Source organism: Chenopodium album, chromosome 19 (assembly GCF_948465745.1).
Source record: "Chenopodium album chromosome 19, dcCheAlbu1.1, whole genome shotgun sequence".
NCBI lineage: Eukaryota > Viridiplantae > Streptophyta > Magnoliopsida > Caryophyllales > Amaranthaceae > Chenopodium > Chenopodium album.
This window is the reverse complement of record NC_137852.1, coordinates 42,820,716-42,892,804: the sequence shown is the minus strand read 5'-3', so window position 1 is coordinate 42,892,804 and position 72,089 is coordinate 42,820,716. Positions and strand designations below refer to the sequence as shown.

General features: G+C 31.9%; 6 protein-coding genes across 6 annotated transcripts; all 6 read left to right on the top strand.

Moving 5' to 3' along the window:
- The first annotated feature begins 4,417 nt into the window (after nucleotides 1-4,417).
- LOC145593760 (phototropic-responsive NPH3 family protein NPY1-like) lies at nucleotides 4,418-10,477 on the top strand. Its single transcript, XM_081650111.1, has 4 exons — nucleotides 4,418-5,248; nucleotides 7,833-7,902; nucleotides 8,404-9,567; nucleotides 9,676-10,477. Exons 1-4 carry the CDS (start codon nucleotides 5,187-5,189, stop codon nucleotides 10,225-10,227), a joined length of 1,848 nt encoding a protein of 615 aa, XP_081506237.1. The 5' UTR covers nucleotides 4,418-5,186; the 3' UTR covers nucleotides 10,228-10,477.
- Nucleotides 10,478-12,235: 1,758 nt separating this feature from the next.
- On the top strand, nucleotides 12,236-18,572 carry LOC145595758 (uncharacterized). Its single transcript, XM_081652179.1, has 7 exons — nucleotides 12,236-12,653; nucleotides 14,041-14,245; nucleotides 14,343-14,544; nucleotides 14,977-15,170; nucleotides 15,352-15,511; nucleotides 16,500-16,664; nucleotides 17,609-18,572. The coding sequence occupies exons 1-7, from the start codon at nucleotides 12,470-12,472 to the stop codon at nucleotides 18,068-18,070; spliced, it is 1,572 nt and encodes a 523-aa protein (XP_081508305.1). The 5' UTR covers nucleotides 12,236-12,469; the 3' UTR covers nucleotides 18,071-18,572.
- Nucleotides 18,573-23,491: 4,919 nt separating this feature from the next.
- LOC145595756 (S-adenosyl-L-methionine:benzoic acid/salicylic acid carboxyl methyltransferase 3-like) lies at nucleotides 23,492-38,092 on the top strand. The gene is made up of 5 exons (XM_081652176.1): nucleotides 23,492-23,578; nucleotides 24,086-24,487; nucleotides 24,789-24,878; nucleotides 37,113-37,277; nucleotides 37,736-38,092. The coding sequence occupies exons 1-5, from the start codon at nucleotides 23,492-23,494 to the stop codon at nucleotides 38,090-38,092; spliced, it is 1,101 nt and encodes a 366-aa protein (XP_081508302.1).
- A 6,160-nt stretch (nucleotides 38,093-44,252) lies between these two features.
- On the top strand, nucleotides 44,253-45,488 carry LOC145594436 (F-box protein CPR1-like). The gene has a single exon (XM_081650747.1). The coding sequence runs from the start codon at nucleotides 44,253-44,255 to the stop codon at nucleotides 45,486-45,488; it is 1,236 nt and encodes a 411-aa protein (XP_081506873.1).
- A 3,194-nt stretch (nucleotides 45,489-48,682) lies between these two features.
- On the top strand, nucleotides 48,683-51,784 carry LOC145595753 (S-adenosyl-L-methionine:benzoic acid/salicylic acid carboxyl methyltransferase 3-like). Its single transcript, XM_081652174.1, has 4 exons — nucleotides 48,683-48,769; nucleotides 49,239-49,640; nucleotides 50,192-50,446; nucleotides 51,434-51,784. The coding sequence occupies exons 1-4, from the start codon at nucleotides 48,683-48,685 to the stop codon at nucleotides 51,782-51,784; spliced, it is 1,095 nt and encodes a 364-aa protein (XP_081508300.1).
- Nucleotides 51,785-53,895: 2,111 nt separating this feature from the next.
- Nucleotides 53,896-66,218, top strand: LOC145595757 (S-adenosyl-L-methionine:benzoic acid/salicylic acid carboxyl methyltransferase 3-like). Its single transcript, XM_081652177.1, has 4 exons — nucleotides 53,896-53,982; nucleotides 57,113-57,514; nucleotides 57,788-58,042; nucleotides 65,610-66,218. Exons 1-4 carry the CDS (start codon nucleotides 53,896-53,898, stop codon nucleotides 65,964-65,966), a joined length of 1,101 nt encoding a protein of 366 aa, XP_081508303.1. The 3' UTR covers nucleotides 65,967-66,218.
- Nucleotides 66,219-72,089: the final 5,871 nt, after the last annotated feature.

The window sequence follows — 72,089 nt, the reverse complement described above, 5'->3', positions numbered from 1 at the left end:
AAGTCTTGTTTAATTCATCACCTCATTAGTTGGTTAAAGTCATGAGGACGAGGGTTAATTAAATTTAATGTGGAAATGTCTATGTAATGTGAAAAATGTATGTTACATAAAACAACACGAGATTTGTCAATGAATTTAATTAACACATTGACATTTCCACATTAGATTGATTCAATGGAGAAAGCAATTAGCCATTGAGGAGTGCATTTATTTTCACATTACTTTGACATTTCCACATTAAATTTATTTCCTGACTTCCAACTACATCTATACTTAGTATTTAAAAACACAAACCAAAATTGACACATCTATACTTAGTATTTAAAAACACAAACCAAAATTGACACATGTCATCATTCTTTCTCACCTTTCTTTATTCATTCTCCCTCCTTATGTTTTCAAAGAAATTATCTCTTCATCTCCCCCTTTAGTTCTCAATAATTTTTATATTTTGTAATCTTTATTTTAATTCAATAACAAATTGAATTTCCTAAACCTTCTCCTCTTCTCATTATTCCATCTATCAATTCAATTTATTCACATTCATAATTCATTTCTTTAATTTGACCCCTTATCTTCCCCCTCTTCTTACATAAATACAAATTTTCAATAAAGATTTTTTCACACTCATTAAGTTTCAAAAACTAAAAAATTAGAGAAACATCTCTCAAAATTCTATGTGAAATTTCTACAACAATGAGGATGATGATTGAAAAGGAAAATATTGAGGTGGCAAGAATACTATGGAAATTCCATAGGATGACATTGTTTGCGTGCCATGGGGCTTTAATTTTGAAGATATTGAGCGCAATATAAGAGACATATATTGGTAAAGACTAAAGAAGAATATCATGCCTTCACATTTGATGTAAAAATTGTAAAATTATATTAAGTGTTTGGTATTTACAAAGTAGTTTTTTATACAAATTGTTGATTAATATATCATGCGATAGAGATATGATTTTACAATTTTAAGCCATTTTTTCTACAACTATTAGTCTATTACCACTAATTCATACTCCCTCCGTCCCCAAATGATAGTCCCTTATGACCTATTTTTAGTCCCAAATTGATAGTCTCATTTGCTTTTTTCAAGTACCATTAATATCATTTTTTTATCAAAATTTCCTCCAATTACAACAATATTTGTGCAAATTTAAGTTTCCCATGTAAATTTTGTTTTTCAATGTACTTTTATTACTTTCTCTCTCTACTATTTTACATATCCAATGTAAATTTATCTTTTCAATGTAATTTTATTATTTTTATTTAAGTTTCTTAATTCCCATGATTTTTGCCCACAAGGGACTATCATTTGGGGACGGAGGGAGTAAAATATTATAATATGTCAAAAGACGATAAAATAAATTCATTCAAATAATTTGTAAAGGGTTTTTTTTTTTTTTTTTTTTTTTTTTTTTTTTTTTTTGTGACAAGATAATTTGTAAAGTTTCAAATAAATTTATAATTTAAGCATAACCCGTGCGTAGAACGGGTCCAAAAGCTAGTCAACCTTGATAAAACACACCTTGCCAATTGATGCTGCTCTTAGAAACATAGAGACATTATCCATTCATCCCTAGTTGTTTGACATATATAATGATATAAAAAATTCGAATAATTATAAGTTCGAATAAGTTTAAATACGAGTACTGTGTAAATGAATAGAAGTCTAAAATGCACCCTCAATTACTAGTTAAATACACGTTCAGCTAAAAAAGTTGAAAAACAAAACCCGAGTTGAATAAAGTGTTGTTCATCATCACACCATTATATATCCATTTGAATATGAACCAAAATTATACTCCGTAAGCTTTTGATGTACTTCCTCCGTCTCTTTATTAATGTCCACTTTTTCTAGTACGGAGTAACTTTTAACCCGATATGCTTATCTACACAACTAGCGCAAGGTAGGACATTAGTCACATTACATTACATTACATTAGTGCCCTAGCTCCTAGATATAGTACACTAGCAACGGTACAAACCTAAAAGCTAAATTAATTAATGAGACCTCTACACCAAATTTTGGCCCATTAATGTTACATTGGGACCATGCAAAAAACGTAAAGACCAAAAGAAAAAAAAAAAAAAAAAAAAGTCAAAATAAAACAAGGAATTCAATTAATCAAGGGTAGTATAGTGAAGAAATTCAAAGTAGGGTTGGTTGGGTTACATGCTAAACGTATTAAATGGCATCACCCTTACATTTACACTTATACTTACACTTACATTTACAACACTTGATGAAGAAAGCTGCTTTCGCCAATTGTCCTCTCCTTTCAATTTCAGAATAGCCATTAACCTACAAGAGAGTGAAAAGTGCGTGTTTTGATGAGAAATAACGTTTCATGACATCAATGTTTTCCACCTCTAAACTAGTGCTACTATATTTTTAGTTTAAGTACATACACCAAAGTTTTTTGGCCTTAATTGGTAACTATCTTTTTGGTTGACTTTAGTTAGCTTTATTTATAACATTAAACGGCTAGTGTACATAAGTTTATTCGATTCGACAAAGAAATTATTTACTTTGTATAAACAAAAGTTTTGTAAATGGATTTTCAGCTACTTTAAAATCTAGTTTATTGGTTGGAGTGACCACTGCGTATCAAGGTTGTTTTTATTATACGGCTTAAACCATCAATATTTAACTTACATATATTTATATTTATAATTGTATAGGGCATGTTAAGATGTAGACTTGATTCGATCTCAAATCTTAGTCAATATTACTAATACTTAAGGGCCTGTTCTGATTAACTGAACTAAGCTGAACTGAATTGAACTTATTGGAGCTGAACTGAATTGAATATTTTTATGAGAGAAGGAAATTAAAAACTGAATTGAACTAAACTTATTAGCTGAACAAAATTGTTCTAAACTGAAATAATCTAAAGAGAACAATCCTTAAGTTTATAACCAACTAATTAAGCTACTTCACATCAACATCTATCTTACATATTACATACCATCTCGACAGTAAAAAGCTCTAGAAGTTACTCAATTAAGTTTAATTAAATGAGAAAATCATAAGTGATCATTTGAAGAGTGATTAGTTGTTTTTTTTTTTTAATTACTAAAAGACATATAGTTGATGACTGGATGGAATATTGAAGTGTTTTTAGCAGAGAGAACAACCCCTTGTTTTCAGTTTTTCACATATACATCTCACCAAAAATCTGTCTCCTTTTTCGCTAATTATTCTTGCATGAAGACCTCACAAATAATGGCACAATAAAATTATGCTAGATACCCAAAGTCAACGCAAGACCCAAATGAGGTCACAAGTCAAATGTAACGCAATTAAACATACTTTAATAACAACGCTAAAATTTTAATAGTAATAAATATAAACTCCTCATATTCCTAAAAATCCAAAAGTCAAAAAAAGAAGAAAGACAGCTCCCCAAATCGGGTCAAACAACACATGGGATGTTGATAAACTTCCATCCAAAACCAACGGGCTAAGCTAAATTGGCATCAACATACTACAAGCGATTGGATGAATGGATCACCTTGTACTTAATTGTTCCATTTTTAATTTGAACAACCTTTTTATTAGAGGTTTTATGTTTGGTCATGGTTCTTTTGAAAGCAACAACACTTGTTCCGCTTAATACGTTTTATGCTAAATGCAACAACTTAATCGACACATATATCAATGCATATTTTTGACAATTTATTATTTTCTTTAACTAAAACAACTCATTTTGTTTTTTTTTTTTTAGTGAATTTTACATTTTAAAATTCAAACTGTTTACTAGCTTTAATCGAAAACGACATGAGTAAATTTATTCTAATTTGTACTTTGTATATGGATTAGCTACTATTAAGCTCGTGTATATTGTATTTAGTTTGTTAACGGGCTAAGTTTAGGTCCTTGATCTAGGTTGTATAAATACATTGTTTACACATCAATACAAAATAAGGATTCACATTCTTGATAGTTACACTAAGCATGCTTCAAACTACCGTATACCCCCCACGACAAAAATGACAAATATGCCGCCACGTGCTTAGATCAGCTTAGTTAAAGAATAAGGAGTAGAATTCCCATTTTTGATTCCACCGAACAAAGCAACACACCAACACTTAAGCCCTGTTCTTTTGAGTTGTGGTTTGCTCTGCTCTGTTGAGCTTTGTTACATCTAGCTCTGCTGAGTATTAATAGTCTGCTCTGTCATGCTCTGCTCTGCTCTGTTGTGCTCAGCTCAGAAGTTCAATAGAACAAGGCATTACTTAAACTTATATCAACTCACAATATAACCATAGTCAGATTCTAATAGGCTCCAGATTACCGAGTACTCTTGGCAACCAAAATCGCATCAAGGAGTAAAGGGCAAAACAGTACATTCACAACTGGCGTGCTTTAACTGCAGGAAAAGCTCCCTCAAAAAGCCCATCTCTCTCACTTTCTCTCTCCTCTGAAACACTCTGTAAATATACACACACTGTACCTCTCTCCCTACTCTTCCTTCCTTCCTTTCTCTCTCCTCTTTCCCATACATTTTCTCTCTCTACATTTCTGGAAAACGTGTGTAAATATAACTATTTAGGAGGGAAAAAATTAAACCGAAAATTCACCCCATTTTTTACATCACCTAAAACTACAACTGATCAATTTTCGTAGCCATTATTATTACTCTTTTAATTACAGAAAAAATATTTATTTACTTAAAAAGATCAGATTTTTATTTGATCTTGAAATCTGGGTCAGAAGAAAATTTTTCTCCAAAGTTCTGAAATTTTGCAGAGAAGATTAATGGTAAAGGCGGCTAAGAGTTAAATACGTGGTGTTGTCGTTCTGATAGTGAGATGGGTTTTGAGGAGACATGTTATTTATTACACCATATGTTAAAAGTTAGCAAAAAATTTAATTTAATTTCATAAATTATTTTTTTTGGGTGAGAAAAAAAAAGGTTTTTTTTGGGGTTTTAATAATTTTAAAGAGAGATATTGAGCTGGGTTTTTGTTTTTGTTTACTGGGTTGAAGTTTTTAGAGAGAGAAAGTAAAAAAAACAGGGGAAAAAAGAAAAAGGGTTGAAGTTAAACTTAAGAAAATAACAGGGGAAAAAGCAGGGGATTTTGCTTGTGAAAGAGGGTTTGTGTGAAAATTTTTCTGGGTAAAATTGTTCATTGATTTTAAGAGTAGCTGAAAGAAATATTCTTTTGAGACTGTGAAGATGAAGTTCATGAAATTGGGTTCAAAGCCTGATGCTTTTCAATTTGATGGTAGCACTATCAGGTTAGTTTTTCTATCATCTGATATTTTTCTTGTTACAACATCATAAGTTAGTTGATTTGATGTTTATTTTTGTATCTCAATAGTTATATCGTGTAACACGGTTGGTAACATCTTCGTAGAGGGTCGATAATAAACTATTAGTGAAACGTTTGGTTTCGTATTTAGAAGAAATATCCTATCTGTCTAATTTTCATATAAAAGCAATGTTTCTAATAATGTTCTAAGTCTTCTAACATTCCTTTGGGTAATTACAATGTTAATTGCAATTTTGTTGATTTAATTCTTGTTTTCATGTGAGCAATGTTTCTTGTAATTTCCTACTCCGTAATATGTAACTATTGTGTATAAACTGTTGGTGTTTTCTTGTGCATTGTTATTTTCTTCTGATAGAGAAACTTCATGTTGGGGAGAATTGTTTTGGTTAGAGTGCCAGAATATAAAATTTTGTGGGGATAAATTTCAGTAAATTAGATTTTTTTTTTCCATTGAAATTTTAGTGAATTGTTTTGGTATAAAATGTCAGATTATATTCTTTTGCTTATTAAAAAAAATTGGACAGTAAAGTGAGTGAAAAAGGGTTTTAGAGAGTCAGGTGAATCAAGTGCATGAGTTTAGTTTTTGGTTTATTTGGTGAAAATTGAGGAAGTGGTCCAGTCATTGATCCATTTTCTTGAATGTTGGTGTTGAATGTTGATGGGTGGTCCATAAACAAAAGCAATTGTATTGTCATTTGGCTGGATTGTTCAGACCCACTCTTTATATTTTGCTGACATAAAATTGTTTGTTTTTTGATAATTACTCTTGATTTTTGTGGATTATGTAACTCTTTATCTTTAATAAAGCTGAATTTATGGACATAAATGGACCCCCTCCACCCCGAAATTAGTTTCGGGTTGATAGTGTGATTCAAACTAGCTATGTAACGATTAAATTGGAACATGATCTTGTATTTCTTAGTTGTTTTTGCTACTAGATCAGGTTTATGTGGAGATTTAGTTAATTTCTTTCATATCGTGTGTGTGTGTGTGTGTGTGTGTGTGTGGCGTCCCAAGTGTTGATTCTAGATAAGTATCTATAAACTTCATCAGTTATTGCAAATGGAAGATCTCAACTCAGTGTGATTTGGCACGAAGATGAATAGTTGTTAAGACCTTTGCTTCTTCCACCCTTCCACCAAAAGATGAAATGTTGCTTAGTACTATGATGATTTTCTTTTGAGTGCGACTTTTGTAAACCAGCTGTATATCTAATGATAGTAGGTTGGATTTTCTTTAGCACTTTCTCGAGGATGTTGAGGTTGGGTATATGAAAGCCTGAGTGCTCAACAATGATGAAGGTGGGCTGGTTCTACATTCCACACATATGGGATGGTGGTGTGCCTGTAGATGGTTGTAATGTTTTCGGTGATGTAACTGTATAACGTGATATCTATCCTTATATATTATGGGCCTCATTCCACTTTAATGGTCAAAGTTCACCAACCTAAGGATTGCACTGTATTACTGTAACATTTACGTAATGGTTATAATGTGAAATTGCATTGCTAGGATTATCTTATGGATTTATCTTTTAGATTACAAACTTGTCATATTTTTTTGATCCAATACTTTTTACATATATTGGATAATGAGGTTAAAGTTGGCAAGGTTTGACCGTAAAATCAGGTGTGGCTATGGCTAATTGATAAAGAATGGAGGAAGTAGAAAAATTAGTGACCAACTCTTGTAAGACTTGTAAAGGGGCTTAAATTTATGTGCTTTCACATACCCTGGGGCGGTCCCTTCTTAATTTCCCTTGTCATTAAGTTGTCTCTTCAGCCAGTGCAATACAGATTCTTGAACATTATGGGGTATGGTAAATGGTTTTGTCATTGGTGGTGGGTCGTTTGGTATGGATAACCATAACCTTGTTGGTTCAAAAACTTATCCGTTGGTTGTTTTGTTGCTCAAATAATGTTTGTGGGATGTCCTGGTATTTTGTCTTCTGGATGGATTGCCCAAGTGTGACGGCAATACTTTAGTTCTGGGTGCAGTAATTTGTTAGTCGATGTACTTTTTTCTTTTTTTTTTTTTTGGAAGTGTTTGTCGATATACTTTTAATGTCGTGTATTTGAATGTTTACGAAGTAATGGCTTGATACCCACATGAAATTCAAGATTTTTGTATAAAATTACTACGACGTGTCGACGTTTACAATAGAGGTCCCAAAAAAACTTTACATATTTTTCACACTCACTATTCCCATTTCTCTGCTATTCTGAACTTTACCTATTTCTTCCTGAGTTCTCTCTACACCACATTGTGTACTTAACAACCTTTCCTTATTTTCTTGCCAATCTCAACTGTGATGTTCATTTTAGGACAAGGACTCGAGGAGTAATTGGGTGCAAAACAATATTTTGATTTCTAATTTCCATTAAATTAGTAGTCTTGAAACTCTTGCCTCAAACTGATGCGACTTATTTGGATGAGAAATGAAATATAATATGGGATTTTTTAATTGGCTTTGTGTAAAGTGTGGTCGTCTCAGACTCTCAGTAGATCAAAATTTTTGCGCTAACTTTTTTCATTACTCATCTTTGCAGATATGTCTCCTCGGACCTTGCCACTGATGTCGCTGTAACTGTGGGTGATGTGAAGTTTTACCTTCACAAGGTATGAACTCTACATTATTCCGTATTAGTTTGGGTTCATATACATGTGTGATCTTTTTTCTTTTGCTCTTCTCTCTTTCTGTGTTCTGTTTCAGAAAGCAATGATTACTCTTAGGCTTTCAAAACTTTGAATTAAATTGATTAATTACACACTTTTACTTTATTTCGAAGTTAAAACACCTTACTGTAATCAGTCATCCAAGCCAACTCAGTTTCTTTGTGTGTGTGTGTGTGTGTGTGGGAGGTTGCTTTATATGATGCTTTGCTTTTTGAATATATTCATGATTGAGGAAGGATGCCCTTCCATTCCAATTTGCCTATTCTGATGAATGTTCAACTTGAAATGAGTGTTCGTAGTCTTGTCCTTTCCCAGCCACTATATTGGATACTGAAAAGTCTTTTCCATCATTCTATGTTTTGAAATTATTTTTCCAAAGAGGACTTTACATATATTCAAGCTCATCTCTATATTATTTTTATGCTCCACCATGGATTTCTACAGTTTCCTCTTCTGTCAAAGAGCAGCCGCCTGCAAAAGCTTATAGTGAGCGCAGATGAAGAAAAGAGCGATGAAATTCATTTGCCCGACTTTCCTGGAGGGCCAAAAGCTTTTGATATATGTGCCAAATTCTGCTATGGGATGACTGTTACTCTCAATGCTTATAATGTTGTTGCTGCACGTTGTGCTGCGGAGTACCTTGAGATGACTGAAGATGTTGATCGAGGGAATCTTATATACAAGATAGAGGTTTTTCTCAATTCCAGTATCTTTCGTACTTGGAAAGATTCAATCATTGTGCTTCAAAACTGTAAATCTCTTTTACCATGGTCTGAAGATTTGAAGATTATTGGGAGATGCATAGACTCTATTGCATCCAAGACCTCAGTGGACCCTTCGAAAATCACTTGGTCTTACACACATAACAGAAAATTAGCAATGCAAGACAGAATCATCGAGCATGAGACGGTTGAATCAGTTCCCAAAGATTGGTGGGTTGAGGATTTATGTGAATTAGATATCAATCTGTATAAGCGAGTTTTGATTGCTATAAAGTCAAAGGGAAGAATGGATGGTTCTGTGATCGGGGAAGCTCTAAAGATGTATGCCATCAGATGGTTGCCAGATTCTCTTGATGCTTTGGTTTCCGATGATCATATCCAAAGAAACAAATCGTTGGTGGAAACAATCATATGCTTGTTACCACCTGATAGATCATTGGGTTGCTCTTGTAGCTTCTTGTTTAAGCTGTTAAAAGTTGCCGTTCTAGTTGAAGCAGAGGATTCCGCTAGGGAAGACTTGGTGAGAAAAATTAGCCTGAAACTTGATCAGGCGACTGTGAAGGACCTCTTAATCCCAGCAAGGCCTCCCCAACCTACAGTTTATGATGTCGAACTGGTTTTGTGCATTGTGAAAAGATTCATGCTGCAAGAAAAAAGCTGTTGGGAACTAAATATTTACGAGAACAATGAGAAGGGCGAGTCAGAGTTAGCTCTAGACCGTGGATCCTTGTTAAATGTTGGCGGACTGGTTGATGCATATCTTGCCGAAATTGCTTCAGATCCATGTTTGGCCCCTTCAAGCTTCATTGAACTGGCAAGATTGATACCTGAGTCTGCAAGACCAATCCATGATGGATTGTACAGGGCTATCGATATGTACTTAAAGGTACGTGTAATTATCATATTAATATTGCTGTTAACATAACTTTTTTCACTAGGAATTAGATTTTGTTATCTTGGCTGATATAATTTGTTATGTTAATGATGTTTTCAGGAGCATCCAGACTTGACTAAAGCAGAAAAGAAGCAAATATGCGCGCTAATGGATGTTAAGAAGTTCACCATGGATGCATCAACTCATGCTGCTCAAAATGACCGGCTTCCTCTTCGAGTTGTAGTCCAAGTTTTGTACTTCGAGCAGATGAGGTCAGTGAGTACAACTCAATCCCTTAACAGAACTTCCAACATCACTTCATCTTCCACACCAAACGAAGATGAAGATTGGGATCAGAGAACCCTAGAAAGCTGTAAATCGCTGAGGAAACAGATTGACAAAGTGAAGATCGAGGACAATGAAGAAGTTCAAAGAAATGGGAAAATGATGGCCAAGAAAAACAGTAGTAAAAACAGCCGGAGTGGGGCACAGTTGGTTCCTTCTCGATCAAGGAGGATATTCGATAAGTTATGGGGTATGGGCAAGGGGAATGGCGAGAGTAAGAGCTCAGAAACAAGCGGAAGCTCTCAGTCACCAACTGCTTCATTGGTTCCTGGTGATACAAAGTCGTCTGGTTCGAGTTCACGACACAAGAGGCATTCTGTCTCTTAAAGGAAGCGAGGAGAGCTATTAGATTTGATGGTCTATTAGTGTAAAAAATGTGGTAGGATTAACTTCTTTTTTCTGTTGTTGTACCTAGTAGATTATGGGTGTAGTGTTTAAGTAATTAGGGAAGTTGATGTGATTTATCTGCTAACAAAAAGGCGCTAATTAAGTGCAGAAAATGTAATCAGTTCCTTTTGTAAGTGTCCTGTATGCTACTCGACCAACTTAGGTCCTAATTAATTGTTGTTTAATCTAATATTTTCTCTTAAATCATAGAAAAATGGGCTAAGAAGAGATTTTAGGGTTTTGTATGATGTGATATGCTTTTTTTAGTTTCTACTGTAATAAAAAGATGGGAGTTTTGATTAATGTACATGTGGACACTAATATATGTAGAGGAATGAGGATACATGGTGGTCCCACAAGTTTTTCTTTTTTTTAATGTTGTAGCATTTTAGATTTGGTAGTTGGTACAATGTAATAATGCAAAGCTTTAATAATGTATGTGTAGCATTTTTATTTAGTGATTATAACTTTGATTAGATTGGAAAGAATTCTAGTTGAACATGAATCAATTGTAGATTGTGTCATAGACTTGCATGTCTTCATTCCACAAGGCAAATTAATTCTTACATGAAATTCTTTGTTCTCAGTCTAGGTCAACCTCACAATGTAAACACAAGGTTTAATTTTCTAGGTCAAAGAGATTTTGCACCTAACTTGAAAAAGATTAGGAATTTGTTATGGCTCTTAGGTTAGATGGTGGTGGGCATGTGGCTATCCTAATGATTGCAAATTTGCAAGGGCGATGTGCCGATGTTTTTAGAAGAGATTCATCTTCATGTTTTCAATCCCCTTGCAAAAGTTTAACCAATTAAAATGATTGACAATTATATATATTCTGTTTTACGGAGTTCGATTTATTTGAGCAATAGTATGATGACATGTCTAAATTACGAGCTATTTTATGAAAGTTTTCATCAAGGGATTTTGAATCTTATCTCCAAAACTCTTTTTCTAATTGTATTGTATGCCTTGAAAATGAGTGCTTTCAATGCGTTTTGATAAGCATTTGCTTACTTTTTTTAAACTCCTAGATTCAATGCTTATAAAGAATAATTATATTCATCAATGTTGTCTTTCAATTTTCAACTAGCACTTTTATGAAAGTTGACTTTTTTTTATGTTTCATTTGTGTGGGTTGCTTTGAATGAGATTTTAGGAAATGGCTGGACTCTTGGACATGTACATGCCTTCAACTCTTTGCAAACAATGAAATGTTACAGTAAGGCCAATGGATGACTAAATGCAATGATCAGGAACTAAATTGATAATTTTCCTCTCTTTCCACTCAATTGATAAGTGATAACCAACTCTAATTAATTATCAACAAACTTTGGTCATTTTTTTTTCTTCCTTTATCATATACTTCGTACATATTATTTTTTTCATTTTTTTACACCATCTTACTGCATATTAAATATGTATAAATTAAAAATAATATGGCTGTTGCAACACCAAGCTTTTGTTTGTCTTCTACCAATGACAAACTATATATATATATATATATATATATATATATATATATATATATATATATATATATATATATATATATATATATATATATATATATATTTTTACTAATTTCTCATACATGTTTCACGTGCCAATCCTTCATTCCATAGCATAATTTTGATTTTGGTCATTCTAACGACTCCGTCATGAATTCACGATCCATGACCTCCTTCCAAATTTCTCACATTCCTAATTTTTAATCACAAATAACCTTCTACTCTCATTGTGAGCAATCACTTGATCATCCATTAGCCTACTCTTATTATTGGGTTAAGCTTAAAAAAGTGGATCCCTAAACTTTAGGGTCATGCTCAACAACACCATCCTTTATCCATATCTTCCTAAAAAAAAAATAAAAAATAAAAAATAAAAAATGATTAGCCAAGTTCATTCCCCCCCTATTTTTACTCCATTTCTTTTTATTCAACTCTAAAAACCCGGGAAAATTGGAATCTGCAACTGCAAGTCAACTAGTAGATTGAATTTTCTCAGTACCTTCTTCAACAATTTCAAACGAATATGAGAATATCCAAATTTTATTAGGATCTTCTCCCAAAAAATTCCCCCATTCTCTCACTTATCAATTATATCCAATTTTCAAGCTTTCAACTCAATTTCCAGTTAATCTGAGCTTAACCCAGAAGAGAAAACTCATTGAATTGAAGTGGGTATGAATTCAATTTTGAAAAAGATGAAGTTTTCAGTGTTAATTTCAGTTGGGGTTTTCTTGTTTGCCCAATTTCTACTCTCCTCATCAACTGCAATGGCGAAGGAAGAGTGTAAGGCTTGGCTGGTTCAATCAATTCCCACCGACATGCCTCATCTATCTCTCGTTCCTGGTGTTCTTTCTACTGGTATTTATCTTATCATTCTATTTTTTTGTTTGATTTAAATGTGCTACGTATTAGTTTTCTCTCCGGATAATGATATATGTAGCGCTAAGCGCTAAGGGTAAGTATAAAAAGTTCAAATACCAAATGACGTATGATTTTGTCGTGAATTCCGAAACATCGAGGATATGGATAGCAAAACCTTTGATTGGCCTAGTTTATTGTGTTTTTTGATTTTGATAGTAGATAATATTAATCCCAAAAGTTTTTGTTTTTGTTGATTGGGAATGTATGCCTAATTGCCTATAACATTAGTTTTGCACATTCTCATTGGTAACAAAAATTTTTTTCTTTCTCTTTGGTAGCAGTATACTGTTTGCACATATTGCTATATTAGAGAACAATTGAAAATTAATGCTATTTAAGAGATTTCTGAAAAAAATTTGTTACCAATGAGAATGTGCAAAAGTATATTGTTGCCAAAGAGAAAAGCCTAGTTAATTGCTGATGGGATAAATGTCATCTTATTACTTAAATGAAGGTTTATACTTCTTTTTACGAACTACATTTTATTAGTAGTCTGATCAATGGAGGAGGAATTTGCCTATATGAGCTTAGGCTTTTTGCATTGGACCAAAAACAAAGAAATTGGAAGAAAGAAGTATTTTTTAGGCAGTGTTAAGCTTATTGTTGTAGTTTTGTATGTAATGAAGCTGATTTGGACTAAAACTGTCAAGTACAACTAGCTTATGAATTAGGAAAATAAGGCTCTTTTTTTAGCTAGGGTGCTTATCCAGTGTTTAGTGTTGGAATGCAGTATGTTCTGTAACATAAAACGGGTACATGAATGTGATTCACTACCTTGTTTTGTTCGGTTAGTCCACTAGTTTACCATGTATTACATACCAATTTCCAAATTATTGATTGAGTGAGTTGGGTATCACTGTTGCTCAGTATCGAATTTTCAGCAGTCAGTTATGTTTTAGGACTTTGTTTTAAGGCTGAGTACCAGATAGAAGTATCTTATTTAATTTGTTTATTTGTTCTCTCTGTATGTTTGTTTTTGATTCTCCGAAGTTTAGTTGTTATTGTGAAGCTTTGGAGGTGACTTGAGCACTAGTAACGTCTTGATGATTTTTCCTTTGATTTGGTTGATTGACATTTTCTATAGATTACTGCATTTCATAAAGTATATTGCTTACTGTTAGCAATGCATGATCAGTGCTCAGTGTAGCACCTTGTATTCCACTTTCTCTTTATGAAGCACAAGTAACTGTGACTCTGTGAGCTGCATAGCACCCATGTCCAGTCTTCAATTTTGCAATGATCTAAGGATGTCCAGAATCCAGATCAATTTTGACTTTTGACCTTAGATTATTCTTACAACAACAAATTTTTATGCACTTGTCAGCTGATGTCTTCCGGTGGCTGGCTGGTAATTCAACTAAAAAGCTGGATATAATGGCACAATACTGGCAATTGGTTGCTGGACCAGATAATCCTCTTTCAGGGGATTATGGGTACTCAGAAGAAGAAATGGATAGATTTGGTGCTAAAGAAGGTTTTAGTGTATATAAATCCATTGAAAATGCTGCTGACCGCAATGTCAAAGTCAGGTATAGATTTAATTTACCTTGTTCTTGTAGAACAATGCAAATTACATTTTTCGTGAACTCTTTTTTTGGGTATCTTGCTATATGTAATCCATTATAGGCTTTTGCAGCACTCAGGCGTGTATCCTGATTATACCAAAGAGCCATCTGACCTAGCGGCAGGAAGACCAAATGTCGAGAATGTTACACTTTTACTTGGCAATTGGTGGGGGTCTGGCATAGTCCATGCTAAAGTTTGGATATCAGATGAACGTGATGTATACATTGGATCTGCCAATAATGACTGGAAATCACTCACACAGGTATTTGTTACTCGTATGAATTAGCATAACTGGTTGAACTTAAATGAAGAAAGAAATAAAGATTTTAATAGATATTAAGGAAATTACAGAAAATAGATGATAGATTTCAATCGAAAGGCTTGATTACTCCAAAGAGCTAACTAAAACTCAACACAATATTCCCCATAACAATCCCGGTCTAATCTTCTCTTATTTAATAGCATCACTCCTCTGACTCAGTCACTTATTTTCCTCCTCAACATACAACACTAGCATAAGCCATAAGTATATTGTACTACCTATTATGCCCTTCCAAAGTTGCCAATTCATAACAGTATCCTCTCTATAAATCATACTACTATATCTTATTTAAACCTTGTCAAACTACATTCCAACATTTGCATCTGTCCCATTTGTCATGCAATTATTGCATTGTTTTCTGAATCTTAATAGGTTAAAGAAGCTGGTATCTATATTGCTGATTGTCCAAAAATCGCCAAGAATGTTGAGATTTACTATAACAACTTGTGGATGCTTGGTTCACTGAATCCATCAGCACATACTACAACAACATGGGATCAACAATGGCAGATTAATAGAACAGTTCCTTGCTGGTCACATTTTGTTGTTCAAGAAGAAAGATGCAAGTATGTTTTTAAATACAAAATTTCTGGTTTACACACAGCTTGTTTGCTAGAAATGCAAATTGTATATACTTTGCTTCAGATTGATGCACTTCTTGTTCATTTAGGATTTGTACAAACTTTGCATTATCAATGCTTTCTTTTTAGGAAAAGAATTTAACATCCAAGTATATTAATGTTGCAGATCTCCTCTTCCTCATGATTATGTTGATATCAAGCATGTATCTGGATACCCTTTGCTCTCAGATCCGTATATGTTTCAGCTACCTATTCAGACTCCTGGATACAGCAACAGTTCAACGCCCCAGCATTCTTCTAGCTATCTCTCTTTTGCTCCTCCCGAGGTAGGGTGTTCAAGTTGAAACTCTTTGTTTCTTGTTGTTAAGCAGAATTGCTCCAATTTTTTTTTGCCTGTCATCAGTTATTCTGGAATTCAGTCATCCTTTTTTCTGTACTCCTCTGACTTCTGATAACTGTGGAATATAGAAATTATTTTTTCTTGCTAAGCTGGAATAACCAAGAGCAAGGGGTGAGGTAGCACTGGTGTGGTCTCCATCTATTAGCCTGAGGTTTGAGAGAAGGCTCACACACACGAAGCTGCCTCTCCCCCCTCTGGTGGGGTCCATACTACCGGTTAAAAAAGGTTTTTTTTTTTTTTTTTTTTTTTTTAAACTAAAAAAAAAAAATAAAAAAAAATAAATAGTTGAAACTGGTAAAATTAAGTACTTGCATGGAAATTTAATTAGGCTTTGCTTTTCACATTGAGAAACAAGTTTTGGGGCATGCTTGAGTTGAGGTTAAATAATTAGGGGGATTAGTGAAACTTAAAAGAACGTCTTGCGGAGGTGATGTAATTTAAGGAGGATGAAGGGATGGGAGAATGGCTATTGTCCAAATAAGGGTAATAGTTCCCCACCCCCTAAGCCCTTGAGTATATATTTCCTTAGAAATGAGGGTAACTACATTACCTTGTCCTCTTCTATAATTTTTCTTATTGTCTCCTTAGTTATTTAATTCCAACACAAGCACTCGGTAAGGAAAAAAAAGTTTAGACAAGGCCATTAAAATCCAGAAATCAGGGGTCAATAGGTTAAGTACACATAAGTGGCAAGGGTTACCAATTTCATTTTACAACTAAAAATTAAATGTTAGACAATTTCAAATAGGGTCAAAAAGTTCAAATTAGGATTTTTTAGGTGACAAGAATAAAGCCAATTTCTGTAATTATCTTTTCCTTTCTTTTCTTTCTCTATTGCCATTTATTGTATATTCTTCTGCTTTAATTGACTGCCTCTCTACTCATCTCAAGGTAATTGATTTTTCTGGCTGCAGCTCTCTTTTGGAAGATTCCAGACTGATGAACAAGCATGGTTGGATACCATAAAATCTGTTGGAATGGGAGCTGTTGTTAGGATCAGTACAATGGATTGGCTTGGTCAGTCTCAATATACAAAGCAAACTGTTTACTGGTCATCTCTTTCATCTGCTATATCAGAGGTATTTGCTCACGTGATGCTATCTTGTCTTTGTGTCTTACACACACTCCCCCCCCCCCCCCCCCCCTCCCACCCCGCGGTCTTTATATCAGAGGTATTCCTCACGCGATGCTATCTTGTCTTTGGGTCTTAAACCAGAGCTGTATGGTTTTTAAGAAAACATCATCTGTGGCTGTATAATGTTTTTAGCTATCCTTCATAATCCTTGAGAGCTTTTTTGGGTGAAGGGCCATGAATTCCCGCTGCTTCTCAATTTTGAGTGTCTTCCTGATAGGTGTACAGCTATATAAGAATTTTTGGCTTTCATCTTGACTCTTTGGGGAAGGGTACTGAGTAATTAATGGAAAATACAGTACTCCTTCCGTGCCTAGATGATTGGCCACATTTTTATTTAAGGCCACTTTTTGCTATAGTAGATTATAATTTTGAACTTTCTCATGATATTCTTAGCAATATCCATAACAAAGAATTTTAAAGAAAAACAACATTGGTGATGGAGATGTATATTTTCGTCTTTTGGGTAATGATTGGTAATCATGATATCAACTAAAAATCTTAGAAGTATTTCCTACGAAACATGGCATATTATCTAGAGATGGGAGGGGTAACAAGGTGCAGTGATGATAATTTATCACCATGAAATAAATATGTACACAAATAAGCTTGAAAGAACATTACAATTATTTTTGGGTCTTATGCTTTTAGAAATTGAGCTAATTTACATGAATTTTCCCAAAGCAGACATTGCTCCCTTTTTCATCAATGTCTATTTGTTAAGTACTCAGTTTTCTTATTTATTCCATTGGATAGGTTATTTTTGGATCTTATGTTTGTAGAAATTAAGCTCATTTACATATATGAATTCTTCTAAAACAGACGTTGCTCCCTTTTTCATTAATGTCTGTTTGTTAAGTACCTAGCTTTCTTGCTTTTTCCATTGGATAGGTTGTATTCTCGAAGAGGGCAACAGTCCAGCTCCTTGTGGCACGATGGGCACATTTCATCAACAGCACTGATCAATATTTGAAAGCTCTACTATACACTAATGTCTTGTGCCATTCATCACCATATAATCACTGCTCGGGCAAAGTGGAAATCAAATACTACGAGGTACCTGGTTACAATTCAACAGGGCCAGCTATTAGCAATGGCACTAGTACAGGGAACCTGTACCCTGGTTACACGAGAGTGAATCATGGGAAATATGCTGTCAGCGATGTGAGAGCTCACATTGGGACAAGCAACCTTATATGGGATTATTTTTATGCAACTGCCGGTGTCAGTTTTGGCACATACAACCCTGTCATTGTTTCCCAACTTCAGCAAATCTTTGATGCTGATTGGAATTCTCCATATGCTGTTCCCGTTGAACCACTGCAAGAAGTTACTTCTTATACAAGCTGGTGATGTTCATATCAATAGGAATGGGGACAGAACGGAGGAGGCAGATGAAGGAATTCCCAAAGTTTTTGACATTCAATTGTATGTTTTTCTCTCTTTGAAAATAAGGCAATTATGTTTTTACTTGTACTGGTTTTAGCTTGGACCATATGTTTAATCAGGGGATCTTGATTCCTATCTGACAACTGCACTATTTGTTACGTGTAACCATTTTATCAGTTATTTTTTTTAATTTTTTTTATTTCATAGCTTATTCTTGTTAATTATTGAAGATATCTGCAAGTTATTGTTACTTCTGCTCTCTTGCTCCACTTTGATATATAACTGGCCTTGGATTTCGTAGTAGCACAAGTCTAGATTTTGTGTTAGGACATTCTCAACATGAAGCACTTTGGAGCAGTAGCTGCTGTTATTAGAGCTCATCAGCTCAGTGGGCAGGTTTGTAGGATCCTGGTATTAGCATTACTACTGATAGGGTACTAATTCCAGGAAGCTCGTGGCGGTATTTTTTTTATTTTTTTAGATTTGTTTTTACGCCAAAAAAACATGAATATGCCTCAGTAAAGTTTCCCTTGCATCAAATTTACTTCAATATGAATCTGGCATTAGCACTGTAGCAGCACCGAAGGTTCAGTAATCTGTAATTTTTATTTTCAAACCATGATTATTGAGGAAGCCTCAGTTAGTCATCATGATAAAAAATAGTCTTTTATGTAGTATTTTGTAAATTAAACAACAAAAACAGTCCGCATGATATTTTTGTAAATAAATCAACATTGTGAGACCCAATTTTAATTGTTACCAGCAGGATTGGGATATTGTTAGCAGCAGCATTACACCAGACTCACTCCCAAATATCATTAATTGTTTCACAAGGCTTCAATAACTTTCTTTGTCAAATCTTTTAAATCTCAATTCCCTAGCAGAGTGGATTGGGAACCTCTCTCAGCTCAACTGTCTTTATATTCAACTCTGCCCTGAATTGACAGCACTTCCGGAATCTTTTTGTAACCTCACTGCTTTGACAAAGTTGGAGATCAAGAGCTGTCCACAACTACAGAGAAGATGTGCAGGGCCGTATGGTGAAGACTGGACGCTTATTAATCATATCCCCGAGGTTAAATTTTTGTGAAGGACAGGGTATAGCTCACAATTACCTGCTCAATCTCATTGGAGGTATTTTTCTCTCCTTCCTTCTCTCTCTGAAGGGACATATAAAATTGAACTTTGTTCAACCTTATTTACTGCTCGTTGAGCATGCACGACTGACTGCTAATGCTAATCAATTCATAATTTACATGTAATACTTATATGAATTGAAATAAAGCTAGTTAGCACATACAAAATATGAGTATATATATGACTATTAAAACTCAGAAAGTGCTTACTGAAGTGACTGCTAACATTCAGAAAATCACTTCCTTAATCATGTGATATCATGACAGATTACCAGTAATATTTTTTGTTTATAGACATTAGAGATTCACTATATATATGATGCCTGTTTCTTTTTATAACATTATGTTATGGCTCAGCTCATGTCTGTATTTATATTTCAATTTTCTGTATAATTAAGCCAATATCTAAACTCTAGAGAGGTCCGAAGAGCTTCGATCTTAAGTAGGCAGAACACTACATCATGCAATTTGACTGTTGCGAATTCAGTCAATCAGCTTAAGAATCCACTCTAATAATTGAATGGCAACTTTGAGCTTAGTTCTTCACCTTCGATGGGGGTTTTGTCCTGATACACGCAGAAGGAAGAAGACAGGAAGCAGTACATTATTTGTCTTTCTGATATTTTTTTAGAAGCGTTTTTGCAAGATAAGTAGGGCATTGTACTTAGACTTCGTTGCTCGTTTACTTATCAGTTGCAGAAGTTAAGATGTCTTTGTTTTCTTCTTTAGGATGCAATGCAGGCTAAACAATTATGAAGTCAAGATGATGAGGGTTTTCTTTTTATTATAGTGAGAAAGCAGGTTAACAATTTTGGACTGTGCTTCCAAATTGTGCTTGTTTATTCATTGTAGTTTAAATACGCATTTCTTGTTAGTTTGATTGATCAAGTTGTGTCAAGGAAGATGTGAATATGGAGATTTTGTGAACAACTCCATATTATTTGTGGAGTTTTCAAAACCAGCACTTGATTAAAATAATATCTATTTCGCATTATTAAAGCTTTTGTTGAAGCAGATTCGGTGGGTATTATACCAAGTAAAGCTTGATCTAGTAGGTAAATTTGCATTCCCACTAGAGATACTTCAGGGTGAGGATTTCCTTATCCTTTCCCCCAACTTCCAAAGTGCCTAGCCTGTTACTGTTAATCCAATGAGTTCTCCTTACCAACCATATTTATTTATTTATTTATTTATTTATTTTTTTCTTTTTGCAAAAGGTATGATCTCATATTAGAGAGATCGCTCACGCCTTTTGGAGATACTTTTAGGGGTTGTTTGGTTCGTTAATTTGGAATGGATTGATATGAGATTTCATATTAGGGAGGTATTATATATGGATTTTAAACCCCATACTTGTCTAAACTTGTTTGGTTTATTCATTGAAATTATTTTTTATATAAATCATTAAACAAATGTTGGCATCATTAAGGGACACATATCAACTTCGTATGTTCCCACCTAAACTATTTTTGACATCATCCTTTTTTCTCTCTTTTTTTTTGCCTCCTTAGTTCCAAAACTCAATAAATGTATTAGTTTTGATAGAGTTAAAAAAAAACATATACTCAGGTCTCAACCATTCGCTTAAACTAACTTTTTTTCTTGAGTTGGTCCCCTAACATGGTATGAGAGCTAATGTGACACAAATGTCGCGTGTTCAAACCTCATCCACTCCCCACTTTCAAGTGGAATATACTAAGCCCTGTGTATGCAGAGGGCCCACGATGCATCCACATTTCTAGTCCAATGGACTTTCGTGCGAGAGGGCGTGATAGAGTATAATATATATTTTTGGGCCTCATCTATCAGCTTAAACTTTGGTTGAGTTGGTCATTTAACAAGTTCTTTAAAAATTATTTAATGAGATTATGATTACACTTTTTTTGAATATTGAATATTGACAACTAATAAACAAATAATAGCTATTTAACCTATGGAACGCACGTGACAAAATTAGTTTATAGTATTGAGGATCACAAATTCTTATATGTGGCTTGACACACCGTGTGACCATTCATAATGGGAGTTACTTCGTTAGTGTTGTACTGGTCAGAGAGTTACTTAATTAGTGTTATTGGGGTTAGTTGGCTAGTATTACAAGGAATACTCGATCAATGTTATGTGATGACTCCGATCCAACCTCTTACCCAAAAGAGCCTTTATGTATGTGAGAGTGATGTGTGAACCTTAGAAAACGTGCCGACGTATACAATTGAGCATTACGATTATGCCAGAATTTCGTTTTCAAGTCATTGATTTGCATCACAATACACACAGATCAGGTATTTATGTTCCATTGTTATAAGATCAACTATTTGATCTTTTGATTCTCTTATTTTGTAGCCTTGGAAAACTCTTATAATATTTTTCTTTGTTCACATCCCTTTCCTTCTTTACCAACCCTTGACCCCTTGTTCAAATGCAACTAAGCAGATGATTTATGCCAATATGAAACCAGGAAGTTTGGCTGGAAACCTCTTATATTACAATGGGTTTTGGTAAACTGCACAAAAGACGGACTGATTAAGAAGATTTTTGTTGTATATTTTCATTAAAAGTTATTACACACGTTCAGGACTAAATAGCTAACATTATACTAGTACTTAATAGCTAACATTATACTAGTATTAAAAGTAACCCATGTTCGGATATTCCTCATTTGTAAGTCTTAACGCGGATCGATCCACCACTAAATAGCTAACATTATACTAGTACTAGTACTCTAGTAGTCTAGTATATCTTTCTATTTAGGTTATTAAATTATACTTCCTCCATTTTTTATTAGTTGACACGTTTTTTTAGTCACGTTTGTTAATGCACAATTTCAACAATTAATATCTTTAATTACAGATAAACAAATTTTTTGAAAAGTTAATATTTTAAAAATATATAGCATGACAAATTTAACAAGTTATCACATGACTATTTTTCATCATATATAAAACACAAAACATGGTCAAAGGGAGTGTATGAATAGTGCTAAAGTCAAATGTGTCAACTAATTTAAAAAAACTAGAGGTAGTAGTATATATTATATTAATTTTTTTTTGAAGACTGTATTATATTAATAAAGATAATAATTAATGATAAATTTTCAATACATCTAAGATTTAACACGTTATGAAGTATTACCTCAACGCTATCACTCATCAATTAAACAAACAAATATTTTTTCCATTATTCGAAGAGCCAAGGAAATATAATTAATTATTTCAGATATAATTTTATCATATAATAATCTGATCAATTCTGAACTTCTGAAGGCAATTAAGCACATAAAACTATAAATGTATAAAACCTGCCAAATTTACAAAATAAATTATTCCCTTGCGTATATGGCCGGTTAGATATTCAAACTCAATAATAATAATTTTCCGTACATCTAGATCTAACACGTTCTAAAGTACAATCCTTCTTGTGTGCGGCTGGCCACCTGGTGTTGCCAGTTATAAAAGAACAAAGTAACCCCTATAACACTAACCGAGTAATCTAACAGTGACATAGTAATCCTTGTAACACTGATCGAGTAACCCCTATAACGCTGACCGATCGCGAATAACCCTTTAACATTGACTGAACCTCTTTTATAGCTGGTCACATTTTGTGGCCATCCACATATAAGAATTGTGATTTTAACAAACTTTCATATGGCTGGTCACAACATGTGATCGGGTTACTTGATCAGGGGAATCGCAGTCAGGAATTATTTGATCAAGGGTTACTTAGTCGGATCGGTCAAGAGTTACTCGATCGACCAGGGGTTACCCGGTCAAAGGTTAAGATAAGATGTTATTTGGTCGGTGTGGTTACCTAATTAGTATTTTGATGAGTGTTAACCGGCACACGATGAGGCTAGCCACACTGAAAACGCGTTGAATTATTTTATATCAGGATCAGAATCAATTATAATTATTTCTTATAATAATCTAATCAACTCTGAAGGCAGTTAAGCACATAATAAAACTGTAAAACATGCCAAATTTGCGAAATAAAGTATTCCCTTGCGTATATGTCCGGTTTTGAATCAAAAAATAAAAAAAAATTGTCCGGTTTGATGATATTCAAGCTCAATAATAATAATAATAATAATAATAATAATAAAAAATTTGTGAACAATAAGTACTATATATAAGTGCTTAATGTTTGATTTAAAAAAGTACTAATTATAAACCCATAAAATTAAACAAGTAACATGCTTAAGAGCCTAGAAGTATACAGTATCACAACAAGAAAGAAAGAGATAAAGAAAATGGTGAAGGCAGTCGAGATAGAGCGAGTTCTTCACATGAAAGATGGGCAAGATGATACTAGTTATGCAAAAGCATCCTATATACAGGTAATTTAGCTAATTAAATATTTACATTTTTTTTTTATTTTTATCAGCCCGTCTTGTGTGTGGCCAGCCACACCGTGTGGCCACTTATAAAAGAACAAAGTAACCCATATAAAACTGACCAAGTAACCCTTGTAATACTAGATGAGTAACCCCTGTAATACTAACTGAGTAATTCTATAGCACTGACAAAGTAACCCCTTTAACACTGATTAAGTAACCCCTATTACGCTAACGAAGTAACCCTTGCCACACGGTGTGGCCAGCCACATATAAGACTTTGTGTATTTTTTTGTGGTAAGCTAAATATTTACCAATTGTGTACTTCTCCCTTTTTTGGTTGTTTACTTGTCAAATAATTAGTTTTTTTAGAAAAATTAATGGTAGTATACACAAAAAAAGTCTTATATACAACCCGTCATATTAGTAGATGATCAAATAAAATATAAGTGCTACTCCATCTGTTTCTAAATAATTAACATAGTTAAACTTTTACACTCAATGCAACAGAAACAAGTGCTATCATTGACAAAACACATAAAAGAGAAAGCTGTAAAAGACTTCTACTGCAAGAAACGACCAGCAACCTTAACCATCGCAGACTTGGGGTGTTCCTCGGCAAACAGCTTGAATGTGGTGTTCAATCTCATAACCGTAGTTGATGAGGCTCGTCGAGAACTTGGAATCGGACCTCAAGAGTATCAAGTTTACCTAAATGATCTTCCGGGGAACGATTTCAACACTATCTTTAGGTCCATTGGAAGCTTTGAAGATAAGCTTAAGCAACACTTAGGAGATGATTTTGGTAGATGTTATATAAATGGTGTCCCCGGAACTTTCTACGGCAGGCTTTTACCCAAAAACCGTTTACAATTTGTCCATTCTTCATATAGCCTCCAGTGGCTATCTCAGGTAAGAATTTTTACACATTGCAAATGGAGAAAATATGAACCGATCATGTTATATATGATTAAAATATTATGGTAGTCATATTTAAATGACTAATGTAAAATCATCAATATTTGAAAATTTTAGCGTGACTATTGTAATTTAATGAAATAGTGTGACTAGAGTAATTAAATGGAAAAAAAACTTTAGGCTTGCACACGATCGTGGAGGCGCTCTTATTTAAGTTATATTTATTTGTGTAATTTTTTTTATACGTAGTTATATTGTTATAATGTTGTACATTTCATTTGATATGATAATTTAGGTACCGGAAGATATAATGGACAACAAGGGGAACATTTACATAGCAAGGACAAGCCCATCTAATGTGCTTGAAGCTTACTATAAGCAATTTCAAAAGGACCGCAAATTATAATATGCACCCTTGTGCACACAGAACTACGTGCACCACCAATTAGCTTCTGCCACGTAGCTTCTGCTTACCTAGCTGTTCTTTCCTTATTTTGCAACGTCTTTCGAGCGTTCTTTCCATTTTCAATTCCTTCCTTATTTCTCCATTTTTCCTTTTCAAATATCATTCGAAAATATTCTTTCGTTGATTTTCTCTCTCCTCTAGTTTTCTCTCATCAATTTTTTCTCTCATATTACTTTCTCGATTCGATTTATTCAGTGCTTTTCTCACCATTGTTGATTGCTCTGTTCTTCAATCTTGTTTTTGCCATGGATTTGATTTCTGTTCCTGAAATTCTTGAGAGTGGAGGTAAGATTTCTGAATTCGATTATTTTTGTTAATTAGGTTTTTTCAATTTGATTTTTGAACAATTCATTGTATAATTAGGTTTTTTAAAGTTACTTATAATGGAGATGAGATTATTTTTAATCTTCTGTAATTTTTTATTAGATTGTGATTAATATGATTCTGCAATAGTATTTTAGTAATTTGTGATGATTTTGATCATTTGTTGATTAATTTATTCATTAATTCTTGATTTTGAACTTTCGCCTCTTTTAATTTCTTGCTGAACAATTTATGTCCAGAATTTGTTAGATATACGTATGTGTTGTTCAAAGTGTTTTGAATTTGATTGCTGATTTATGAATTTTAATGTGCTTTTGTACATTGCATAATTGATCGACTAATTAAATTATCTTCTGGAATTTATTAATTTGTGATTAATTTTATCATATTTTGATGAATTTTATGAATATTATTTGTTTATAATTTGTATTAGTCTTTTTTTTCGTAGTTTAACTATATTATGAACACTGTCATGTTATTTTTGAACCTTTATTTCATTTTATTGAACCTTTGATTCTCTATATTTTTTAATATAGAATTGTACAAGTAATTATGAACATGCTATTCTTTTATTTGAACAATCTAATTCTGTTATTTGAACTATGTTCTTTTATATTTGAACTATAATAATGTTGGTTATGCATTTTGTTTGTTTATTGCAGTTTATAAGTATGAAGTTGTTTATAAGGAAAGTGAAAAGTCTGAATTGCAGTGGAAACAAGTCAAAAGTGATGCGGAGGCATATGAAATGTACAATGATTATGCATTTCAGCATGGATTTAGTATTAGGAAAGGGAAAGTTCGATATGTTGGTAATTCTAGTGTTTGGAGAGGCAGAAATTATGTGTGTTCAAATGCTGGTTTGAAGGATACTTCTTCTAAGGTGCCTAAGAAGTATTCTAAGTTGGATTATCGTACTTGTTGTGAAGCCTATATTGATTTTGTTATTGATGAGAAAGGTGTTTGGACTGCTGTTAAACACAATATGGATCACAATCATGCTATGATACCTGTTGAGAAAAGACATCTCCTTAGGTCTCAAAGGAAAATGCAAGGTGAGCATTTGAAGTTCATAAGTACTATGAAGGCTAGTGGTGTTAGGGTTACGGATTCTCTTCGTGCTTTGAGGAAAGAAGTTGGTGGATCTCCTAATCTATGCTACACTGTTACTGATGTTTACAATGCTTTAGCTACTGAAAAAGCTGGCAGATTAGAAGGTGGTGATTGTAATGCTTTGATCAAGTCATTTGCTGCAAGACAAGCCAAAGAGAGTGACTTTTATTATGAGTTTGAGGTTGATGGAAATCATGCGCTTTGTAGTGTATTTTGGAGGGATGGAAGAATGCGAAGGGATTATGAAGCTTTTGGTGATTTGATGGTTTTCGATACTACCTATAGAACCAACAAATATGGCATGATTTGTGCCCCTTTTGTTGGTATGAATCATCATTGTAATAATGTGATGTTTGGAATGGGTTTTGTTCTTGATGAAAAGACCAGCAGTTTTGTATGGTTGTTTGAGGCTTTTATGAGATCTATGGGAGAATGTCGACACCCCATAACCTTAATGACTGATCAACCCCCTTCAATTGCTGCAGCAATACGAGAAATTTTTTCAAGTACTCGGCACCGTTTGTGCACTTGGCACCTCGGTGAGAATTCAAAGACCAATATAGGAGGGCTCAGAATATTGAAAGGGTTTCCAGAAGTATTTGATTATTTGCTCAAGTACTGTGAAAGTCCTGCTGAATTTGAACATTACTGGCCAAGGTAAGCTTTCTTTAATTTTCTTTGAATTATTTATTTTATATTTTGAACTTCTTATGTCTTAATTTGAACTCAGATATTTACGTATTTGTGGACTTAATTTTATTGAATTTAACATGACTTATTTCGTTTTGAACATTACTGTTAATTATTTGAATTTATTTTTTTAGGATTTGAACCTTTGTTTATATATGAATTAATAATTATTTAATTTCAATCTGTTTACTCTTTTTGTTTAACAAGTATATATGAACTGTATGTAATATATTTTGAACTTTGCTGTTTTTTTTTTGAACTTTTATATTATTATTTTGTTTATTGGTATCTTTTTTTTGTTTTTAATAGAATGATGACAAAATACAAGTGTTCAGAAAATGATTGGTTAAATCACTTGTATGATATCAAAGAGAAATGGTGCCCTGCTTATTCAAAGGATTATTTTTCGGGTGGAGTATTGTCATCCCAAAGGAGTGAAACAACAAATCATTCTGTTTCTAATAGATTGAATAAAACAGATGGTTTGAGTGACTTTTATAGTACTTTTCTTGATGTTATATCAGAATGGAGGAGTAAAGAAAGTAAGCAAGATTTCCGTTTTCTGAGGGGTAACCGTCATCTTGCAGTAGCTAATGTTAGTTTGCTCATACACGCTAGGGAGATTTATACTATTTCTGTGTATGTGGTATTTGAGGATCAATTTGCAAAAGGTATTTCATGTTGTCAAGAGCGAAAGCATGAAGATGATGAGACTATTTGTTATTATGTTTGGAGGCCAAATAAGGACATTATAAGGCATGAAGTTACTTATGAGAAATTCACCTTTAACATCAATTGCACTTGTAAGTATTGGAGTGAGATGGGGTTGTTATGTGGACACTCTCTTCGTATATATAATATTCACTGTGTTCAAAAAATACCAGAACAGTATATAGTGAAGAGGTGGACTAAGAAGGCTATGTGTAGTCATGTTTCTGATGAAGAGCCATGTGAAGATGTTAAAGTTGTCCCTTCTGCTGTTTGGAGAGTTCAAATGGTTAGGAAGTATGTTCAGTTAGTGACATCATGTCATGATGATCTTTTAGCAAGAAACGAAGTTGAGTATACTTTTCAAATGCTACGTGAAAAGGTGGAAAGTGTGATGGGTCCAATTCATATTGATGAGGTTGAAGTTGGTGAAGAAGCTAAAGAAGATGGTGATGAAGAAGGGTTCATAAACAATCCAAAAATAGCTAGGAAGAAGGGTGAGAGGAACTACAGGCCAAAGAGTACTGTTGAGAAAGCATGTAATAAAGCTAAGGGTTGGAAAAAGAAAGTAGATAAATACAAAGACGAAGCCAGAGTTACTGTCCAAAAATTAGTTGTTGAGGTAATTTTGAACCTCTGTTCTTTGTATTTGAACTTTTGTTTTTTCTTATTGAACAGTTTATAATTTTTTAAAATTTTGTAGGTTTTAGATGATGATGGAGATCCTTTGGTTTATTCACATCCAACAACACAAGGACCTAATCTCTCTGTACTTTCTAAGAAAAAGAATGTTCAGAGTACAAATAGTAAAGCTACTAACAATGCTTCTCATTCTTCATTAACAAATGTAAGTATTTTTTTAAAAAATATTTTAATTGTCTTTTTTGAACTGTTTTGTATTATATATGTTTAATTTCATTTTTCTTTCTTTTAGGTTTTTGGTGATGGGTTCAGAACTGGTTCTCAAGCTTCAAATGGAAAAGGATTCAAAAATAGTAATCCTTCAACTAAATCTACTCAGCAATCTTCAGCTAATGTAATTTTTATTCTGTTTTGAACTTAAACTGTCAATGTTTTGAACCTTCTATGTTATATTTTGAATCTTTTAATTTTGTAGTTGTTTGAAGGTGAATCATCCAACAATTTTGCAAGATCTAATTCTTCTCAGCCATCCTCATCAAAAGCTTCAAATACAACTAATGTTCAGCCTTCCTCTGGAAATATTTCAAGAGCTACTCATCCATCTTTTTCAAATGTAATTTTTTTTGTTGAATTTTTTTAATTTTTTCTTGAATTTTTGTTTTATTATTCTAAATTAACTTGAATTTTTTGTAGGTTTTTGGTCAACAAGGTTCAACTAATTCTTTTCAGCCATCCTCATCAAAAGCTTCAAATTCTTTCCCAACAACTAAGCCACCTTTAACAAATGTAATGTTTTTTTTCTGAACTTTTTGACATTATTTTTGAACTTTTGTTTTCATTTTCTGAACTATTTTTAATTTCTTGTAGGTTTTTGGTCAACAAGGTTCAACTAATTCTTCTCAGCCATCCTCATCAAAAGCTTCAAATTCTTTCTCAACAACTAAGCCACCTTTATCAAATGTAATATTTTTTGCTGAACTTTTTGACATTATTTTTGAACTTTTGTTTTCAGTTTCTGAACTATTTTTAATTTCCTGTAGGTTTTTGGTCATCAAGCTTCAACTAATTCTACTCAGCCATCCTCATCTAAAGCTTCAAATTCTTTTCCAACAACTAAGCCACCTTTATCAAATGTAATTTTTTTTGTTGAACTTTTCGAGATTATTTTTGAACTTTTGTTTTTAGATTATGAACTATATTTTGAACTGACAAATGTTTTTTTTGAACTATTAACTTTAAGTTCTGAACTAACCTTATTTTTCTTTAGGTTCATGGTCATCATGTTTCAACTAATTTTCCTGCAACTGGTTCTCAGTCTTCTGCAAGAAATGTAACTTTTTTGTTCTGAACTTTCTTTCATTTAATTTGAACTTAAGGCATTATAATCTGAACTATATATTTTTTTTTAGGTTTCAAGTGGTTCTCAGGCTAAAAAAAGGAAGGTATCTGAAGTGAATCATAACAAAAATTTTCGATATGAAACTAGTAAATGGGCTCAAGTAAGTGTGAACATTTTTATTTTGTATTATTGTTTTTTTGTATAAATTTTTTTTTTATTTTTATTATTGTTCTTTTAATTTTTGTGTTTTTAGTATTTTGATGCCGGTCGCAATGCAAGGAATGAAGGGTCTCATGCTTCTGGATCTTCGAATGTTTCAAGTTATGATGCAATGTTATCAATTTTTGACAAGACAAGTAATTCATAATTTTTCAATATATGTAATAATATTCAAATTCTTATATATTTTCAATATATTTGAAAATTTTTGCATGATAAAGTTTTTGTTATTATTTTTTAATCAAATTTTATATTGACAAACTTGTTTTATAAAATGAACTACTAAGGATTAATTTTTGAACACAATGTTAATATCAACATTTACTACAAATTTTACATATTTATGTCAATTTCAATCCAAATTAAAAATTCAAACAACATTTGTCTTCATCAAACATCAAATTCAAACAAATTACATAAAATCACTGTCTTTTGAAATGTCAATAAATCTAAATTTTAATTCTCCTCCATTCTTCTTCTTGCTGCCATTTTCACTCTGTATCCTTCTTTGTTGGTGGGGCTTAATATTATTTCTGAACAATATTGAACTCTAAGCTTCCTTATTTGATCAACCTGAACATTAAACCCGAAATTATATAGTTTTGAACAATATATGAAATTCTTTGAACATAACAAGAAAACATTTGAGCAGTATTTTTGATACTCACATTATTTGCTTTCAAATCACAATTCCATTCTACCAAAGGCTCTGTTGTGTATGTTTCCATATGTTTCATCAAGTAAACACCACAATTTTTAGAATCCAAATTGCTTCTCCATTTCATCTTGATTAAATCAGTCTTGAAACTTAAGACTCTAGCAACATCGCTTCCTGTATAATCCTTTGTTCGCATAAAATATGCAAAAGCTTCTAGCTGTAAAACATAAAAATATACTTTTTGAACATCTCAACTGAATATACTGAACACAGTCTAAGAAGAAATTGAACAAAAAATAATTTAGTACTTTTACCATTTTTTGAGGATTATCTTCATATTTGGTAGATGCTTTGATATTCATTGGAAGCTTCCTGTTATCAATCAAATCAACTGTGCTATTGTACATGTTGATACATAGCAAGTAGAAGTGACCAAATGCAGCCACGGGAAAGAAGAATTCGCTATATTTTTTTGTGTTGGAGATACCACTGTTTGCCATTTCATAATTCAGTCTTTCAACAAACTTCTCATGTCTTACTTCTTTTGTGGTGTTCACACTTTCACCCTTGTTTGTGCAGACAATCAACTGCAATTAACCATTAAAATAATGAACAGTTATTATAAATATAATGAACACTTGTCAAAATATACTGAACAGTTTGTAGAAAAATATTAAATAAGGTTCATTTAAGAATATTGAATATATTTTTTCTTACGTATGGCATTGTGGAGAAGTAAATGCTATGTTTTTTGTCTTTGGTGTTCAGAATATGAGCCCAAGCATCAATAACTGCAGTGTCCACCTCTTCATCTGTTCCAAGTGTCCTCATTTCTTCCCTATTGACACTATTTTCTCCATCATGGTACAGTACTTCACTGCCAATACAAGAAAAAAAAAACAAATTAAGTTAAGCTTCAATTTATTACTTGAATTATATAAATAAATATTTGAACAAAGTAAATTAATTTTTGAACAACGAAATTATTTTAGAAAACTTACTCTTTAGGACCTTCACTGAATGCATAATCAGATAAAGTTGCTTGCATTGCACTAACATTTTTGAACAAATCCACATATTTAATCATGAATGGGGATTTTAGGCAAGCTGGCAACTTTGTAACTTCTCTTCGTGGTCTTTTGTTTGCATCCACAATCTGTTTTGTTTTTGGTCTATTGTAACAATATAAAAGTATTGTTAGTTTTTTTGAACTATACGTTTATATAACTGAACTGTATGTGAATTGCTAATGAACTTCTATTGAATATATATGCTCTTATACAGTTACCCCTTTGATTTTTCAGAAACTTGTTTTTCTTTTCCTGCTTCTTCTTTAGATCTGTAGATTTGAACATACAACAAAGACATATGAGCATCTAATACAATTATTTGAACACAGAAAAATAATATAGTAAATATATCATTCAATAATTCATAAATACATATTTATTTTGTACTTGTTCTGATTTCATCCAAAATGTTTATGCTGACTTTTTCAGCTTCTATCCTAGTTGTCCAAAAAATTACAGATTCGTTACATTACTTCCAAAATATTTACATATGTTTTTCTTTTTCTTTACTAACCTACTGCCCAAAAAATTACACTTAGATGTTCAGATAGAATTACATTACCCTTGATAGTGAAAGTCCTTTGAAAGTGGGTTCCTCAAAATATCATCAAGTGTTGCATCATTGGTTTCAAATATATTGGTAAAGTCAGTGGGATCATCAAATATGTCTTCAAAAGGCACATCTGTTGACTTTCCAGGTGCATCAGCTGCTGCCATTTCAAAAGGCACCTCCTTTGCCTTTCCCTTTCCACCAATATCAGCCACTTTTTTCTCATGACCTTTCTCTCCTCTGCCTATGGTAAGTGTTAGGTCAAGAGTACTTTTCCCAACAACAGTACTCTCTTCCCCTTGATCTGCACTTTCCATAGAAAAAGGAGCAGTTGGTGTTGGAGGAGTTTGAAGTTCCAAATTAAAAGCACTTTCCATGTTATAATCCTCCCCATCTTCTCTTTTGCTCTTTCTCTTCTTTTCTCCTTTTCTGTTTTTTTCTCAGCTTCTCTTCTTTCTGTTTCTTTTTTCTTAGCTTCCTTCTTCTCCAAATACTCTCTTTCAATCTGATCAATAGCCTTCAAGAAAGCCTCAGTTCCAAAGAAAGCCTCATCTTCACTCAAATTGGAAGCATCACTCATTCTTTTCCCAATAAGACCTTCAACACTTTTGATTATCATGTTGTTAGGGAACAGATTTTTCCCTAGCTTCAGCTTCTCAGACATTTTTGAAACACAAGTTCCCAAAGTCTTGACAATCTCCATCAAATCATCCATAAATTCCTCCTGTTTTCAATATAAAATCATTCACTTAAGTTTACAGTATTTTCAACATGCATTATAAGTTGATGAACATCAGAAATATAAAGAATGAATATGTAACTGATCTGATTATCAAGTATTAAAGTGTCCTTTATTATTTGAACTTTATACTAAATCATTTGAACATTTATCATAACAATCTGAACAATTATAAATAAAATTTGAACAGAAAAGTAAATGGACTTAATTTAAAGTATTCTTTAATGATGTTATGACTGATTTTATAATTCATTATAAGTTGACGAAAGCATTTGAACATGTTTCATAACAATCTGAACTACTGGAAAAGAATTTTGAACAGAAAATAAAATGAACCTTGGTTGGCAAATTCTCATATGATTCAGCACTTTCTTGTTGTTGAACTTTTGGTTGTTGCTGTCCAGGTATTTGTATTCTTTCTAGCACACTTCCCAATCCAAATGTAGACTTTCCCTCTAATTTCATTCTCTCTTGAATCATATCTCTATTCCAAGTTGAAATTATTGGGTATGTCCTTGGTTGCTCAATACCTCTTTTTTGCACTCGATCACAATACAACAACTGTGCCATGACAAAAGCATACCAAAACATTATTTCCATTACAAATTTTTTTAAAAAATGAAACCAAGATATGCATTAACATCTTGAACAAACATAATTAAAAACCTTGAATTTTTAACATATTAATATATTGCATTAAAATTTTGAACACTCATAAGAAAAAACCTTTAAACAAACACAGGAAAATAAGAAATTAAATTTTGAATAGTCATACAAAAACTTTTGAACATAAGAATAAAAGTTATAATTTAAATTCTTTAATAAGGCAAACACATTTTGATCATATGCGTTTTTTAATTTTGAACTAATAGGTATAACTTTTGAACATTATGCAATACAATATGAACAAAATATTTTAAATAACAAAAGTCAGAAGCATACCAACAGGAAAGGCAGTGGTCCCTTGAAAAAACCCTTGGTGTTTTGTTTCCACTCAGGCACTGTGGAAATCAGACTTTGTAGAACATATTTGCACCAATTCAATTCCTTTATTTCATCACAATCTTGAATTGAGTGTAGGAATTTGTAGTGGCAGTGAAGGTTTTGGCTTGTTTTCATCATTGAGTTCACAGCAAGCACAAGGAAATCTATTTTGAACATTTCAGTTGCTTCCCCTGTGTTCTTCTCTTTTGACTCTATGTCTGCCGCGACATATTTCCTCCTGTGCAAAGCTTGCTGATCCCTCTTGTTCTTCTTTTCTTCCTCACTTTCATACTTCTCAAATATCCACTGTGTTCTAGGGCTTCCAGTTTTGCACCCCCACATTTCCCTCCACCTCATCAATGGTGTCACTAACTCCAAATCTTCATCTTCTTCTTCTGTCTTCTTTGGCTCTTTTTCTGTAACAACTTTGTTACCTCTAGGTACTCCATATACAATCTGAACATCTTGTTCAGTGATCTCCACTGTTTTGTTAAGTGGCAAGTAAAGAGTGCTGCTGTTTTCTTCAAAATGTTTTAACAGCCAAGCACAAAATACTGCATCATTTTGAGGCAAATTCACAGAAAGAAATGCCCCAAATCCCATATCCTCAACTGCTTGTTTTTGTAGTGGGGTTAAGTTACTTACAAACTTCATAAACTTAACATGACCCACTCTAACAGTTAGCTTATCATCTTCAACCTCCTCATCATCACTCAAGTTCACTACATTATCATCAATCAGCTCGTCTTCATCAACTTTTCTCTTTCTCTTTTTCTCAATCTTCTCAACTTGTTTTCCTTTGTCCTTTTTTTGAACTTCTTCAGCCTTTTTCTGAACTTCTTTTCCCTTCTTCTGAACTCCCTTTTTAACAACCTTTCCTGAAGGTTGTCCTCCTTCCTTTCCACCAGTTTTTTCTCTGATCTGAACCCCCTTCTGTGTTTTTTGAACCCCCTTTCTAATGTTTTGAACTCTATTAAACTCTGATTCTGGAATAACCTCTGCTTCAACAGGACTTTTTGGCCCTTCTGGGGTACTTTGGCTGCGCAACACTCTTGTTGTTGTAGGTGTTGTAGGTGTTGTGTTCTTCCTTTTTTTTGTAGCTACGTGCTTCCTTCTCCTATTTAAATTATTTATATAAGTTAAAAAAATATTTACATTTATGTATTTAAATGAACATTACAATATAATAAAATGATCAAAAACATATTAATAATTTACCTAGGCTTTGGCTGACTATTATTGTCACCATTGCTTCCATCTGGTTCAGAATTTCCTGTAGGTTGGGCACTATTGGGCTGACCATTATTGTCACCATTGCTTTCTTCTGGTTCAGGATTTCCTATAGGTTGTTCAATATGTCCTGTAGGTTCTTCAGGAATTCCTGGTTCTTCAGTTGGGACCATAGAACTTGTTTGAGGTTGAACAGGATTTCCTTGTTCTTCATTTGGGACCACAACACTTGTTTGAGGTTGAACAGGATTTCCTTGTTCTTCATTTGGGACCACAGCACCTGTTTGAGGTTGAACAGGATTTTCAGAATTTGGTTGAGGTTTTTCAGAAATTTCAGGTTGGAGTTCAGAAGTTCCTTTTTGTAGTTCAGAAATTGTTGATGAGGGTATAGAAGTTTCTGGTTGATTTTCTGATGGGATTTCAGTCATTTGTGGAGGTAAATCAGAAGATTTTTTTGGTTCTTGGTGTTCAGTGGGTTGGTATGGTAGTTCAGATGCTTTAGGATGTTGTTCAGATGCTTCAGGATGCTGTTCAGTGGGTTCTCCAGCATTTGGACTGTTAATAAAGTAAAATTACAACAAAATCAACATATTATATGAATATAAACTAAATTTTATATGAATATAAACCAAATTTACATATTATTTCTGATTAATATTTTGCTATAAACTAAATTTGTAGGTGTTCAGTTATTATTTTTAAGTAAATCAAACTAAATTTGTAGGTGTTCAGTTATTATTTTTTGTCATTCAAATGTATTTCATGGGTTGTTCAAAAAAATATCCAAAATTATCATAATTCATCAATATACAATCAAATATAGTTATAATATTCTGGGTTGTTCAGTGTTTGTTTTTTATTGTTCAAAATTTTTTAAAGGGTATTCATCTGAAAACTTAATAATTAATTATTATCTATAATTCCATTACAAAGTGAAATGAAATATGTTCAGTGGCTATTTATTGTTGTTCAAAAGATTTTTGTGGGTTGTTCAAAAATATATCAATACATAATTAAAATTGATAAACATGCATGCATATATACAAACATAAATGCAAAATTCTGGGTTTTTCAGTTGAGTATTTATAATTCTTCTTCAAAAAAATAACATATATTCACATTGAACAGGAATCATATGAATTAAAAGTTCAAAATATACCTGTTTGATGGACTTTCTGAAATTACTTTGTTTAATTCTTGCAAAATTTTGTGATCAACAATTGGACTTGCTTTTATATCTTCCAATTTCTTCGTTTTTGGTGTTTTCGTTTTGAACATCTTAATTAATGTCCTGTTAAACAAAATTTTGTACCAAATTATTTTTCAATTTCAAAAATTAGGGTTTAAATTGCTCGTTTTGTTAGTAATTAGAACAAAATATTACTTACATATTATCGTCTTCATCATCAGACGAACTTTGTTGCGATTTTCTACAAAAAAAAAAAAAAAATTATATCTATTATTTAACATTTCAAAAAATTAAACAATAAAAACTTAACAAATTGATCAAAATCGAGTAAAAATCAAAGTTATTGGAGAGATGTTCACCTTTTTGAAGGTGTTTTCGGTGAATCTTCTTCGTTCGCCATGGAATTGCAGTAGTTTTTAGAGAGAGAAATTTAGAGTTGAGTGAGAAAAATGAAATGAAGAGAGAATTGCAAATGAATTTATTAGATGAAGCTTTATAATTTATGAGAAGAGAGAGAATGATTTAAAATGATTAAAAAAATAAAGTGGCGGTTATTTTAAAAAAAAAAAAAACTGAAAAACGGAACTCCGTTTTTCTTTCTGGTTGGGCGTGTTTTTTGTTTGGGCTGTGTTTATTGGGCCGCGTGTGGGCTGGAGCATGTAGTTTACTGTGCACCATGGTGCATAGAATACCAATTGCAAAAGGACTTTTCAATGTTTCTACAATGTCGGTCCGAAGAAGTAGTAAAAGGAGGTATAATGGTTCTTACTATATTGGGAAGAAAAAGTAGTGAACTTTATAGTAAGGAATCAAGTCATATGTTTGATCTTCTTGCTACTGCGCTTAAAGATATGGTTTCTGAGGTATATATTACTCCCTTTGTTCCTTTATTTTTCTTGCCTTATTTGACATTACACGTCTCCAAGCGCATACAAAAACGTTTACATCTCAATTTCCTTATCAAAATCATATTGATATATATACTATCTTGCTTACTTGCTTAGGATGATACTAAAAGTTACAAGTTATGACAAACTAAATTCATTACAATTTTACATCACATTTATTCGTTGGTCCCATTTACTTATCTGTCATAGTATCATGCATTCCCCACGTAGAATTGTGACAAATATTTCTAGTCTCAATTTGTGACCTTTAGCATTTTCGTATTGCTTATTCGATCGCTAAAATTCATACTACTTGTAATTTTTTTTTTTTTCGGTTTTCTCCTTTATTCAAGCATATATGGATTAAATAATTAGTCAATTTAAAACATTGATACTATATACCTGATACCTTTATAAAAATAATATTTATGCAGGGTTTCATAGATGAAGATAAGCTAAATACATTTAACATCCCTAATTACACGCCATCAGAGGCGGAGCTACGCTTTTTAGTAGAGAAAGAAGGATCATTTGTTCTAAATCAAATTCATATTTCCGAAGTTAACTGGGAAGCAGATGATCATTGTATAAATTCTTCTAAAACGGCTTCATCTCATTATGACTTTGTCAAGTGCATGAGATCTGTGACTGAGCCCTTACTCATAAATCATTTTGGAGAAACCATCATTGAAGAGTTGTTCTTAAGGTATACTCAACTTGTTCAAGTCTCAATGGCCAAGGAGAAGAGGGTTTTCATCAATGTCACGATGTTGCTATCGCGAAAGGGTTAATTATTCATGGAGAAAAGTTTAGCTTATTTATTTGTTGTTAATGTGATGGAAGTATTTATTTTTATTGAGTCATCTATTAATCTCAAGGTTGAGTTACTTCATTTCAAAAGTTACACGATTAGTAGTGGAATTAAAGTTATCTCGTTACGTCATTTCAAAAGTTTATTAAAGTTGATTAAGTAGTGGAATTAAAGTTGTTGTAAAAATGATTAAATATTATTAGAAGATATATTTTGATTTCAGGATTAATTATAAAGCTTTTATTTGTTATATCTTTTGTTTTATTTTTCTAGCTATTCTAATGACATGGATGGTTTGCCTATAAAAGTCTAGTACTCCATGCGTGAGATGTTTTACTTTATATACTTTTTCCGTTTTTCATATTTACAACACTCCCGGTTCCTAGTATGAAAATGTCACAATACCTTATAGCATACTATAAATGGATTTTTGTTTTTTTAGATGAAAGTTGTATTATTGCCCCAATTTAATGCTCATGGCCAAGGTCCACTAAGGTAGCGTTTGAGGTAGCAGTTAACGTTTTGACCAGTTAAAACACTACTAGAGAAAAAGAGTGTTTGGCGAGGTAGTGGTTCGAGTAGCGGTTAACGGTAGAGGTTGCTTTAAAATAGATTTTTTTTTTCAAATATTTAAAAAAGTAGCGTTTAAAGTAGCGGGCAACGATTGTCAAAATTTGATTACTTTTTAAACAATTCGTAGGAACTTAGCATTAATACAATTTAATTTTGTGTTGCAACTGCTACTTTTGCTAAACACTCATACTATCAACCATTATTGCTTTAACAACAAACCTATATCCACTACTAATTGACAGCTACTGGCTGCCCTAACAGATACCCATTAATCAACTGTTAAAAACTAACTGCTACACTTTCCTAACAATCTCTCACCCTCATTTTAAGTGTGCTAAATCATATGAGTCCAGTCGTCTAAAATTTCGTAAAAATGTGTGCATTGCAAGTATTGGAATCGGAGGAAGTATTATAATTTTTTATTAATACAATAGAACATATTTTTAATTTTTTTTTTATTATAAATAACGTTGTTAAATAGGTATGTATTCATCTAGAGTTTTATAATATAAAAATTAATATTATTTTCATTAATAAGTACCGAGTCCATCTAGGCGCATAACACTTGCGCCTATATTTTTTTTTTGAAAATAGGAGGGTAGAATAGATATTTGACATTTGTAAAGGTACTTTTTATGATTATAGTGGTATTCTGTATGTACTATTATATATATATATATATATATATATATATATATATATATATATATATATATATATATATATATATATATATTTATATTTATAATGTCATTAGATTATAGATTCACATAAGGTACTTTATTTTCATTTCATGATTTAATCTAATTAAAAACTTAATCGAGTAGGGTCTTATATGATTCCTTTCAAAGTCAATATTCCAAATATCAAATATTTATAATTTTTAATTTTACATTATTAAAGATATTCGTATTATTTAAAGCTATGTACTCCATAAATTTCATTGATTTACTATTATAATTCTTCTTTAGAGTAACTGATCTTTACTAAACTGAAATTATTTTTACTAAATTAAAATGAATTATGGTGAACTAATATTAAACTTAATTTTACTGAATATTATTTTTGTAAGGTTGTAATCCCCCATATTTTCAAAATAAATTATTATATTTCTTTATTATTTAAATAAATGTTTTACGTTGTTTTCATTAATTAAATTATTATATGCAAAATTTATTGTAACTTTATTAGATTATTAAGCACCAATATAATTGAAATTATTATTATTAATAGTGTTGGTAGCCCAAATATGAATAAAGAGAGCCTAAACTTTTATTCAAGCCCAAAGACAATTCCCACTCCCACTTGATTTTGAAGATCAAGCCCACAAAATATATAAAACCCCAAAACCCTTATTTCCCCTCACTTTTCTTTCCTCCTCTTCACGTACTCACAAAAGAAAAAATAAAAAACATAAAACATCAAGCTTTGAAGCTGCTGCCCCGAAGCCACCCCCCTCACCGGCCGCCTGCACCTCCGGCCAGCCTGCTGACCGCCGCAACACCACCGCCCAGCCGCCCTGCTGCAGCCATTTGCCCCTCTTCTTCCTCTCTTCCTTTATTTCTTTTTATTGTTTTATTATGTTATTAAATTGTTTAAAGTTTCAAGCTTTAATTAAAATTTTTGTTCAATTATATTATTATGGTTTGATAGTATGTTTAGATTATAACAGTGTGTTTGGATAACATTAGAGGAAGGAAAAGAAGGGGAGGGAGGAGAAGAGGAGGGGAGGGAAGGGGGGGGAGAGAAGAATGGTGAGTTTTCCTTCCAAATCTCTCCATTGTTGGAGGGATCATTTTCCTACAATTTAATCCTTCCATTTCTCTCCCCTCCAATTCCCTCCCTTCCTCATTTGTTATCCAAATGAAAGATATCCCATCTCTCCATTTCCCTCCCCTTCTTTTCCTTCCATTTCCTTCTATCCAAACACACCGTAAAAGATTATAAATTTATGGATTTTGTATATCTAAATTATTAAATAAAATTTCAGATTATGTATTTTTTATATTTTAGGGTTTAAAGCATTGATTTTTCATGTTTTAGGGCTTGATAACGTGTTAATCAAACTATCTAACTATACTATGTTTTAATTACATTAAAGTATAATTATTTTAATCATGTATAAATTTTCAGATTTATTAAAGTTTCATTTTTTATGAACAAGTAGTGTTACATGTTTTTATGCTTCTAAACCTGTTTAGGGTAAAAATACCCCAAGTACGTGGCCGAATCTCATAGTGACACGTGGCCCAATAAGAAGGCGACACGTGGCCCTATGAGAGGGTGACATGTGTCGGCTACCTTTAAATACACAATACAACATCAGAAAGAGAAAAAGGCCTTGATTACATCAGGCTCAAATCCCGAGAAAACCTTGAATGCCGTAAAACGGCGCCCCCATGACACGTGGCGACCCCTGATTGTGCAGCCAATCACGTCACGAAATTCTAGGGTATAAACCCTAGAGGGGCACATGTTCCCACCCCTATAAATACCCCAATCATTTATGATGGGAGGGGTGGATTGTGACATAACATAAAAATAGAGCATTAAAGAGCTCCAACTTCTCTCTACTTTCTCTCTCTAGCTTTTCCGATTTCCGATCTCTAACTTGATCGTCGGAGGCGAATATTCCGACAAACGGAATATTTGTTGTTTTGCAGGTGTCCACGTCTCGTTGCCAGAAGAACGTGACCAGTATCCGAGGAGTTCACAAAAAACCCTGAAACAAAACCTATAAAATAATTATTGTAAGTATTTTGTGATTGAAAAAGCTTTGAACTTTATATTATAACTTTAAAAATAATTTTCAGATTTCATACTTTTTTTATTTTGAAGCCTCTAATTGCATTGAATTGATATATTCTTAGGTTTTCAACACACTAACTTGCTATATAATGACTATTTCAAGTAATTATGCTTATGGAGTTATTTTATATACTTAAAACAAATTTCCAGATTTATTTACCCACCTTAAAGTTGCTGTAATTTGATATAAAGCACTATATTTTCATAATTTTAACACATAAACTTGTAGTTGGGATGTTGCACTACTAATTTTGACTAATGGGAACAATTTAAAGGCTTTATTTTAATGGTTTGAGAGGTTTTAAAATGCTTTAGTATTGCTGTAATTTTAATTGCTTTGGTATTGATTTTTTTTCTAATTGTTTGGTTTAGGAGAGGACTTTGTAGAAATCGAGTTCTAGTTTCTAAAGTGGTCAATCGAATTGTTTACTCAAGGTACGTACAAGTTACAAAACCTTGGTTTTAGGGGCATGTTTAAGGACGGATCGAGAATTTAGTATGATGTCTAGGGATGACTGGGTTAAATTGTTTGGTTATACATTGTGAATTTCATTTGATGTGCACTATTCCTTATTGTAATTATTGGTTATGCTCTAATTATGCAAGGTGCGCTTAGAGGCAAAGGTATGTGATTGTGAAATGATTTCTTTATTACTCATTCATGATTAATGAAATAGGATGAGTAAAGGAAAGATTCAAGTCGTAAAAGACAAGGTTAAGAGTTTGGGGTGCCTTATGCAATCAAGGTGTTTACACACCGAGGTAGTAAAGGAATAAATAATAAATGTTGTTTTGTCACTAATAAATCAAGAATTGAAATCGGAAACTTGCCTTGCTTGATTTAATTGTGTTTGGAATGTTTGTATTGTTATGCATACGAGTCATCACCAAGTTTAAACCTGTAAATCACGTAAAGTGCAAGATGGATGAGCAATAAAACTTTGAATTTGTGCACATCTGGAGTAATGACAATCAGGGGTTGGGTACATGGGGTATTAGCCGTGTACTTTTCTCGAGGTCGTCTGATCTACGAGTCTCTTATTACAAATACTTTTCTTAAAACTAGGAGTTAGGTGAGATCTCATACTAACTACGGTCACGGAGTCGCGCTCGTGGTCGTTGGATGTTTATTGATGTTTCCGAAAGGAGACACTGGGTTTTTCTCTATTGATGTTCCAAATGGGACATGGGTTGGACAACCTTGTCTATTGCTAAATCCAATGAGTAAATTGAAATGAGTTAGCTACTATTAACTAGTGAAGTCTTAATAAATTGGATGGTTGAGTCATGTGTTGAGTTTATTATTTAATGATGCATATGTTTGATTATTAGTGGCATATTGGGTATTTCTTAATTATTTCGCAGCTTGTATGTACTCAGCTTTGCTGATTACGTGCTTTTGTGTGTCCTTCTTTGGTCATGGCCTTCGCCTTTCAATGACCCTGTGACGATCCAATTTTTACACTTGTAATATTGGGGAGCAGAATAACCACAGGTTCTTACACATGCAGCATTCATCAGGGTTGTGGGATTTGAGTAGAGAGTTGGTTGATTGCAGTTTATGTCTTTCGCAAGTTGAATTTATTTTAACTCGATTTTATTTGACACTATTTCTCTTGGTTTGATTTTGTTCGAACACTGGATTTATTTACTTACTACTTTTTATTGGATTTCGAATAAGGGCCTTAATGGTTCCAACTTGTAATACTTATTTTGGTTTAATTCCTTTGTTTTAAGGTTTATTTATAACTGTTTTGGTTTTCTGCTGCTAATTTCTGAGATAGCATTAACGTTTGAACACGTGGCGGTAGCACACCAGTAATTCTCTTGAAATTGTTCAGGTTATATACAGGTTTCTCATAGGTTTTTAAGAGAGAATTATTGGGGAGTTACAAAGGTAAACTTAATAGGGCCTTACAAGCGTGTGAGTTGGCAATGTAGTAGATACATTCTAGATACCACTATGTGGGGATTGATATTTGATCAAAATATCATTGTAAAATTGGAAAACTTTTGTATACACCCGGTTTTCAGTAATTTATTGTACATCGGGTATACTTTTGTCCGATTTAGTGTCACTTTTGTCAAATTTAGTGTCACTTTTGTCAAGTTTATCAATGAAGCATAAATAACTCATATATATCAGGGTAACTTTTATTCGTTTTAGTGTAACTTTTGCGTATTTTATTGTTACTTTAAAACAGATGTTCAGTAATTTACTGAACATCCGTTTTATTTAAAAGTTTGTGATTCTAGTTACCTAATAAACTTTCCTATTTATCTAGAATCGGTACATATTATCCTCATTATCACAAAAACAAATTTGCCAATATTTTGTTGATGAGAACAAATAAAAAAATTTCAGTATAGTCGGTTTGCCTTACAAGTGAGTCAGCTATGTTGGGCCATGATATTGATCAAATATCATTGTAAATTCTACTCGGTTAATCAAAAATAAATTTTCCTATTTTAACTCGTAAAAAGGTAAAAATATACTTGTAATATATATATATATATTTTTATTAGGATAAGTGAACATATTTGCTTAGGATAGTCGGTTGCTAAACTTGCATTGCAAGTACTTCCCTAATTTAAGAATTAATACCTACATCCTTCAAAACTAGTTCTTATAAATACTTCTTATAAATACTCATCAAACCATTAATTTAACAACCTATCAAACACAAATTTTCCAGTTTACCAAAGTTTTTCCTCCATCAAACCAAAATACATACTAAAGTAAAACCAATAGTATAAGCATGGTGGTACGATTTCGAGTTTCAAACAAGGGAAGGAAGATATCAAAAAAATCACAAAGATCACTAAACACAAAATTTAAACAATTACCTAGTGAAATTCTTGTACAAATTGCTAGTAAACTTCCCTTTACAAAAATTTTACAATGTAGTCAACCTTTGTCACACAAAAATAATGGATTTGACAACATTATTTCCGACCCTATGTTCCCTAGTTTTTTCCAATCTCACAACAATAACAAAAATTCATCCAAAAAAACAACTTTCTTAGCTTATGATGCTGTAGCCAATTCTTGCACTTTGATTGACTATAGTCCTGATCACCTAAGCGAGTTTCGTTTCGATAGCTTGGATTTTATACGTGGATCAGAAGATGAGATTAGAACTAGATTGAGTAGATTTTATGTATTGGGTTCTTGCAATGGTTGGGCACTCTTTTACTCGTTGACGCGACGTGGTGATTCTTTGCGGCTGGTGAATCTGATCACGAGGCGTTGTTTGGTCCTTCCTCAAGCACCGTATGCACTAGCGTGGCCGTACCTTCACTATGGGTTGGGTTACGGCTCCAAGACTGGACTTTTAAAAGTGGTTTTGTTGTATCATCGACGAGCTAGTGCTAAAATTACGGCGGAAGTCATGACAGTTAGGGATGAAGGTGATAGTGCTTGGGAGGTTGTAGACACGGAATGGTCTGGTGAATTTTTGACGAGAGAACGCAAGTCTGTTCTATTGAATGGTGCGTTACATTGGCTAGCGTATGACAGTGATCATTCGATAATAAGGTTTGATATCGACCAAGAAAAGTTCGATTTTATTCCTTCCCCTTACACTACTAATAAAGAAAAATCGAAGATGGGCGTGATTATTTCTCATCTATGCGTATTGGATGGGTTGCTTTGCGTGGGTTCTGCGAGTGGTTTGGTTAACAACATAAGGGTGGAAATATGGGTGATGAAGGAGTATGGAATCGAAAAGTCATGGACTCGTTTTACAGTCATTGAAGGATTCGATTACTTTGAGCATTTCGTTCTAACTCCGGAGATTAAAGATGGCAAGATGATATTATTGACGAAATTCTCGCGTAATATATATGATCAGAATTTCTTTATTGATGTTTATGATTGTGAACTAAGAAAGAGGGTCAAAAGGGTGCCTTTGTTTGAGGGGGTGGATGTACTAACAAGAGCAAGCATGACAGTACATTATTTTGCGCCTAGTTTCTTGTCAAACATCTTCTAATTATAATGAGTTATGTGTAAGTAATGTAATTCTTATTTCAGTTGGTAATTCTTTGATGTACTCGTATGCACAAATAATGCATTTACACGTTACAATCAAATCTCTTTCTGTCTTTATAATAATTATTGAGTGATAATATGGAGTAATATACTCTGCCCTTATGTTTATATATTTCATAGTTTCTCACTTTCATGTTACTTTTTTTGTTTTAATTTTTTTTATAACTTGGTCTGAGACATGAGTATACTTGGCTACTACTGGTATTTGAAGGGAAAAGCTAACGAACGTTCTGGAGGCATTGGATAAGATAATTAAAGTATTATTTATTAACTTGAAATAAACATTAATTACACCAATCGATGCGTAATTATAGCATACATTTTCAAATATACTATATTAGTAAATATTTTAAAGAATTATCCAACACCTCGAGGCCATTTAGAATCTATTATGAAACTAAGGAAATGAGATATTTTCTTGGAACAAAGTATATTAGGACCATCCTTTTCCCACCCAGCCACTCCGCAACGAACCCACCCAACCCAGCCCAGCCCAGCCACCTCTCTTGCCGGACCATTGTCTCTCCCCCGCCAATAGAGTTGCCGCTTCAGCATTGTAGACACCAAATTGTCTCTCCCCAAAACCAAACCCAGTGATGAATACCTTTCACTTCGAACCATAATCGAATGAAGTGAAAGTGTGAAAAGTCAAGTGTTGCGGTTAGTTTTTATTTAAAATATTTCTTTCTGTTTTCGAAAACCAACTCTATTTTATGAAAATAGCTTATTCAGTTTAATTTGGTCCATGATAAGGGTCCAATAATGGTGTATTTGGATGGGGCTTGAAAAGACCTTTCCAACGATATATTATAAGCCCAATTCTGATGAATAATGAGGAAGTTATGGCCAAAATACTAAACTGGGCCCAAACCGGATTTTCCCTACGACCCAATGATCATGAGGAGGGTCCAAAGTTTTAATCTTATTCCTAAACTAATTAGGATTGGTTAGAATCTTCTATAAGATTCTAAAAGATCTTAATTATCCTTTTTTGAAAAGATAAGATCATAGAGTTTGAATTTGAATAAAACTTTCTAATTTGTTCGAGCATAGTTCACGAACGTGCTCACTTTTATTTCGAGTTTAAGCTCGAGCTTGGAGCAAGTTTAAATCGACCTTAATTAAATAAATAAGCCCTAATTGTCCATTAAAAAAAACAAGGTTATTATGTAAAAATTAAATTAGGGTCACTATATTTCACTATGTTAAATTTTGTAAATCACTATTGTTAAATATAACTAAAAACTAACTTTAATATCAGATTAGCCAATGGATCCTTATGACTTATGTCATGTTCACTTTATCTTATTTATGGCTAAAATAAAATTATTTTTACAAGACTCGGCTGAAATCATTTTTGCTGATCTTAAATTATATTTATAAGGGTCTGGATTAATTGACTAAACTAAACTGAATATTTTATTAGAGAAGGAAATTAAGATAAGAAATGAACTTATTGAAACTGAACTGAACTGAAAATTACTATAGAGAACATGTCCTAAATTGAATTTTTTTTGCTAAACTAATATTATTTTTCTAGAACTAAAATTATTTTTATAGAATTGAAATTATTTTTTAAGAATTGAAATTAATTAATTTTTCTGAATGGAAATACTCGTATAAAATATATGCATATCTACATTCATATTGCTATTTAATTTTTTTTTTTTGACGGGATATTGCTATTTAATTTACTAGTATACATGTTGCATGCGATATTTATTCTCTATAATATAATTTACTTAGACTAAATTATTACGTGTTAGCATTGTCAACTTGTCAGGTGACCCATATTTTTAACTAAGTCCTAACGTGGATCCACCGCTGAGATTAACTAACATTATTATTTTTCTTTCTGAGATGATATTATATTACCTCCATTTCTTATTAGTTGACACGTGTTGACTTTAACACTATTTTTACGCTTTTTTTTTACCGTGTTTTGCGATTTATATTTATATATAATGAAAATATAGTGATGTGAGATTTAGTTAGAATCATCACGATATATATTTTCTAAATATAAACTTTTTATAGTTTTTTCTTATTTGAAATTAAAGATATTAATGATTGAATTCATGCATTAGCAAACGTGACTAAGGAAACGTGTCAACTATAAATAAACGGATGAAGCAGTATATTTTCTTCTGGTCGATCAACCTGGTCTGAATACGCGGGCAAGGTCCTTTTGGAAGTGAGGGAAAAACGATAAGGAAATTCTCACCCTTAAATTGCCTTAGAGAGAAATTGCTTCTATAATTGCATAGTCGTGAGGATCATTCTTATTATTAGATCAAGTAATATGGAGTACTCAATAAAGTATATCATACTCTTTTCGTGTTTTAATAAGTGTTCGTTTCGATTTGAATTTAAGTGGAAAAAGAATTGAACATATTAAATTATTACTCCATATTTAAATGGAGATCCGAATTGCAAACTAACTAATTAAACATGAAATTTTTTAATAAGGACAGACAAAATTAAATATACTTGTATACTCCCTCCGTTTTTTTTTTTATATGCATTACTTTGACAATTGCACTATTCACATACCATGGTTGACTTAATTTTTTCACCTCTAAAAAATAAATAAATATTATTATATAATATATCATTAGAATTGTCATAATGTCTAGTTTCATAATATAATTTTGTTACAATTTTTACTAATGCACAATTAAAGATATTAACATTAAAGATATTAATGGTCAAAGTAACATCTCGACAAATGTGCCGGTCAAATTGATGTATATAAAAAAAAAACAGAGGGGGCAATTTATTTTTTATAATAATCGTTCAATTTTGAAGGCTAGCACAAAAAACGTTCTAGATGTTTAATAAAACATATACTTTGTATTAAATTAAAATTGCTAAATGTGAACCTAAATAAATTAAGTATATCTGTATATCACTATATTCACGCGTATGACCAGTTTAATATTTAAATGTAACAATAATGCTAAGTTGCTAACTACTAAAAATGTTGTCATTATTATAATATAATATTGACACTATTATATAAGTACAATAATTGTATTAATAGTGAACCCATAAAATTAAGCAAGCTAGAAGCTTAAGAGCCTAAAAGCATACAAATACAATATCAAAACAAGAAAGAAAGAGAGTGGTAAGTAGATGGTGATGGATGTCGAGATAGAGCAAGTTCTTCACATGAAAGATGGGCAAGATGATACTAGTTATGCTAAAGCATCCTATATGCAGGTAAGGTCGTCAATTATTTTTACGTCTTACCATTTACCAATCGCGTACTTTACCCTTTTTTTTTTTTTTTCATTTACTTGTGAATTTGTGATATTATTTTTTAAAAAATAAATGGTAAACACAAAAGTCTTATATACAACGCCGTGTATTAGTAGATGAACTGATAAAACATAAGTACCAATACACATTTAGACCAACTAATTAATTCTATAAGGATCAAGGAATGGAGGGATGACAAGTCCCTCCAACTCCTCCCCGTTGTGTCGTTGTGACTAGAGTTCAATCCTCACTCTTATCCCTTCTGTGATAGGAGAGACACCCGTATATTTCCATTTAAAAAAAATAAAAAAAATTCATTTATAGTTATATAATTTGTATTGTATGTACAATGCACAAACATCAAATTTCATAGCTTTATCAACTTAATACATTACTAATCAATGGAAGATTGATATTTTCTTTGCAACAGAAACAAGTGATATCATTGACAAAACATATAAAAGAGAAAGCAATAAAAGAGTTCTATTGCAAGAAACGACCAACAACTTTATGCATTGCAGACTTGGGGTGTTCCTTGGCTAACAGCTTGACTGTGGTGTCCGATCTCATAGCAACCGTCGATAAGACTCGTCGAGAGCTCGGAAATGGCCCCAAAGAGTATCAAGTTTACTTGAATGATCTCCCAAGGAACGATTTTAACGCCATATTTAGGTCATTGGGATGTTTTGAAGATAAGCTTAAGCAACAATTAGGAAATGATTTTGGGTATTGTTTTGTAAATGGCATTCCTGGCTCTTTTTATGGTAGGCTTTTTCCAAGTAATCACTTGCAATTTGTCCATTCTTCATATAGCCTACATTGGCTATCTCAGGTAAAATATATCTTCATGCCGTAAGATCATTTTTATTTCGTATATTTTTTGCTCATTGATAGAGTATAAAACATAATCCTGAGCCTCAACCATAAGTTTAAGCTTTTGGTTAAATTAGTCTACTAATATGGTATCAAAGGCCGTTTCAATTTAAGCTTTTAGTTGAGTTGATTGATGATCGAATGTATTGGAAAATGTGCCTAAATAAATATTTCATACGAGTATATCGACTAAAGTGGAAGGAGGAAGTACTAAGGAAGCAACTTAATAGATGAAGAAATCGCTAGATTTAAGATTTGATAAAGATTCTTTTCCTAAAAAATGAGCTAATAATTCACACTTTTTCTCTCTTTCTTGGAATCATAGAAATTATAAAGTATATAATGACTAATGTAATAAGTTAAAAATAAGTACCCCACTTGTATATGATGATTAAACTTTGTGCAATATAAAACACAACAATAATTAAGTGTACTGTAGTAGCATTATTATAATTTTATTATCAAATTTAGTAATATTAAAGTTGTAGAAATTGACCATGATTGAATCAGGTGCCAGATGAGATAGAGGACAACAAAGGGAACATATTCTTAGCAAGAACAAGTCCATCTAATGTGCTTGAAGCTTACTATAAACAATTTGAAAAGGATTTTTCAATGTTTCTAAGTTGTCGATCCAAAGAAGTAATAGAAGGAGGGATGATGGTGCTTACTATATTGGGAAGGAAAAGCAATGAAATTTACAGTAAGGAGTCTTGTAACATGTTTGATCTTCTTGCTACCGCGCTTAATGACATGGTTGTTGAGGTAATAATACTACCATCGATCTCTATCATCTTAGTGTGCCTTCTTCAATTCGATTCGATTTACATGTTTTGGTATAGATTATTTATGAGAAAGAGAATAGTGAAAAGCTTAATTATATTGGTCAGGGGCGGGTGTCCATTCGATCTTTGGTTTGGACTTAGATCAAATTCAATCCGATCCAAAATAAAATTCGATTTTCAATTTTCAAATCCAATCCGATCCGAATTATTCACCAAATCCAATCTGATCCAATTTTAAATTTTATTATTTGGATCCAACCGAAAATTTGAATTAAAATATATTGCAGTTTTTTTTAGGCTTAGTGCATTTATAAAAGTAAAAATACAATTATAAAAATTCGATTCTTGAAAGAATAGTTGGACATGATTAATACAAGTATTTAAAATATAGTTTTACATGATTAATATTAACAATCTTTGTTTGTAAAAGTACAGTATTATATTTTGGTTATTTCGGATTTTTGGATCCAAACAAGGCCAATCCAATCCGATCCGAAAATCCGAATTATCATTAAAATTCAATCAGATACGATCCAATTAAAAGTCCGGATCCATTTGAATTGGATAGAATTTCGGTTTTAATCCGGATAGTGGACACTCTACCTCACTCCCCTAATATTGATGAGTGAGTATACAAGAGTTGCATAAGGTAAATGATGTAACGAGGTTTTTTTTAATATATAGATATGTTCAAACATTTTAAAATAATGAATAGGGAATCACAAGATTGGAATCAACATACGGCGATTAAAAATAAATAAAAAACAAATAAAGGTTAATAAAAGGAAAAGTGAGGGATGGTATAACATGGTGGAAAATTATATTACTCCTAGTAATTATTTTGAATATTATTACTTATTTGTAGTAACTGAGTAGAACATAAAAGAACGAAGGAAATGTTTTTTTTTTTTTTTTGTTGAAACGGAAGCAGTTCGTATAATTATAATTTGTGAACTTATGTACGTAGGGTTTCATTGAGGAAGAGAAGCTCAATAAATTCAATCTCCCTATTTACACTCCATCAGCAACAGAACTAAGATTTTTGGTGGAGAAAGAAGGATCATTTACTCTAAATGAAGACCATGTTTCTGAAGTAAGTTGGGAAGCAAATGATGTTAACAAAAACTCTTCTTCGGCCGTACATTATGATTTTGTCAAATGTGTAAGATCAGTGGCGGAACCCTTTCTCATACTTCATTTCGGAGAAACTGTCATTGAAGAAATATTCTTAAGGTATTCTGAACTTGTTCAAGTCTCGATGGCTAAGGAAAAGAGTGTATTCATCAATGTCACGGTGTCGCTAACGCGAAAGGGTTGATTATTCATGGAGGAAACTCAATTTATTACTTGTTGTTTTGAATTTGAACAAGGGTTTTTTACAACAATTTGTACTAAAAAAATAAGCTCATCTGAGATTTGTTACTAGTACGTTCTTTTGTTTGTGTTTTTTAGTTGGTCCAAAATCCAAAAACTTCAGGAAGTAACTCTTGAAATTTTCTACTGTTTAAATTTTTATCGACAAATTTAATGAGATGGTGAAATTGTTAATAAACATGTTTTGAATCTTATACATCTTGTAGTGTGTTTCAAGCTTTTGTTATTATTCTTGGTACTATATTACTATAGAATATAGATAGATACCACTACCCATGCCACTACCATGTCATTATAGGATATGGAAATTAATAATCTTTTGGTCATTAGCACTATATATATTGTGCTCGTAAATAACTAGTTTCTTCGTTTCTCAGTATAATCATCACTTTGACTTTTTACAAAGTTTATAAACTTTCTTTGATTTTCTATTTTTGATATTATATTAGCAATAATAAAACAAATTTGATAATATACATTGAGATTGACTTAATAATAGTAAAAATTATGACAATTATTGTCATTGTATGTTATTAATAAATAAAAGTGGTCAAAATTATAATATAAATAGTGTAAGGGCTTGTTATCTTTAGATTAATTTCAGTTCATTTCAGTTTCTAATATCCTCCTCTCATAAAATATTCAGTTCAGTTCAGTTCAGCTCCATTCAGTCAATCAGAAGAGGCCCTAAGAAGTATTATTCATAAAGGAATTATCGACATTAGACCAATGACTTCAAAAAATGTACTACCTTTGATTTTTTTTTTTTTTTTTTTTTTTTTTTTGACAAAATGTATGTACTACCTCTGATATAATCTTAAAATTACGACTTATGTGATCAAAATAAAATAAATTTGATAATATATGGAGTATAATTTTACACGAATCATAAGAGTGAATAAATTTGATAATATATGGAGTATAATTTTACACGAATCATAAAAGTGAATAAAAGGTATTGAATTAGTTGGTAGAATCATATAAGGCCCAAATGTTTAAGGCCACATATATTTGGGGTCATGTGCTGAGGACCAAGTTGCATTCGGCCCTCTGAAATTAAAGTGGTGTGGCTTATTTATTTGTTTACTTTCTTTCATTTTTTATGACGATTTCATTACAATTTAATGCTGCTGTTTTTTAAAATTTTGTTTCACGTTTTTTCACCAATAAATGTACTTTCCAATCACGTTTTAAGAGCTGTTATTTCTACAAATTGGCAATTGCCAATTTGACATGCATCTTTATTAAAGGTTTGAAGTCGATAGGGAATGACAATTTGATTTTCTACTACTTCGTATCTTTATATTGGACATTTGTGATTTTCGTATTATATATTAAGGGTTAATAAGACATTTATTAACCTATTTACAGGTGATGATATTGAATTGGAATTGAAATTGAATTAGAAATAGAAATAGAATTATTTTCTATGTCAGTCAAACATACCTTAGATGAAAAATACAGTTTGAAATGAGCTCACAATTAATTATTACCTTCATTTCATATTATGTGCAACAAAATGATTGACACAAATTCTTAAATAAAATTTGTTTGTGAGTGTTAAATGGAAAGAAAAAAAAATTAGAGATGCGTGTGACGAGAACGAGAGAAATGATAAGTTAAAAAAAAAAAAAAAAAAAATACTTGTTGCACATACAATATATGACAATTGTTCTTACTAAATATTGCACATAAATAAACAGATGAATTTCAGAGATTGTCACCATCATGCTAATATGCCATAACCGATGCAGTACTTTTATTAATTACATATATTTGAACTGAATTATAGTTGATAGTTAAGTGATTGTCTTATTATATGTACACATGTACTCCGTATCTTTTTTTGTTTTAAAATTTTAATTAATTGGATTATGATGGTGGTGAATAATTGCCATTGATAACTCGTATAACGTCTATAAATACTATTATTATTATTATATTATATGGAACTCAATAACAAGAGCATTGCTTATTGCATAAGTATCTTACATGCTCATTATTTCAGTGTAAATTTGTAGAATCATGGAAAAAAAGGGTAAAGAGAAAGATAAAATGGTGACGACAATGGATATAAAGCAGGTGATTCACATGAACGAAGGGACTGATGAAACCAGTTATGCGAAAACATCCTATATTCAGGTACTTTCTTCAATCACAAGAAATATTTACATATATATATATATATATATATATATATATATATATATATATATATATATATATATATACATATATATGTATATATACATACATATACATATGTACATACATGTACATATGTATATACATGTACATATGTATATACATGTATATATATATATATATATATATTTTGAGGAATTCGCTTATTTTATATTTTTAGAGCTTATAAGCGGATTTAATTTATATTAATAGATTTAAACTCGTGCAGTTACATTTTTATTAAAGTTTTTGGAATTTAATCTTCCCCTAAAACTAACAAATGTTATTTATTTCCATAGTAATTTATTGTTTTGATAGTTGCTTTTATAAATCTTTCATCACCTACTTTTGTGGCATTAGAATATATATTAGAAAATATTTGAAAAGCTTTGATATCATTTGATCAAAATAGTAAATGTGGCACTTCTAAATTCTAGTGCTTCAGTAATATAGAAGGTAATTCCAAATCAATTTTAGTATAATTTGTTGGAGCCCTCCTCACTCTCAATTCCTTCAAAAAAATTTTAAACGGTAAACTACGGGGAGGGCCACCCCACCTACCACAAGATTTGGGGGATATTAGGAATCGAACCCTCATCAATGGGTTAAATTAGGTTTTGTTAATGAAATTTATGTAGTATATATATATATATATATATATATATATATATATATATATATATATATATATATATATATATATATATATATATATATATATATATATATATATATATATATATATATATATATATAGATATATATATATATATATCTTTGCGTGTAATCCAAATTTTAGTATATTGTTTGAAACATAATACCTTTGTTTTACGATAGATTGCAATAATAATCAAAATACAACTTTGAGCATTAATTTTTGTATATATTCATTTGTAAAAATACTACAGAAAATAATTGTTATATTGAAAATATACATTAAAACTAATCTAGCAATAGTTCATATATTAAAAATAATTTTTTTTATACACAAGTAGAATATAGAGTTAAAGTTAACTACGTAGTAATGAATAGCATACAAGTAAAAACAACACGTATATTGTGAAAAGAGGAAATTCCTAATTCTTAATAACCTAGATAAATGATAAGTTTAAGAAACTTATTATATTATCAAGTGGCATAGTTTAAAATAAATAAAACTTTTATTGTATTTATAAAAAAAATTTTAAAAAATGAATAAAGTAGAGTTTGGCACCATTATCTCTCTGTTAACTCACAAAGTTTACTAACACAAACAGAAAGTTTGGGGAAAAGTTCATTAGCCCTCTCAAAAATAAATCATGGCGACAAAAATGCTAAAATTTTTCATCCTCAAATTAGAAAACAAGAAGAAGATTACAAAAAAGAAGAATAATAATAATGACGATTGTAAGAGGCAAGATAAGATCTTCCAACTACACAAGGAAAGTTATAGCTTTTGAGTCATGTCATCCATATATATCATACCCAATTTAAATATTTTCACAATTTCAACACTATTAAGGGCATGTTCTGTTCAGCTTAATTTTAGTGCAGCTCAGTCCGATTTCTAATTTCCTTCTATTATAAACAATTCATTTCAGCTTTATTCATTTTAGTTCAGTTTAGTTCAGTTCAGCCCCAATCAGTTCAGTTCAATTGTTTTTAGTAAATCGGAATAGGCCCCGAGTATACACAATGTTTGGTAGAAAATTATTTCATAATATAGTATATTTGGTACCAATTAGTGCGCTTATATCAATTTGGTATGAAATCATATACTCCCTCCATTTCATAATATTTGAAACTTTGACTGTTACACATGACAATTCATAACAATGACCATTAATATTTGTTATTGTATATTACTACGTACTAAAAGTGTAAAAAGTTAACATAATGAAATAATATATAAAAGACTAATACACAAATAAATTACTGTACATGACAACATATTTTTTAATACTGGTAAAAAGTAAAGTCAAGACAAGCATATAAATAATGCAAAATTATTACAAAACGAAAGAAACATTTGACTAATATTTCTACTGAATATTATTTTTTTTAAGGTGAAGTGAACATGGCTTAATTAATACTCCGTATTATGAAATAAAGGAGTATATCGTATGAAAAGTTTAATATGGTATGACAACACTCAAAAACACCTTTGACTATGTCAAAATATTACACTATCTTTGTCGGCACAACTGCACAACTGATCGACATTTGACAATAACATTTACATGTATTAGTTATAAAAAATTACTTGTATGGACCTGGTTCACAATAATATTAATTTTTTTTTTACCCGTAGTTTATACAAACGCAACTGATATTATATTGAACATAGTAACCGTATTTTTAACACAGTAACCTTTATTAATAGTTGTATAACGTTTAATACTATTGTGAACTTGAAGTACGACGTTATGACCCTAATTTTAACATTGTGATCTTTATTATTTATATTCACCTTATAAATATTTCATAAAAATAAACCTCTTATAGCCTATATATTACCAAAATGTCTTTTATTTTCAACATAGTGACCTTCATTTTATTATAGTGACTTTTACTAATAAAATAACCATAGTTTCTCTAATGTTAGTGGTCCACAATAAATTAGTGTGAATCAGGACCATTTAAGAATTTATATTAGTTGTATACCTATTTTATAATTTCTTACCTAGCTAACTACCTTTATTTAAAATATATATATATATATATATATATATAGAGAGAGAGAGAGAGAGAGAGAGAGAGAGAGAGAGAGAGAGAGAGAGAGAGAGAGAGAGAGAGAGAGAGAGAGAGAGAGAGAGAGACTATTATTGAAAAATGTAGCTTTTTTTTCTTCTTATTTATATGTTTACAATAGAGTTAGTAAATTCTTAACGAGGATTGTAATGTTATATTATAACAAACCGGGACATTGTTTAGGCCAAAAGCTAACTTTGTTATGGGGTGTAACGAATTTATGGTAGTAGTTGATGTTACTCTTAGAAAATGGTGTATGTTACCCTAACACTTATGCTAACCAATTAGTAATAGAAACGGTTAATTGATTTGATTCGAGTTAACAGAAATTTGAATTGTGTTTTTTTTCTTGCAACAGAAACAAGTGCTATCATTGACAAAGCACATAAAAGAGAAAGCTATAAAAGAGTTCTATTGCAAGGAACGACCAGCAACCTTAGGCATTGTAGACATGGGGTGTTCCTCGGCAAACAGCTTGAATGTCGTGTTCGATCTCATAGCCATCGTTGATAAGGCTCGTCGAGAACTTGGAATAGGACCTCAAGAGTATCAAGTCTACCTAAATGATCTTCCGGAGAACGATTTCAACACTATCTTTAGGTCAATTGGAAGCTTTAAAGATAAGCTTAAGCAACAATTGGGAGATGATTTTGGTAGTTGTTATATAAATGGTGTCCCCGGAACTTTCTATGGCAGACTTTTCCCCAAAAACCATTTACAATTTGTCCATTCTTCATATAGCCTCCAATGGCTATCTCAGGTAATAATTAGCTATCTTCATTAGATTTTTACATATAACAAGTCTTTTGCTTAATATAAGAATACTAATGTACATAACTAAGATTAATTGGTGTGATTAACATAATTATATGATAGATGAGATAGAAGTGATTCAAAACCTTAGAATAATCCAAATGGACAAAAGCGTTAGGTTAGCCTACCTACCATCGTGGATACTCTTAATTAAATAAGATTTGTTTTTGTCATTTTTTTAACACGTAGTTGTACGTTCCATTTGATAATGATACATTAGGTACCAAAAGATATAATGGACAACAAGGGGAACATTTACATAGCAAGGACGAGCCCTTCTAATGTGCTTGAAGCTTACTATAAGCAATTTCAAAAGGACTTTTCAATGTTTCTACAATGTCGATCCAAAGAAGTAGTAGAAGGAGGTATAATGGTTCTTACTATATTGGGAAGAAATAGTAGTGAACTATATAGTAAGGAATCAAGTCATATGTTTGATCTTCTTTCTACTGCGCTCAAAGATATGGTTTCTGAGGTATTTAATATTATCCCTATCAAAATCAAATCGATTTTTTGTGCCTCTTTATTGATTACATGTATTGCTTGATCCATCGCTAGAATAGTAGAATCTATACTCGTAGTTTTTATATGGTTTGATTTAATTTTCTTTTCCATCATAAGCTATTTATTACTACCTTAATTATTTTTGCTGAATTGAAATTTTTTATTGGATTGAAATTATTTCGGTTGAATTTAAGGTGAAGAAAACAAGGCTTAAAATCCAGAAAATGTGAAGCAAAATGCACAATAAGATTCTTCTTTAACCAAGCATGGATTAAGCAATAAGTTAACTAAATTTACAACATAAATGATACTCCGTATTATACATTATATCTTTGTAAAAATTATACTTCGTAATAATTATGCAGGGTTTTATAGATGAAGGTAAGCTAAATAAATTTAACATCCCTAATTACACGCCATCGGAGGCAGAGCTACGATCTTTGGTAGAGAAAGAAGGGTCATTTGCTCTCAATCAAATTCATATTTCCGAAGTTAATTGGGAAGCAGATGATCAATGTATAAGTTCTTCGAAGGCGGCGTTACTTCATTGTGACTTTGTCAAGTGCATGAGATCTGTGACTGAGCCTTTACTCATAAATCATTTTGGAGAAACCATCATTGAAGAGTTGTTCTTACGGTATACTCAACTTGTTCGAGTCTCGATGGCCAAGGAAAAGAGTGTTTTCATCAATGTTACGATGTCGTTGACGCGAAAGGGTTGATTATTCATGGAGGAAACTTAATTTGTTGTTTCGATTAAGGATTTCTACTAAGCTACAACGAATTGTACTAAGAAATAAGCTTATCATCTAGGCTCTGTTACATTCTTCCCTTGTTTGTTTTATATTTCAACGCGCATCTTCATTTGACCTTAAATATGCTCTTTCATAAAATTGATCAAACACATACCAACACATAAAATTTTATCAAATTATTAAATAAATTGGTGGTTTTTTTTTTATTTGGCCAGGTTACTTATTCAGTATTTACTCAATTAGTGAGGGGTTCCTTTAGGAATTACTTATTTAGAGGTTACAAAGCCAAGCAGGGGTTACTTATTCGGGTTACCTAGTCGGTAAATTAGGGGTTACTTATAAGGTTATTTAGAGGTTATTAAAAAGGCTCTCATGTGAGGGGACTTGGAGGCATGATAGAGTATAAAAAATATTCTTGAGACTCAACCATCAAGTTAAGCTTTTGGTTGAGTTGGTCCATTAACAATTTCATATTTAATTTACTCCATTTTTTTTTTATTTACTTATTGCCATGTATTCTCAATACACAAGTAGGAGTATTGTATTTGTAAAATTTTTATTTGAAAAATACATATGAAGACGAATATTATAAATCTTACTTGATAATGGTGCTATGTCCTTATATGGTAAGGTTAAAGTAAGATCAAAGTTTAGTCAAAAATTAAAACTTTAGAAAATGAACATTAATGATCAAATAAAAAATAGGAAATTTTCACATTTGCTACCACTAAAAACACCACGCTTCACATTTGATTACATCCTGTTTAAATTTTTTGTTTACATTACTACCACCTAAAATAGAGTTTGTTAAAAATTACTACCACTTAGCAGAAACCGCTAAGGTTCCGTTAAGTGGGACCCAATATTTCATTAAATAAAAATTGAAATTATTTTTTTTAAAAAAAAAAACAAAACAAAATCTCCAGCCACCAAAACCACCAAACAGCCACCTTCCCCCTCCCCTTCCCGACGCCCAAACCTTCTCCTGACGTCGGCGAACCCCCAGACCACCACCACCGTAACCCCCAAATCTGGCGATGCCCCATACCAACACCACCGTAACCCCCAAACCAAGACCACCACCACCACCACCACCAATGTAACCCCCAAAACCCATACCAACACCACCGTAACCCCCTTTCCCCTTCCCTCCACCGGAAATCGGCTCCCTCTTCTGATTCCCCCACCGAAATTGACCCCCTCCCCTTCCCCTACCCTTTTTGGCCACCCCTAACCCTAAACCACCACCCCAAATTAATGTTGATATTGAATTATTTTAAATATAGTTCATTTTCACTATTATGTGTCACAAATTAATGTGGATATTGAATTATTTTAAATATAGTTCATTTTCATCAATATCATATGTTTCGATCTGATGATTCATAGTTTCATTTTCATACAAGTATAAAAAGGTGGCTCAATCTTCATATAAAATGATTATCCAAGAACTTGATTAAAGTTTAGAGATTTCCAGAATTTGGCCCATTGTATTATTTTAGTTTTTATATTGAGTATCTAATAAAGCATGGTAAACATTTCCAGAGTTTGTGGATAAATAAAGTTTTGGCATTTACATCAACAAGAACAATGATTGTTGATTAAGCAATTTATGGCAACAAGTTTTGATTAACTAAAACAATTTGGTATACTCTAGCGATTTATTTTGGTTATTGTAAATGTTCATTTCTGATTGCGGCAAATTCAGCTTTTAATTTATGTTAAAATTAGTTGGTACAATTATATATAAGGCCCAAATTATTCCAAATATATATATATATATATGTATATATATATATATATATATGTATATATATATATATATATATATGTATATGTATATATATATATATATATATATATATATATATATATATATATATATATAAAAGGCCCAGATATTACAGGCCACATATATTTGGGGTCATGTGCTGAGGACCATGTTGCATTTGGGCCTCTGAAAGTGGTGTGACTTATTTATTTGTTTAGTTTTTTTATTTTTGATGATGATTTGATTAGAATTTAATGCTGATGTTTTGTTTTAATTTTTTGGAAAAATTGCTTTTAATAATCCCACCTTTGATCGGTTCGCTGTTAATAATCCCACCTTTTGATTATTATCTAATAATCCTACTTTTATGGGGCATTCTCTTCTATTGGTCCTTGACCTGTTGGTAACCGGTTTTAATAGGTTTGGATGCTATGTGTCACTTTGTGATTGGTTGATTTTTATTTTAATTTTTTTTTTTTTGAAAGAATGGTTGATTTATATTTAAATAAAAGATAAATAAAACTTATTAAAAAAAATAACCAGCCTACCCCAACCCCAATTCCCACGCCAAACAGCAGCCCTCCCCGGAGCTCCGGCTGACCCAGCATCCTCCCCCGTGACGCCGACCTATCCCCTCCCCCACGCCGCCGACCTAGCCCCCTCCCCTGCGCAACATTCAAGATGAAGATTGTGACGGCGAGGCTAAGGTAGCCGGAATACTAATTGATGAACAATCAGTTGCGATTTACACTGTTGATAAGATTTTGAAGCCGAAGGAGATCTTTAAGGCAGCGGAGATTTCGTCAATAATGGTTTTTCGGGTAAAGGTTTTTCGGGGTAAGGCCGTAAGGGGGAAGGGAAGGGCTGGGTTTGCCGGAGCATGGGAGGGGCTGCTCGGCCGACACTCCGGGGAGGGCTATTGGAGGGTTGTGGTCCTTGGGGTGGGGTGGCGCGTGGATTGGGCTGTTTTTTTTTTTTTTTTTTTTTTAGGTTTGCTTTAAGTTTTTGACTAATAGTGTAGTGACAAGTGTCACTTATTTTTTTTTTCCTTAAAAAAATTACCAAATGTATAGGTTACAGGTCAAAAGGGACCAATAGAAGATAATGTCATTTAAAGGTGGGATTATTAGATAATAATCAAAACGTGGGATTAATAATAGCAAACCGGCCAAAGGTGGGATTATTAAAAGCAATTTTTCCTAATTTTTTTCACGTTTTTTCACCAATAAATGTACTTTCTAATCACGTTTATTGAGAGCTACTATTCCTACCATCCTATAAGTTTGCAATTGACTATTTGACATGGATCTTTATTAAAGGTGTACAGTAGATAATGAAATGACAATTTAATTTTCTACTCTTTTTAAATTGGACATTTGTGATTTTCATATAATTAATTAAGGGTGATATTAAATTTTATTTGACGGGGATATAAAAATTGAATCGGAATTGAAATGGAAATTGAAATTGAATTAGAAATTGAACACACTGAATTATCTCATGTCGGCCCCTCAGAGATTGATGCCTTAGCTTGAATAAACCGTAAAAAGATGCGTTTCTAAAAACGTCTATGTGTCACGTAGACTCCTCATTGCGCCACATCATATACTCAATTCCTCAATACACCATGTCACCAACTTCATTCCTTAATACGCCATGCCACCCATGCAACCAATAATAACACTATATGATGCCTCAAACTAAATTAAAAAAAAAAAAAATATGTGGATGAAGAGGTTTGAACACTAAACCTTTAAGAAGAAACAACATTGTTTAACCATCTAAACAATTGTCACTTATGTTATAATCTTGCACACAAATTGATGTTATACCACAAAAATATTGAAAACACCTACAAATTATTAAATGTCTTTTAAAAAATTAATAGTTGCATAACTAAAAAAGTAGCAACGAACTCGGTTCAATGCCCGGTTTAACAAGCGTCAAAGATTAGAGTAAAAAGTTGAGAATCTCGCCTGACATGTGTTGGATCCGAGTGTTGCACGAGGCACAAAACATTGTCTTATATGTATGTGTTTTGTTTAATGTTGATTGGATATATATTTTTTATTCATACAAAACATTTGTACCCCACAAATTTCATTATTTTAAATGAATTGTCTTGTTGATTGTTACATGTCTTACAACGTTGGCTTACATACACTTGCTTTGCTTTGTTTTGTTTATTGTTTTTTTTTTTTTTTGTTTTAACGACTCAACTTTTCCTACCTCAATGTTGTACGAAGTATATGCATACAAAATCTAAAAAATGTCTAATGGAATAAATTGATGTTGAATTTCATTATAGTAAAATACCAATCATATTAAGATGGGTAATAAAATTTATCTCCATGTCCAAATATACTTTAGATTACAAAAACAATTTGTAATGTACTCACAAAAGTTTTAACACGGATTTCTAGATAAAATTAGTTTGTGGGTGTTAAATGTAGAGTTCAAGACAAAAATGTACGTGATAAGAAGAGATATAGAGAGAAATGACAACTTAAAAACAAGTAAATATTTGTTGCACATAATATAAAACGTAAAAGTAAATGAATTTCGGAGATTGTCCCATAATAGGCCTGGCCATAACCTCTATTAAGTACTTCCTCCGTCCTAAAAAGAACGACCCATTTAGGTTGATTATGCAAGTATTTAGGAAGTTAAGTAAAAAGAAGTAAAAGTATATTGGAAAGATAAATTTACATGGGGTTTGTAAAAAAATAGAAAGAGAAAGTAATAAAATAACATGGAAAATCAAATTTATATGGGAAAGCTAATTTTGCACAAATATTGTAGCAAATTGGTGGGTGTTTTAATGCAAATGGGTCATTATTTTTGGGACAAAGTTTTAACCAAATGAGTCGTTCTTTTTAGGACGGGGGGAGTACTTCTATAAATCACATAAATTTGAAATGAATTATACTCCGTACTTGATTGTTAAGTTATTGTCCTATTATATGTACACGTACTCCGAATCTCTCTCTCTTTCTCTAAAAAAAAAGTTTTAAATTAATAGAATTTTGTGATGGTGAATAATTGCCATTGCTAAACTCCTATATCGTCTATAAATAGTTTAAATACTATTATCTTTATACAGAACTCAACAACAAGAGCACTGCTTATTGCATAATTATCTTACGTGCTCATTATTTCATACCAAATTTGTGGAATGGTGACAACAATCAATATAGAGCAGGTGATACACATGAACGAAGGGACTGATGAAACCAGTTATGCAAAAGCTTCCTATATTCAGGTACTTTCTTTGGTAACAAGACATTTACTTCATTTGTTCCTTTACACTTTGTATTAACTGCGGAGTAAATCATTTATTTGGTCAGAATTTTGCACTATACACATATTCTCTCTTGACCTTCTATCTTTTTGTAACTTAAGAAAAACAAATATTGAAATATATAACAAGTGTGTACTCCGGGCGTTGCACCGGGAAACTACTTTAAAACAAAATGTAATCCAAAATCCCATTGTTGAAGATATTACATTTCCTTTGTTTAGGAATTGTTGAGGCTATTCCTCTTTATTTATTTTTTTCAGGCTGCATATTTATTTTTTTGTGCTTACTTATACATCTATTTATTTATGTGTATATGGAGAACATAAATTGGCTGTGGCTCAGATGGTAAGGTGTGTGATCTTGTAACCATGAGATACAATGTTCAAACCTTGTGGGATGTTTTTTTTCTTATTAATAATGACATGGAATAAATGTTGCAATGCTAGAAGGTGGCGCAATGTGGTGCAGATTTATGTGACACATAAACGTTTTTAGGAACGCTTTTTAATATATAAGTATAGATATAGATTACGTGTAATCATGTTAATTAGATTCGTCTCATCATTTGTCTCGTTATTTTTGCCTCAGCTCATCATTGCCATTTTTTAGGTCAAATTTTCAGAACTTTGATTTAATATTACCATTAATATGCAAGAGATATATGTAGGATCTTGTTAGATTCGTTACATTTATATGAATCCTACGTGTTAGTATACTATTCTTAATTTTTTTTTTTTTTTTTTGACAGGATGTTGAATATATATCATTCAAAACTTTAATTTGAAAATGAATAATAATGAGAAATAGATGGAATAATAATATTGTGTAGTCATCATCATACGGACTACATGCCACTCCACTAAGTGGGATGAAGTGGGACTGATATTGTGCAGCGTCAAACAATCAAAGTGGGAATATTAAGAAATGGAGGGAATAATAAAACGGAGTAATATGTATGAAAAGTTTTATATGGTAGAGTAGGAAAAAACAACAATTTATGGCAAATATCAAAAACACCTTTGAGTAGGTCAAAATTTTACATCATCTTTTTTTTTCTTTGACGGGAATTTTACACCAACTTTGTCGGCACAACCGATTGACAATTAACGTTTATATGTATGTATTAGTTGTATATGTGTTCTTTTAATTTCGTACCTTACTACCTTTATATACTTTTTTCTTTTTTTTTTTAAAAAAAAACAAAAAATAAAAATATAATAATTATTTCTTACCTTACTACCTTTACCTTTTTTTTTTTCTTATATAAATATATATATATATAGTAAATTCTTAATGATAGATGATTTTAATGTTATTTCATAACGAACTATGACATTGTCTAAGGCAAAAGCTAATTTTGTAACCATGAGGTTTGGAGGGGTAATGAATTGATGGTAGAGCATCTCCAATGGTAAGCTAGTTGTTAAATTAGCTTTGCCATGCCACATGATTTCAAGCTAACCAATTTGATATCAATTTTGCGCCTCTATAGTTAGCTACTAGCTTGTTATTATATAAATAAGCTTGACTTTCTCAATTAGTTTTATTGATTTAATTATTTTAATATTGATCTCTAACAGTTTTGAGAATTCTATTTTCAAGCAAATTAACATCCCTTTGTTAATATTATACATTGTACCTTTGTTAAGTCAACCAAATTTAGAACATTAATATTATACATTGTACCTTTGTTAAAGTTATAATTATGCAGGGTTTCATAGATGAAGATAAGCTAAATACATTTAACATCCCTAATTACACGCCATCAGAGGCGGAGCTACGATTTTTAGTGGAGAAAGAAGGATCATTTGTTATGAATCAAATTCATATTTCCGAAATTAACTGGGAAGCAAATGATCATCGTATAAATTCTTCTAAAACGGCTTCATCTCATTATGACTTTGTCAAGTGCATGAGATCTGTGACTGAGCCCTTACTCATAAATCATTTTGGAGAAACCATCATTGAAGAGTTGTTCTTACGATATACTCAACTTGTTCGAGTCTCGATGGCCAAGGAAAAGAGTGTTTTCATCAACATCACGATGTGGCTGACGCGAAAGGCTTGATTACTCATGGAGGAAGCTTAATTTGTTGTTGTTTGGATTAAGGATTTTCTACTCAATCGTTAATTGGTATAGGCGGGTGTACTATGCGCATAGTATACCAAAAAGTACAAACATATAGATTAAATAAAATTGAGACAAATATAATGATATTTTATTTATATATAATGTTCTTTATTTTTAGAAAACATGATATATTCTATGTTTGGTTGTAATATATAATAAATTACGTACTATAACTACGAAATTTTTGTATGCCCATTATTTTATAAATTCAAATAATATATTTTATATGTAATGTTCTTTTATTTATTATTTATAAATTATATTCTTTTATTTATGGGTTATGTTCTTCCGGGTGTACGCCTGTATTATACATATATCATTTTTTACTACATACAACAATTTGTACTAAAAAGTAATCAATGGTGTTTTTTCAAAATAATATTCGGGTAAGATAAAAACAAATTAATTAAAGCTAAAAGGTAGGAACATTATCTCATGATCTTACGCTATACCACCAACATTACTCTTATTCTTATGACTCCACTAAAACAAACTAATCACACGTTAAACTCTTTAAAACAATGCACTTAAGTAATATAATCCTATACATTATTAAGTGGCCTAACGACTAACGATCTGAAGCAAATATTCCAACAATCAGTACATAAATTATTCATAATTCTCATTCATATATAATTTGATTTATAAAAGATTCATCATTTATAAAATTCCATGACCCAAATTTGACCATCTTGACAATCAAGTCTACTGCCTGCAAAACCAGCTGCTTTAGCCAAGGCCAAAAACTCATTGTGCGTCTTTTCCCTACCTCCTGGATTCTTGGTCATCATGTATACATCCATTTGGCTAATTGCCTTAGCTACCACCGTAGTTTCAGCCTCTTCTTCGACAATTTATTCCACGATTATCAGCTTCAATTACCGGTGTCTGGTATCGCTTTGTAGCAATTCTTCAATAGTTTTAAGCATTGTTCATCGCTCCAAACTTGAAGAACCCACTGTCTTACATGTAATATATGGTACGTATAACATGAGTTGATTGTACGTACGCGAAATGATGTAGTATTTTTAGTAGAGTTTCTTGTATAAATGTTAAATAACTATGGAAGTTGATCGAATTAAAACGAAGATTACATTGCATGCATTAGCTAGAGTATTAGACCACATTAACAAAAAGGAAAAAAAAAGTGATTATATATAAGAAAATTAAATGCGTAATTTACCTTTATAAGAATGGCATCTCCTTTAGGAACACTTTCAAACATGTCCCCACTAACATGCTCCACACCTTCAATAAAATAATTATTAGCATACGTTAAGATGTGCATTGGAGACTATAAACATCGCCAAAATGTAAATAGATATATACCATGATTCAAATGCATGAACTCCATGAACCATATTAAAGGGGATTCCTCCTTCTAAAATTGCATCTTTCAACTTAGTCCTGTAAAAGTATGGTGATATGTTAGATTCGAGATTACTCTGTTCCTTCATTTCGTTTCTTTTGTGTTGTGTTAAATTTCGAAACAATATGAAATGGGCCTGGGCAACTGAAACAAGGAGGTGGAGAGTTAGGTCCACAAATAAGGTTTTGGAGCTTCCACTAAAACCAATTGGCAATAGTAGGAGGTACTCATCTACTTTATAAAGTGAAACCACCTCTCCTCTTTCTCCAATGTGGGACACTCACAAGTGATACACATTGGGTTCCAACATGTTGACATAAATATATAGGAAAATACATGGTGATCCACGTAAATTATGAGATATAGTACTCCATACAAGAAAACACAATGTGCATTTTGCTAGGTAACGTGCTTGGCGGTTTTGCAGAGCTCTCAATTTGTGATCTCGAAAAAGTCAACATACACAATTGACAATCCCTCAACTACTAAAGTACCATTAAATTCCGTGATTTTTAAGATAATAATACCTTTTTAACCAAGATGATCCTGTAAGGGTCGACCTAAAATATTAGGTACAATTCGCTAAAAAATACACGGGTAACTAATATGGAGTATGTAATATTACTGAGTTAGTGTACTACCTCCATTTTTTTAGTTGATACGTTGTGACTTTAGCACTATTCACACACTTTACTTTGATCGTCTTTGGTGACTTATACGTGACAAAAAAATATCATCATATGAGATCTTGTAGTTTTGTCACGAATCTGACGATATATATTTTAAAATTATAATAAATGTTTTATAGTTTTTGTTTAATTATTTGTAAGTAAAAAATATTAATGATTTAATTTGTATATTGACAAACGTGACTAAAGAAACATAACAACTAAAAAGAGACGAAGTATAAGCGGGTTTGATACTTAGGTATGTAATTGTGAAAAGAGAGGGAGAGTGCAAGTGAGGTTGCAAGCACAAAAGTTTACAAAATAGGGCAATGATAGAACCATCTTAAGAATGAATACTAGGCAAACAAAAAGGATTGGAGGAAGTAATACTACGTACTGAGTATATAAAAGGGTAAAAAAGACGAACCATGTGGCTTGTACGACCTTGTCCATAAACAAGGCGAGAAGCGGGCCAAGGGACCTTGTCCATAAACAAGGCGAGAAGCGGGCCAAGGCTCGCCCCACCTTGATCGGGAAGAAAGAACTTAGAAAGCCGCCCTAGTCCATACCGCCTCTCGGACGACTCACCATTGGTGTCCGTGGAGCGTACGACCGAGCAGCTGATGATAGAATAATTGGCTAGGAGCCGAAGCATACGATCCAACATCAACGGGGCATCTTCGTAGTTGTTACGAGTTGAGCTGAAATATCGGTCACAGATAGCCGGTGACCTGATCTTGCAATGATGCCAATGAGATCGAGCTCCATTGCCGTGTGCAACACCCAAGGCAATACGCCTGATTGCACAAGTTGTATGGCTTGCACAAAGTCTTCAGCTTCTTGGTCGTCATTATTATCATTAGTAATGGCCGTAACGTCGTTGTCGGAAGCTGGTAAGGCTTCATTGATTTTGGGTTTTGATGATGAGGAGGAATCAGCCATATGCACTGCGTCCTTTTAGTTTGTTGAGTGCAAGCAGAGAGTAATACTTGACAAAATTAGATTAAGGTTGTGTTTGGATACTCACATTTCATTTGAAATCACTGATTTCAATTCCAGATTTTCAATTTCTAGAATTCAATTCCAAGTTTCATGTTTGGCAAAATTAAAAATTAAAAATTTCAAATTTGGAATTCAAATTCCAAAAACATGTTTGGGAAAACAAAAAATTTCAAATCCTAGATTCAAGCTAAAACGATAATACACTTCATCAGCAACAAAATTGATTTCTTTTGCCACCAAATTTCAGAATTTGTTTTTGCTTTTCGCTTTTTTCCCGCACAACAAAATTGAAACTACAACAAAATTAGCATGAATTTGGGGAAAACTTAACAATAGAGAATCCCTAATTTCATCAAATTGACAAAATTAAACCAAAAATTAGGGGAAAAACGAAAGCTTATCAAACAAATTGAAAAGAGAGGACGTTTGAAGAGTAGAGAAATTCAAAAGCTAATTCAAGGGAGGATTAAGGTGTGCTTTAATGGAGGATTCAAGGTAAGCTTCAATGGCAAAGAGAGCACAAAAGCCACTACAATGGAGGATTAATTGACAAACACATCGACAGAGGAGATCGAGAAAGCTCAGTAGTTCCGTTAATGGAGAAGAACATGCTGCTTTATAGTAGAGAGAGAACTCACGATCTTCTTCAATGGAGGTGAGAGAAAATAGGAAACCCATCCATAGGAGAGAGAATTTGAGAAATTAGGAGAGAGGGTTGGGCTTTTTTTTAGCTGTTGGAATTTCAAATGACACCTTTTAAGTTGGAATTTTAATTCAATCAAAATTAACTTTTGTTTCAAAACCTTGGAATTGGGCCAAATCCAATTCCCAAATTCAGAGTAAATCCAAACAGTGTAATTGGTCCAAATCCAGAATTTCAAATGAAATTCTGGTTTCCAAACAGACCATAATAGAGTTTTAATAATAAGTCTTTGTATTAAACTAATTAACTAAATTCCTCGTATTTGTCACGGCACGATGTTGCAACTTGTATGTTTTAGACGTACGTGCTCGTTTTTCACGAAGAAATATATATGTATATTTTTAAAATGGACCATTCTTGTCGTAAGTGAACTCTTTTTAAGCATTAAACTAGTGAGTAGTACGAGCATTGCCCCACGTTGCCACTATAGTAGACATACATGAAAGTAATTTGATCGTTGATCAATTCATTAGCTGTGTAACGTTTTTATACAATTTACAATAGCAATCTAAGGCTACAATTAAGGTAACAAACTAGGAAAGGATAAATCCTAAATATACACTTATTAACTAAACTAATCAAGAGATATATACAAGAATATATTTAATATATATATTCTACCAATACAATCGATAAATTTTATTTTAACTTTTTCAAAACTAAAATCATCATCATCAAACCAAAACTGAGTTCTTATATAAGTAATTTTTTTTAATTAAACCTTGTATTTTGTATTTATATAATGTTTTGACATATTAATAATATAGTTGATATGGGCTTAGATTGTTAGATGGTTAAATCATCATCTTTATTAATATATAAGGTTGAGGGATCAATTCTTCTTATCCTTGTGTTTTTATGCAAAATATTATTGGTTTCTTGGTGATGTGTCGTGTTGTTTAAGAGATGATGTGATAATATTGGATTATTAATGACATGGCATTGTTTGAATGATGATGTGGCGCCATATAATTGGTGGTAAATTTTAAGGACTTGAAAGAAAAAGATGGTGGTAAAAAAAATGTTGGTGGTATTATAAAATGGGAACAAATGTTGGTGGTATTGTAGAAAAGGTCAAATAAATGCATTGTCACGCATGTTTATCAAATTTGATCGTGTTAATTTATATGTGATAGAGGGAGTAATAACTTTGATATTTTATTCCTTATCTAGCTATTTCAATTCCTATTAAAACCCTGTTCACCTCACCTTATTGTTGTTGAGTTACTATAATTTTTACTAAAAATAAATGAAATTATTTTTATGAATAAATAATGTTCTTTAAAGTTACAAGTTCTTGTTTACTAAAAATTAAACTGATATTATTTTTGTTAAACTAAACTTAATCCTTATTTTCTTCACCTTATTTTTGCTGACTTATATTATTCTTATTGAACTTAAATAATTTTTACTGAACCGAATAAATTTTACGGAATTCTATACTAATATTAATTTCATTAAAATTAATTGTAATTTGACTAATATTTTTTTTCTTTGCACTCACTGATTTAACTTATTTTAGTTAAATTGAAATTATTTCTAAAGAAGTAAACTTATTTTACTAAACTAACATTATTTTTTCCCTTCAAAAAAAAAAAACGAACATTATTTTTACCATACTAAACTTATTTTTATTGAACTGAAAGTATTTTTACTTAATATTTTTTTTAAGGTAAAGAGAATAGAGCCGAATTTTCCCGCTTTACACCAACTCTTTTCCTTAACAATACGATTAATCATATTTTATACTACTTTTCTGCAACCCCTTTGATAATTATGGGCTGAATTGGTGTAAAGCGGGAAAATTTGGGGGAAAAAGGGGGACGGAATTAATTCATAAAGGGTCATGTGACCCTCACGTGACCCTCACGTGACATGGTCAATGTCGAAAAATAAAGTCAAATGTGGAATTGTGGTGGAAGGTAGTCAATTACAACATTTTATACTTTATAAGGTAGTTAATTACAACATTTTGTTTTCATGGTAGTTTTTCGCAAAATCTGAAGTTTACAAGATAAGATAGTTTTTTCACGAAATATCCTAAATTGTTCACCCAATGTCCCAATCACAATATTTTATTACTATTTAAAACTTCACGCATCACCAAGTGATGCATAAAATAGACAGAGGGCATATTATTTTAACGTGAAGAGAACATGGCCAAAAATTAAATAAATAGAATTTAAAAGAAAATTGATTGTTTTTGTGGTATTTGTCAAGTCTCAAAGAAACGTAAATTAACTGTAAAACTCAAGCTTGCATTTTGTATAAAATTCATATTAATGTAAATGATTTAATTAAACACACACACACACACA

Coding starts and splice junctions, on each gene's coding strand:
- LOC145593760 (XM_081650111.1), top strand. CDS start 5,187: ATGAAGTTCATGAAATTGGGTTCAAAGCCTGATGCTTTTCAATTTGAT. Junction 5,249..7,832: donor TTTGATGGTAGCACTATCAG/GTTAGTTTTTCT, acceptor TCATCTTTGCAG/ATATGTCTCCTCGGACCTTG. Junction 9,568..9,675: donor CTATCGATATGTACTTAAAG/GTACGTGTAATT, acceptor TGATGTTTTCAG/GAGCATCCAGACTTGACTAA.
- LOC145595758 (XM_081652179.1), top strand. CDS start 12,470: ATGAATTCAATTTTGAAAAAGATGAAGTTTTCAGTGTTAATTTCAGTT. Junction 12,654..14,040: donor TCCTGGTGTTCTTTCTACTG/GTATTTATCTTA, acceptor TGCACTTGTCAG/CTGATGTCTTCCGGTGGCTG. Junction 15,512..16,499: donor TCTCTTTTGCTCCTCCCGAG/GTAGGGTGTTCA, acceptor TTCTGGCTGCAG/CTCTCTTTTGGAAGATTCCA.
- LOC145595756 (XM_081652176.1), top strand. CDS start 23,492: ATGGTGAAGGCAGTCGAGATAGAGCGAGTTCTTCACATGAAAGATGGG. Junction 23,579..24,085: donor CAAAAGCATCCTATATACAG/GTAATTTAGCTA, acceptor TCAATGCAACAG/AAACAAGTGCTATCATTGAC. Junction 37,278..37,735: donor TTAAAGATATGGTTTCTGAG/GTATATATTACT, acceptor ATATTTATGCAG/GGTTTCATAGATGAAGATAA.
- LOC145594436 (XM_081650747.1), top strand. CDS start 44,253: ATGGTGGTACGATTTCGAGTTTCAAACAAGGGAAGGAAGATATCAAAA.
- LOC145595753 (XM_081652174.1), top strand. CDS start 48,683: ATGGTGATGGATGTCGAGATAGAGCAAGTTCTTCACATGAAAGATGGG. Junction 48,770..49,238: donor CTAAAGCATCCTATATGCAG/GTAAGGTCGTCA, acceptor TCTTTGCAACAG/AAACAAGTGATATCATTGAC. Junction 49,641..50,191: donor GCCTACATTGGCTATCTCAG/GTAAAATATATC, acceptor TGATTGAATCAG/GTGCCAGATGAGATAGAGGA.
- LOC145595757 (XM_081652177.1), top strand. CDS start 53,896: ATGGTGACGACAATGGATATAAAGCAGGTGATTCACATGAACGAAGGG. Junction 57,515..57,787: donor GCCTCCAATGGCTATCTCAG/GTAATAATTAGC, acceptor ATGATACATTAG/GTACCAAAAGATATAATGGA. Junction 58,043..65,609: donor TCAAAGATATGGTTTCTGAG/GTATTTAATATT, acceptor ATAATTATGCAG/GGTTTCATAGATGAAGATAA.